The 60960-nt window shown below is 42.9% G+C and overlaps 1 protein-coding gene and 2 pseudogenes across 1 annotated transcript; 1 reads left to right on the plus strand and 2 right to left on the minus strand.

Annotated features, from left to right (window-relative positions):
• Nucleotides 1-3576: 3576 nt before the first annotated feature.
• Nucleotides 3577-6442, minus strand: LOC125512476 (annotated as a pseudogene).
• Nucleotides 6443-18021: 11579 nt separating this feature from the next.
• On the minus strand, nucleotides 18022-20859 carry LOC125512475 (annotated as a pseudogene).
• A 19729-nt stretch (nucleotides 20860-40588) lies between these two features.
• On the plus strand, nucleotides 40589-42754 carry LOC125514519 (protein LURP-one-related 15-like). The gene is made up of 3 exons (XM_048679857.1): nucleotides 40589-41022; nucleotides 42051-42278; nucleotides 42369-42754. The coding sequence occupies exons 1-3, from the start codon at nucleotides 40780-40782 to the stop codon at nucleotides 42510-42512; spliced, it is 615 nt and encodes a 204-aa protein (XP_048535814.1). The 5' UTR covers nucleotides 40589-40779; the 3' UTR covers nucleotides 42513-42754.
• Nucleotides 42755-60960: the final 18206 nt, after the last annotated feature.

Here is a 60960-nt window from a genome sequence, read left to right on the forward strand (position 1 = left end):
CTTCCGCCTATATATTCTCAAATATTCCGAAACCTACGAGCAGAGCCACGAAAACACTTTTCCACCGCCACAACCTTCTGTACCCATGAGATCCCATCTAGGGGCCTTTCCCGGCCTCCTGCCGGAGGGGGATTCGATCATGGAGGTCTTCTACATCAACATCATTGCCCTTTCGATGAAGCGTGAGTAGTTTACCACAGACCTACGAGTCCATAGCTAGTAGCTAGATGGCTTCTTCTCTCTCTTTGATTCTCAATACCATGTTCTCCTCGATGTTCTTGGATATCTATTCGATGTAATACTTTTTGCGGTGTGTTTGCCGAGATCCGACGAATTGTGGATTTATGATCAGCTTATCTATGAATATTATTTGAATCTCCTCTGAATTCTTATATGCATGATTTGATATCTTTGCAAGTCTCTTCGAACTATCGATTTGGTTTGGTCAACTAGATTGGTTTTTCTTGCAATCCGAGAAGTGCTTAGCTTTGGGTTCAATCTTGCAGTGTCCTTTCCTAGTGACAGCAGGGGCAGCAAGGCACGTATTGTATTGTTGCCATCAAGGATAAAAAGATGGGGTTTACATCATATTGCTTGAGTTTATTCCTCTACATCATGTCATCTCACTTAATGCGTTACTCTGTTCTTCATGAACTTAATACTCTAGATGCAGGCAGGAGTCGGTCGATGTGTGGAGTAATAGTAGTAGATGCAGGCAGGAGTCGATCTACTTGATACAGACGTGATGCCTATATTCATGATCATTTCCTTAGATATCGTCATAACTTTGCGCTTTTCTATCAATTGCTCGGCAGTAATTTGTTCACCCACCGTAATATTTTCTATCTTGAGAGAAGCCTCTAGTGAAACCTATGGCCCCCGGTGAGGAAGTCCTGAATTAGGGGGTCCTCGGACTGCCGGACTATGTACTTTGGCCGGACTATTGGACTATGAAGATACAAGATTGAAGACTTCGTCCCGTGTCCGGAGGGGACTCTCCTTTGCGTGGAAGGCAAGCTTGGCAATTCGGATATGTAGATGTCCTCCCTTGTAACCGACTCTGTGTAACCCTGGCCCCCTCCAGTTTCTATGTAAACCGGAGGGTTTAGTCCGTAGGACAACGACAATCATAATCATAGGCTAGCTTCGAGGGTTTAGCCTCTACGATCTCGTGGTAGATCAACTCTTATAATACTCATATCATGAAGATCAATCAAGCAGGAAGTAGGGTTTACCTCCATCGGGAGGGCCCGAACCTGGGTAAACATCGTGTCCCCCGCCTCCTGTTACCATCCGACTTAGACGCACAGTTCGGAACCCCCTACCCGAGATCCGCCGGTTTTGACACCGACACCCGGGTCTACTTTCTATCATATAAGTTTTCGATCTACAATTTTAGTTTCCTATTTACTTCCTTTGCAATCTCTTACTTTCCATTCCATAAACAAAAAATACCAAAAATATTACTTTACCGTTTATCCATCTCTATCAGATCTCACTTTGCAAATAACCGTGAAGGGATTGACAGCCCTTTTATCGCGTTGGGTGCAAGTTGGTGTTTGTTTGTGCAGGTATTCGGTGACTTGCGCATTGTATCCTACTGCATTGATACCTTGATTCTCAAAACTAAGGGAAATACTTACTCTACTTTACTGCATCAGCCTTTCCTCTTCAAGGGAAAAACCAACGCAAGCATAAGAAGTAGCACCATGTACTATGCCCGCGCCTTCGGGCGCCGCGCGGTGGCCTTGGAGCAGGCGCCACCGTCCCGGGCCGCCCGACAGCCCCCCCCCCCCCCCCCCCCCCCCCCCCCCCCCCCCCCCCCCGCCCCCCCCCCCCCCCGCCCCCCCCCCCCCCCCCCCCCCCCCCCCCCCCCGGCCGCACCACTAGCACTGGGGCGTCCTGCCCAAGCCCCCGCGGCGCCCAACGCCCCAGCCATGACGCGCCCCTTCCGTTGGCTAACCCCGGCCGAGTAGCTCGAGCGCCTTCATTAGGGGATGTGCTACAACTGCGATGAGCCCTACGTTCCGGCCATGTTTGCCCGCACCTCTTCTACTTGGAGGCTGCGGACTACATCGAGGAGGACGCCGCCGCTGCCGGGCTCGGTGACCCGGCCGCCCCATTTGACGCCGAGGTTCCCCCGGGGCCCGCCCAGGCGAACGCCCTCGTGGTCTCCCTCCATGCCCTCGCGGGCATACGGACGTTGAAGACTATGCTGCTGCCGGTGACGATCAACGGGGAGCGGTTCCTTGCCCTGCTGGATACAGGTTCCACCCACAACTTCTTGCCCAGGGCCACCATGCGCTTCTTGGCGCTACAACCGACTCGCGGGGAGCAGCTACGAGTTAGCGTGGCCAACGGTGACCGTCTACACTGCCAGGGTATTGCTCGGCATGTCCCCATCATCATCTCATCATCGGTGACGAGCACTTCACCATAATCACCTGCGTCGGCATTGACTTGGGCTCCTTCGACTTCATCCTCGGCGTCGACTTCTTGCTGACCCTGGGTCCCGTCCTCTGGGATTTTGATGCCATGACGATGATCTTCTAGCGCCTGGGTCGCCGCGTCCGGTGGGAGGGCGTGGGTGGCGCCACCCCGGCAGTGAGCTGACGGCAGCCGCCGTCGATGCCGAGCACCCCCTGTTGGCTAGCCTATTGTAGCAGCACAGCGACCTCTTCGACGAGCCACGAGGCCTCCCGCCAGTCCGGCCCTACGATCACCGCATCCACTTGCTACCGGACACAGCTCCCGTCGCCGTGCGGCCGTACCGCTACCCCCAGGTGCAGAAGGACGAGCTAGAGCGGCAGTGTGCAGTCATGCTCGCCCAGGGCATCATCCGGATCTCGACATCACCGTTCTCCGCGCCGGTGGTCCTTGTTCGCAAGGTCGACGGCTCGTGGCGTTTCTGCATTGACTACCGTGCTCCCAACGCCAAGACGTCCAAGGACAAATTTCCTATCCCCGTCGTTGATGAACTCCTGGACGAGCTACATGGGGCCCGCTTCTTCACCAAGCTCGACCTCCGTTTGGGCTCCCACCAGGTGCGGATGCACCCGGACGATGTCGCGAAGATAGCCCATTTTAGTTAATAACTCCCTATATTTATAGCTCTCTGTGCTGCCTGCTCAAGTTTTCTTCTCCTCAGCAATTGCTAGCCGTATTTTTGAGAGACCATTATTTATCTTATGAACTTGAACATGCATGGCTTAGGATGACACCATTTCTCCTTCTCTTTTTTTGTCCTCCTTTGGTCCTTGTTGGCAAGCTAGAAACCAAGGAAGCTCTGTTATAAACAGTTTCTCAAACTAAACAGATCATAAATTCTTATCAGTTAGGAGTGTAAATAGTTCTGACAGTTTAACCTACCATGCATTGATTGTGGTCATTCTTGAAGTCTAATGGAGTAAAATGGTTGCCAACTTGCCATAGCTTTACTCCAAAGTTTACTCAAGTTATGAAGGGCTGAATATCTAGCATATGACCATCAGTACAGAAGAAAAGTAAGGCAAAAGGTGCCAAGGATAACTTATTAGGACAAATCCAGGACTGGCAAAACTAATTAAAAATTGAAGATTAGCTGAGGCCAAATGTGCAACTCCCTTGAAGTAGTAGCCATCCATATGTATGAAACACATATAGTGGATCAACAAAATGGTGATAGTCAGAAAGTTTACTACTAGCTTGTTGGAAGAAGTACTAAAAACTCTCTAGAAAAGGTTGACAGTCGGAAAGTTTACTACAGTTTCTCCAACGATTATTACATTTCAAACGTACTAAAAAAGGAAAAGGTTGGAAGAAGTAACCTACAAAGAGAAGTTCACCCCTCGATTAGCACTCCAGAGCATCTAGGAAAAATCTCTAGAAAAGGTTTCAATCAGTGCCCTGTTCCAGAAAAATAGTGGTATTTTTCGGGGAGTAACTCCTTATATTCCTGGCCTTTCCCCCCTGATGCAACTGCAGCCAACAAGCTAGCTCTGGAAGCTTCAAAGGTGAACCTCCTCTCATCAATTTTAGACAGATAAGTCCCAGCTCTGGGCACCTCCCCTTTCTGAAGTAAGCTTCTAACTATAGCATTTAGCATATGGGAGTCGGCAACACATCCATTCTTCTCCATAGAAAGGAATAGATCATCAGACTCTTGTAGAGAACTTTCTTCTATAAGTTTTTGTATCATTAAGCTATATGTAACAACGTCAGGCACTAATCCTTTGGCCCAGATACCGCCAAACAAATCTTTGGCTTCTTCCTTCCTGCTACCTTTAAGCAACACACCAATCATAATATTAAAAGTGATAATAGAAGGCTTAACACCGTCCAACATTTCCCTGATAACAACCAGTGCATCATCTATCCTTCCATTCTTAGAGTAACCATCTATCAGTATGCTATAGGTGACAACATCCGGTTTCAAGCCAATTGAGCACATATTTTCTAGTAACTTCCTCACTTCATCCATCTTACCATCTGAAAAGTATCCATGCATCAATGTGGCATAAGTATAAACGTTAGGCTTGACACCCATGTGTACCATCAGGTCAAAGATATCTTGGGCTTCCATAATCCTTCCATTTTTGCAAAGCATGTCGATAATTGTGGTGAAGAACAGTGTGTCGGGATAGATACTGCGATCCAACATTTCAGAAAATAGTTCATGAACCTTCTCCAGTTTGCCACACGTACAAAAACCACTAATAAGGGGGGGGGGGTGAAAACTATGATATTAGGAGCTAATCCTTCCGTTATCATCCATTCGGCCGATGCTGCAAAGTAAGTTTATTACCGTTCCGTAGTTCGCAACATTAGGGTTCAATCCTTGCTGCCGCATTTTTATAAATATATGCATTACCTCACCAACCGTTTCTTCTTGAGCATATGCAGATATGAGTATGTTGTAGACATGATGATCCGGTGCAATACCATTTCCTACAATCAAGTCAATGAGACAATGCATATCATGAAAAGATTTTTCCATAGAATACCCATGAAGCAGAATACTGTAGGTAGAAACATCCGGTTTTTGGCCCAAACTGATCATAGAATCAAAAATCTTCCTAGCTTCTGCGCATCTTCCGCTCTTGCAAAGATAATCCATCTGTATACTGTAAGTTACAACATTTGGTTGAACACCATTTCTAGACATTTCCTTGAAAATCCGATCCACCTCTTCACACTGTCCTAATAAATAATATCCATGTATCAGACTATTATATGTGGCAACATCTGGCAGAATTCTTCTATCAAGCATCTGTTGAAGAACCTCCTCAGCCTTGTCCATTGCATGAACCTTGCACATGCCAGAGATGATGGAACTACAGGTCACAACATCCGGTGATATCCCCTAACGCAGCATTCCAGAAAATAGGGTGTAAGCTTTGCCCACCTCACCCTCTTTCAACAGGCCATCAACTACGGTGTTATAGGTCACCACATTAGGTTGGCAGCTACCTCCATGCTGTACCATCATGTGAATCAGCTCAAGAGCCTCTTGGCTTCTCCTTTCGTTGCAAAGACCCTTGAAAAGAATGTTGTAGGAGAAAATGTTGGGTATGCAGTTAAACATGGGCATTATTCAGAGTACAATGTCCATTGCATAGCTGGTCTTGTTCTCCGCACAGATGGCCTTTAGTAGGTGGTTGAAAGTGACAATAGCATCTGCAGTAAATCCCAACTTAATGACGTGTCCCATGGCAGTGTGTCCAAGGTCCTGGCGGCCAGCACGGCAGCAGCAGTCGACTAGAATGGCATAGGTGATACTGCAGGGCGCCACCTTGGCTCTTGCGACGCGGTTGAAGAGGCAGACGCCGAGTGCAGGGCAATCACGGCCGACAACGGTGAGGAGGCAGTTGATGGCATGGATCGAGGAGCGCCCAGCATACTGGAGCAATTCGTCAAACAGGTGGAGTGCGTCCTCGGTGCCCATGCCTCCGGCGTGTACCGAGCCTTGATGTTCTGCTCCAAGATGCGCCTGCCAACGGGGACGACGCGACGGCTCATAGCCGCACCTAGCCTGAACCTAGGATTTGGAAGAATCGGGCAACAGCAGAGGAGGACGCCGCCGCCCCGGCACAGCCTGGGCATAAATCTGGGATTAGGAGGAAGGAAAGCAGAGTTAGGAGGAGGAGCATGCTGTATGGTCGACGGCGCAGCTCGCCGATGCTCACCATGGATCTGGAGTTAAGAACTGAATCTGCTGTGGATGTGGCTGCCGGCGAGCTGGTCGACACGGAGACACCTCTGATCTCCGCCGCTCGCTGGCGCCTGCCGAGGAAGACGAGACGACCCTCCTTGGCGTGTGCTGCCACCCCGACGCCGGCGTGGACCCCTACTCCCGTATGGCCGCCACCGGTGCCGCCGGCCAGAGACCCCAGATCTTTTCTTCAGAAAAATCTTCAGTCCATTTTGGTCAGTCCCTCATGCCAACTGGTGATGGGTTTTGTGTACCTGACATGCGGGTCCAACTAGTAATAGGAAACCTTAAGTGACTACATAATACAGTAGGGTAAAAGAACACGATGAGCACTGGAGAGTAAAATGTAGCAACAGAATTTAAACTGGAACTGCTACTATCTAATTTGAAACTTCTCCCATTGATGTGTGGTTTTTCAAAGTCTGAATGTCCCTCTGAATGTCTCACTGTCAGCAACTTATCCCATTAATTGATGGTTGGTCCTGGATGCCTCTTGTGACTAACTTGTGCTGATCATGTTGTTCCTCCGACAGCTTTGTAAAACTCCCATAGCACACAGCAATCCTATTCCACACGTGCCGCCGGGGATAGCGTGCAATCGGCAACCCTACCAAATGCGGGAGTTGCGGCGCTATGGGCCGACCCTGTATATGTTTTTTTTCTGCACTGTTTTTAGGAAGGTTTTAGGACCATCCCTAAACCAGGTTTTCTCAGAAATTCGTGAATTTTTCAAGTTTGTGAGCATTTTTTTAAATTTTAAACACATTGCAAATTCATCAACATTTTTGAAATCATCAATGTTTTCAAATAAGGGAACAATTTTCAAATTTATGAACATTTTCTAAAATCTGGGAACATTATTTAAATTCGATAACATTGTTTGAAATTCAAAGAATTATTTTTTAATTTGGGAAAAAATCAAACTCATGACTTTTTTGAATTTCGCAAATATTTTCCAAATTTATGAACATTTTTTTAAAATTTAGAAACATTTTTAAAATTAGTGAAAAAATAAAAATTATGCACATTTTTTAAAATTCATGAACATTTTTAAAATTCCTGAATAAATTTTGAATTCCATGCACATATTTTCAAATTTCTAAACAATATTTGAAATTTAGGATCTTTTTTTAATTCATTAAAAAAAATTAAATCCTGGAATTATTGCCAAATTCATAATTTTTTTAATATCCAAAAACATTTTCAAATTCATAAAAAAATCCTTAACATTTTCAAAGTAAAAAAAAGAATAGAAAATGTAAAAAAAAATAGCGGTGCCATGCGCCCGCACATGGGTGGGCCCAGATGCAAAAGCTATAGAAGGGATTTACATACTAGAGTAGCACAACCACTTATCCAAGCTGACTGCCAAACGAGTTACATGACTATTTAGTGACAAGGCATCGAACTGCTAACTAAAGATAATGTTAGAGGTGATTATGACTCCAGCAACAACAACCACATGAAATTGACTCTACTCTAGCTCCAGTTGTGTCACCACTTGGTAGCAGCATCCTTTAGCTGCTATTGGATATATGTATGCTCTAACTCCTAGTTGTCAACTACGGAAATGAGTTATAGCTCAAGCCTATATTGGACCCTGCAACCTAAAAATGTTTTAATGCATGTTTCTCATGTTCCTAATGCCTCCTACTGCGAGTGGTTGTAATTTCAGTAGTTCTTCCATTCTTCTCTCATCTCCGAAAGCAACGAGTTCCTCCTTTGTGTTTCCTATGTACAATGTTAGCAAAAAAAGGTACTCTTATCTTGATTATTCTAGAGGTCTAGAACTAGTTTACTTTTGTTTGTGTGAACATTGGGTAGAATATATATATCCATGCAATGGGAAATACCTAGGACCAGAGCACATGGGTGCTACACTCCCCTCTTTTTATCCCAACCATACACATGGGAACCAGGGCCGTACCTCAGAAATTGAGGCCCCGGAGCGAAATCACAATTTAGGCCCCATGTATAAAAAAAGTCAAGTAGGCAATTTAAACATTATTTTTATTAGTCACTACAGCAGGACAGCTTTCTCAAGGAACTACATAATACAAGAGAAAAATCTTAGAATTTTGAGCCACAAGTCCATCTTTTACTCTGTTAGCCAAAGCGTGCAATCCTTTGAGCATTTCTTGATACAAAATCTTCAATTAGATCTTCATAAGCAACCCCCTCCAGTATATCATTTTCAATTGCTATAGTAGCCAACCCACTGAGCCTTTCTTGTGTCATTGTTGAACGTAGATAGGACTTCAATAATTTCAATTTGAAGAAACTTCTCTCAGCTGATGCGACGGTCACTGGAATAGTTAACAAAATTCTATATGCAATAGTTGCATTAGGGAAACAATCTAGCCGTTTAAGAAATTTCAAGATATCAACCGGCCCCATATTATCATTTGGAATGAAACTTTTAAGTAAATTTAGCTCAACATATAATTCACTACCATTAATGTCCGATTTCGCCCCACTCTTTAGTGCAGCCTCAAGAACACTACAAGAAGATTTTAAGCTCTTCTCATCCAATGATTTTAGTGCATCAGAAGTAAATAAGAAACCAAAGTTCTTTTGGAATGATTCATATTGCTCAAATCTTGTTGTAAGTGAACTGATAGCCTGATCAACAACAGGAATAAAATATTTTCTCCTAAATGATTCATGTGCAGGTTGTGAAGAAATTAACACATCATCTGGGTTTTCGTCAAATTGTTTCTTTCTTTTAATCTCACGCTTTTGACGAAATGTAGGATCGATCTCCATTTCAAGTGCAATTTCCTTTGCTGTTTCCAATGCATTACAAAAAGCAGTGTCTCTATACCCATTAAAAAAGGTAATTAGCCCCTACACTTGCTCAATAGCAACATCAATAAGCATATCCTTTGATTGTAAGTTCTTGCTGACCAGATTGACGGCATACAGTATTTCATACCAAATAACAATAGCTACTAAAAATTCAAAATCACCAAGTTCATTATTCGCGAGAGATTTAGCTTCACTGCTAGTTTTTGGATCATTATCAATATCAGATACTTGCAGTAAAGCTTCTCGTATGTTCGAAATCTGAAATCTTATAGCTTTAACACTATCTATTCGACTCTCCCAACGAGTAGATGACAACGACTTGAGAGTCAATCCTGTTGTATCATCTATATTATCTTTCAAGATCTGCCACTTTTTAGTTGAATTAGCAAATGTTGTGTAGATGCGTTGTATGATTCCAAAAAAGTCCTTTGCTTTACCACAAGTTTTTGCCATGTCACAAAGTGTCAAATTAATACTATGACAACCACATGCTGAATAAAAAGCTCTAGGATTTTTATCCAAAAGTTTCCTTTGAACACCATTATTCTTACCTTTCATATTTGCACCATTATCGTAGCTCTGTCCTCTCACATCATCTAGATCCAGGTCAAGATTCCGTAGTTCTTCCTGCAAAACATCAAAAAGCCCTTGCCCAGTTGTATCATTGACATCCAAAAATCCTAAAAATGATTCCTCAATGGAAACAAAAGTCGAAGATGCATTGACATATCGTATTATCAGAGACATTTGTTCTTGGTGGCTTGCATCAGGGGTACAATCAAGTATCACGGAAAAATACTTTGCTTCTTTTTTTTTAATTATCTCTGACTTAATTGCAGAAGCAAGCAAATGTATTAACTCATTTTGTATCCCATGACCAAGGTATTGAACATGAGTTTCATTGTTTGTTATGCGCCTAACATGCTCCTGAATAATTGGGTCGAACTCAGCTAGCATTTCAACCAAGCCTAAGAAATTTCCATTATTATCTTGATACAATGTCGAGTTAGTACCATGAAATGCAAGATTGTGTTTCGCAAGAAATTTTACCATCAAAAGAATTCTAAATAGAACCTTTCTCCAATGGTCCTTTTCTTTCTCAAGTTGTCGCTGCGCTACACAATTAATAGTTTGATGCTTTTGCAACCGTAGTCGCAAATCATACCAAGTGACCATATTCTGAACATGTTCGGCACTTGTTTCGTGCTCTCTAATTCTAATGCTAATATGTGCCCAATCATTAAAACCCTCACTAGGCAAATGACCCTTTCCATGCCCCTTTCGAAATAATTTGCAACAAAAGCAGAATACCTTATCAAGTTCTCTAGAGTATACAAGCCAATCTCTATCACACTTCTCTCCATTTGGTAGAACTCTTGTGTAAAATATCGAAGAAAAACATCTTTTATTTTTATCCTTCCGGCCTTTTTTATAGTTAAATCTCTTTTGGGATCCTTTTCTACCAAGATGTCAATCGCTTTTGAATCAAGGGCATCCCAATTCCTTGGATCATATATATCTGGCCGGAAAGAAGCATTACCATCGGAAGATTGATCCATGTTATTCTTAGCAGGTGAACTATCCATGTTTTCATTAACACTAGCACCAACGACATTTCCATGAAGGTTAGCCTCATCAGGATTAGTATTCTCAATCTGAATGTTGTCAACATTATCATCAACATCAGCCTCTATATTCTGATTTTCGGAAGAAACTTGTGGTTCTTTCACAACAAAGTTATCAAGAGACCCCTTCAGAGAATGAATAAGATTTTCAGCTTTTTTCTTCTTTGTACGTTTTTCATACCCAGATTCATACTTCCTACCAGGGCGTTTAGAACTAGAAGACATCTTAGAAAATTAAGAAAAACCAAGGATACACAAATGCAAGAAAGAACAATGGATCAACTAAAAAAGGGGTGAAAAGGGGGCGAAACAACCTTTGGTTGCTGACTGTTCACGGATGCAGATCATCAGGCAGGGGCGCTTGGTGCTCTGATTGCTCACCTCCAGGGACTACGGCCACCAAGCAGCGAGATTCCAACCCAGGCCTGTTCCAACCTCTTGATTCTCTAAGGGGACGATGGATGGATTGATGGATCAGTGGAAGAAGCAGTAGAAAACGCCCTAATTTATAGATTGATGAGGAAACGAACCTGCAGTTCATTGTGTACTTGCCATCAACGGCTCTCTTCTAGGATAATAATTGGGAAGCCATTCGAGAAAGGAGATGAGGAGTCTGCGAGTTAATTGCGAGCGATTTAATTCGCCAGCCGCCGGCAAGTCCTGGTCTCGAGGAACAGAGTTGTAGAGAGAGAGAGAGAAAAGAACAGGGGAATTCGATCCGTCTTCAGTCTTCTGGAATTCTCCGTGAGAGAGATGAGTTGGGCTATGGGCCTGTTGTTCCGTTGGGGCTTGGTGGATTAATTGACATGTGTTGGGCTGGGGCTGCACTTTATTTTTTTGGCAGTTTAAGGATATATATATACGGGTGCCTTAGATTTTTGGGGGCCCTGTGCAGCGGCTCCACTTACACCTGTAGATGTACGGGCCTGATGGGAACCCATGCACCAATATGTGTCAGTGTTTTATAATTGTTTTTTTGACGAGATGGTGTTGTATAATTGTTGTGCACCCACGATCAAAAACCATATTTTGATGGTAATTACTGGCAAATGCACCCTGGCAGGCTTGTCACGTCCTTTTTTGGTACTTTCAGCTACTCAACCCTTATTTCTGCTTAACATCAACTCTACTCTTTCAACCCCTATGTCAATCTTGTTGTCCATCCAAATTATATCACTCGGACTCATACATCACAATGCATGTTCACAAGGGTAAAAAAGAAAAGAAAAAACTCGGATAGATCGATACCATTACTAAGGCTCTGTTCAGAAAAAAGGAATGCAAAACCAAGTAACAACAAAATAAAATGAGCATGGGTTGAAGTACTGTAATGTGAAAAGGCACGTGCATTTAAAACGTTGGAACATGCTCTTCATTTGATCTTGGTTGCTTTGCTTGACATAAAAGCTTAATTTTCTGAAGTAAACGGTAAAGTCTCAGCAATGATATAATTCCGTAGGAAGGCATACCTTTACAATTCCTGCGGAAATCCCATGAATGGGGCCTAAATGGTACAACATATAATATATATACCAATCTCGCTTTGAGAGACTTATGTTCCTATACTAATTATTTGTTATTGTGTCAACCATAGTTTTAGGTTTGTCGTCTCTAATCACATCGTTGGTTGAATAAGGAAACAACCATACAAGTTTCGTCGGTGTGTACATTTCTAGCTGCCGGTAGATTGCATCATGTTGTGTACATTTCTAGCTGCCGGTAGATTGAATTGACCAGCCGGCCGGAGAAGAATCAATCAGGCCAGCTTTTGCTAGCTTTGCGTAGGATTGTCTCGGAGGCAAATCAAGCCAGCTCTTGCAAGACCTGCTCTCGCCACTAAGTACTCAGCGGCGTCAGGGTTGTGGCTAGAAACGAATCTGCTACACCTTCTTGAACTCAAGTGTACTCTAGCACCAAGTTGTCATAACTCGTAGTGTCTTGTGTACCTTTCGGTCATTTGCAGCGGCATCGTGCTCTAACTACTGGTTGTCAGCAGCGAGGGCGTGCTCAAGCTCGCTGTTGAGTTATTGCCTACATTGGACCCTGCAACCTGCACACATTTAGGTGGATGTTCCTCTTGTTCCCGATACCTCTTACTCCCAAATGGTTGTTGTTTCACAATTCTCATCTCTCTAGGCTTCTAGCGCCTTTGCATTTCCTATCTACAATCTTTTGACACTAGCAAAATGTACTCATGTTATTCTAGAACTAGCTAGTATGCTTTTGGTTGTGTGGAATATATATCCATGGCACGGAAAATACATTAATTGGATCAAAGCACATGGGTGCTACACTCCCTCTTTCTGTCCCAAGTCCCAACCACAGACATGGAGATCCGGGCGCTAGTATGTATCAGTGTTGTTAACTGTTGTACACCCACAATTACAAACCATTATAATTCCTTGTAAAATGCACCATGGCTATACCTGGCCATCCGTCGGGCCAGGCCGGGCTTTGGGCCAGGCCTAACAAAGCCCGAGGCAGAATACTTAGCCCGGGCCTAGTTTCCAGGCCCAAGCCTAGCCCGTCAGTGAAAATGCCTGCCAGGCCTCGGGCTGGGCCACTTCCCTAAAATGAAAAAGGCCAAGCCAAGTCCTGGCCCGACATGTCTTTTGGGCTCAAAACTCAGGCCCAACCCCAGCCCGCGGGCAAGACTGGGCCGGATCAGGTTGGGCTTTTTCGGTCCGGGTCGGGCCGGCTAGGCCGGGTATCCCATGGACAGGTATAACTATAGCATAGGCATTCCACGCCCTTATTGCTGCTTAATTGACAGCTACTCTACCCTCTACCACAAAAAAAAACGTCGACTCTACCCTACTCTACTCGTGCACCTGCTATATATGCCCATCTTGTTCGTTCAAGTATTGTGCACATATCAAGATGCATCTTCTCAGAAACAAAATAAAAATCCACATGGTATATAATCAAACTTGCATGGGGAAGCGAATGGTGCTTTTCTTCCGGTACTTTATGTTATTGCATCGACATTGCATAGACTGAAGTTAAGTACCCCCTCCGTTCCAAAATAGATGACCCAACTTTATACTAAAGTTAGTACAAAGTTGAGTTATCTATTTTGGAACGGAGGGAGTAACTGTGAGAAAGAGAAACTGGTTTTAGTGTTAGGTCTGGGAGGCAATGGGAAAACCACCGCAACTTCCCCGTGATGTACTCTGTACTCCCCTGGATAAAACTTTGACCAATAATTACTCCATTAACATGTGGTTTATGTGACACAAAAGCGATATGACCAAATCCATGTCCTTATGATTATGGTTTCACTTAAGAGTAATTGTAAGTCAAAAACTTGCCCTAGCAAATCAAAATGCGCCATAAATTTTGGACTGGATAGAGTAGTGGCCAAAGTTATAATTAGAAACCTTGCAAATGTCGAAAATAACATCATCGCAAAGATTGGAGGCATTAATACAGTGGCCTTGTCATGCCTTAAGCCATTTAATCACCAGTGTCATATTCCTTACTGACGGTACTTTGTCAAGAAGAACAGTGTTTTCTTATTTCACATCATGTACATTGTCAAGAACAAATGTATTTATTTTATTTTCAGTTTTTTCTATTCACATCAAAGCCACAGTGATATCACTCATAAATCCATGTGCACCTACGTAATTGGCATTGATGTTATATGCCAAAGAGAAATATGTTATGTTATTACGCATACAATTCTCAATGACCAATTTTGGCAAAATAATCACCACTGCCACATGTGAAGATGTGGCTGACTCATGTGGGTCATCATCCAATGGCCATATTTACAATACAAGACCATAGATGCATTCCACAAAAATATTCCATCGACGTTTTTTCAACTCTAAAGACAGCTGCCATTCACTCTGAAGATTTTGATCAAATATTAGAAAAATGTGATGGCTTACCTTTAGCGATCTTAGCCATATCTAGTGTGTTTTGCTAACATGGACAAAATAAAGCATCTATGGAATTAAAGAGCAGATTCAGTTGGTTGTGCACTGGAAACAAGAGACACCGCAGAAAAGATGATGATAATTTTGTCACTTTGTTACTGTGATCTTCATACTCTTCTAAAAACATATATGTTTATACCTCAGTATGTTCACAGAAGGATCTACTTTTAAGATGGACCCGATAAGGAGTTGGATTCCTGAAAGATACTTTCATGGAGAAGGAAGATATGTAGTACATGAGTTAGGATAGAGGTGTTCTTAATGAACTCGTGAATTGAGGTTTGATCCAGCCTATGAAGAGAGACCAATACAGTAATGTTTAAAGTTGTCAAGTTCATGATACAGTCACGGACTTCATCATATCCAATTCAATCAAAGAGAACTTTGTTACACCATAGTGTCCCCGGTCCAATTATTGATCAGATATGAAGCACAGTTCATCGATTCTCCCTCCAAGCTACAGAGGAAAGCAGTTCTTTTCTAGAGATTCGCCTTCTCATGCCCGATCACTTCCAAGTATCAGGATTATTGTGGGGAATCCCCTCTCTAGATGAGTTCAAGCATTTGCGACTTTGCTAAATTTCCTGAATGGGGAATCAGGAAGATGCAAGCACTAGAGATGTTGAAACAGGTCAGAGCCTTTAAGCAGACAATTTAATTTCTTCAAGATTTTGGCCAGCTACAGAATCTCAGGAAGCTGAATATTGATCTTAGCGATGATCAAAAGGCCACTGAAGATTCAGAGTAGTGCATGAAAGCTATTGCATCTTCTCTATCAACTAGGCACAGACAATCTGCGTCCTTGATCTATCTGGAATTGTGATTGCAGCTTATTACTGGAAGAATGGTGCCCTGCTCCGCTTGGCCTCTAAAATTGGATGTTACAGTCAACCTTCCCGCGGGTTCCAAATTGGATGAGCGCCCTCGTCAACCTTAAGCAGTTACAGTTCGAACTGCAGAGGGTCAAGCATGAAGACCTCTGCATCCTTGGAGGCTTACATGCTCTCCTAATTCAGACACTAATAGGTGAAATGGGATTCCCATGCTTGAGGAATTCTGCTTACAGCATGAACGGTGGATTAGAAATCGAGAACCTCCCCTGCGGTGTGCGGTCTCACGACCGCCACATGCAAGTGTGGAGCATATAAAGAAGATTGCATTGCACTCTTGAGGCCACGATGGCGCCTGTGGAGGGAGCACTCAGCACAAACCCCAGGTTCCCCATCTAAGTTCTAATCTAACCTCATAATCCATGTACATACTTAGCTAATTCTGCGTGCCTATATCTATAGTTCTCCTTTGTTGCCTGCTCAAGTGTTTTTTTCAAGTGAAGTGACGTACTAATTATTGAGTGACCATCATTTATCTTTTAATTGGTCATTTTCCTCGAACAAAACTGTCTGACAAGCTATAAACCAAAGAATTTTCATGCCACTGTTCTAAACAGTTTCTCAAACTAAACAGCTCAGAAGCTCTTATCAGTTATACATAGTTTTGACAGTTTGACTTACCATCGCTTGTGGTCATTTGCAGTACTACTCTCCGCAGATCGCTAGAGCACCAGCATCTCTTACACCTGTAGTCTGCACATTCTAAGCCTTCATCACCACATAAGTTGATTCAGAAACTTGCCAGCCCAATCAACAAAGCACATATGGTGTACAAGATCAAAAAAGGGGAGTTAACAGCTGATGTAAAACTTGTACTCCCTCCGTCCGGAAATACTTGTCCTAAAAATGGTTGTGTCTAGACTTATTTTAGTTATAGATTCATCCATTTTATCCATTTTTAAGACAAGTATTTCCGGACAGAGGGAGTATGTAAGAGCAAGTAATACTCTACATATGAAACCTAATGAGTTATCAGCACCCGAATTTATTAGATCATGGGAAGGGGAACTAGCAGGACTCCCACGAAAATAAAGTTCCAATTTTACTATCTTTCATGAAACATATGTAGCCATAAATATGCATGACATGACAGAAAAAAAGGATGGACGCAATTGTCTCTGACCAAATTTCAACATCACTCTGTTCAAAAGATACTGCTATATTCCTGACAGCCGTTCAAATTATCAGGCATATTTTGGCTCATGTGCTCACAAGCTTCTGGAAAACATGGAGGCAGATGTGTCGATTCGATGGTCAATCATTATTGTTTGATGGATAGCAAGAGGCAGAGCCACAGAGGGTCACCAGCAACTGTCGTAACACGGTTAGTTTCAGCAGCATTCATTTGAGTTAGTTATGCTGTTCATAAAGATCTCCTTGATAGCAGGAAGTGGCAACAGTTCTAGCAAAGTGTGAGAAAAAGACAAGCATCATCCTTCCTCTCCATGCATGGGAATTCGTATAATGGTGCTATCCCAATATTGCATCAAAAGAACTTCTTATTACTCTCTTACAGTATAATGTGGTGCTGAACTGCTAGGAGAGCAAACTCAGCAAGGAATTTGCTAATTCGTATTAGAGATTGAGATTTTCAGCCAACCAAGGATGAACGATGAAGCTATGAGAATGAATTTATTATACCAAATTGTAGACTTCATTAGAGAATGATTAATTACCATTGAAAAGGGCACACAAGTATGAAACTAAGAGCAGGTACCTAATACACCAGAAACGTTTATACATATATAATGTAATAAAACAGAGCAACACCCCAGTGTCATCTCAATAATATGGCGGACTGTGAGTTGCAACAAAGATGTACAAACTGAAATAAAAGTATTGAATATTACACCAAAGTTTTAAAACTGAGTTGTAAATGGCATGAGAAAATCACACAAAAATGACTTTTATTGCCACTGCAATTTTTTCTCGTTGAATTGCTGTACAATAATACAATCAGACAGATATAAATTTCTTCAAAAAATTGAAGAAACATCACCTCCCATGAGGCGAAAGTATTTAACACCCAAAAGTCCTAGTAAAACCACACAAAATTGAACAGAAACAAGCAAGAGTAATGATGCGAGCATCTGATAACTCAGTTTGTGTCTCTGTACCTGAAGAGCAGTTTACAAGAAGAGAAGTAGGACAAGTTAATACTTATACGTCATTAAAGAGAGACAACCTTGTTTGCACATATTGTACGTACTTCTCGATATATAGATCAAGAAAAAAATGGTCTATATGACCTTTGATCAGTTCACCAAAAAATATAGTTGATAACATATCCAATGGACTCAATGAATAATCATGCGACAGATATGTGGATCAATGTTCACCCAAAAATGGTCTATACTACATGTTTCCATTCAAATGTAAAGAAGAAAGGGAATATATAAACTAACTTGCTGCTAGCAACTTCAGTGAGTCCACGGGCACAACGCGGTCATCATACCATAATCAGCCGTAAACATCATGGTTGGTGGCCATTGCCAAAGGTCTTCTCACATTATGAAGTGGTGAATATCTCGTATATGTCCATCATTAGAGCAGACAAGGAAAAAGGCATTGAGATTAATTTATTAGGTCAAATCAAGGCTGAAAAAACTAATATAATTTGCAGCTTAGTTGAGGCCAAATGCACAGCCCCATTGAAGAAGGCAGCCATAGAGAAAACACAGATAGTCGTTCATCAGAATAGCGCACAGTCAGACATATACTACGGGTACAAGTTCCTCCAAGAATTACTAGTAAGAGAAGTGGCCTTCATTTTAGACGTACTACAAATAGAAAAGATTGGGAGATGTAACCCACAAAGAAAAGTTCAGGCCTCGATTAGCAGTTCAGAGTAATTTTCCGGGAGTAACTCCTTATATTCCTGGCCTTTCCCCCCGACACAAGTGCAGTCAACAAGCTAGCAGTGGAAGCTTCAAGGGTGAACCTCCTCTCATCAATTTTAGACAGATAAGTCCCAGCCCTAAGAATCTCCTCTTTCTGAAGTAAGCTTCTAACTATAGCATTCAGCATACGGGAGTCGGCAGCACATCCATTCTTCTCCATAGAAATGAATAGATCATCAGACTCTTGTAGAGAACCTTCTTCTATAAGTTTTTGTATCATTAAGCTATATGTAACAACATCGGGCACTAATCCTTTGGCCCAGATACCATCAAACAAATCTTTGGCTTCTTCCTTCCTGCCACCTTGAAGCAACGCACCAATAATAATATTAAAAGTGATAACAGACGGCTTAACCTTCCCATCCAACATTTCCCAGAAAACAACCAATGCATCATCTATCCTTCCATTCTTAGAGTAACCATCTATCAGTCTGCTATAGGTGATAACATCTGGTTCCATGCCAATTGAGACCATATTGTCAAGTAATTTCCTCACTTCATCCATCTTACCAACAAACAAGTATCCACCTATCAGTGTGTTATAAGTACACACGTCAGGCTTAACACCCATGTGTCCCATCAGGTCAAAGATATCTTGGGCTTCCATAACCCTTTCATTTTTGCAAAGGCGGTCCATAACTGTGGTGAAAAACAAGGTATCAGGATAGATGCCGCGATCGAACATTTCAGAAAATAGTTCATGAACCTTCACCCATTTGCCATACGTACAAAAACCACTAATAAGGGGGGGTGAAAACTATGATATTAGGAGCTAATCCTTCCGTTATCATTTGACTGAATTGCGACATAGCATCATCCATTCGGCCAATGCTGCAAAGTAAGTTTATTACCGTTCCGTAGTTCACAACATCAGGGTTCAATCCTTGCTGCCGCATTTTTGTAAATATATGCATTACCTCACCAACCATTCCTTCTTTAGCATATACAAATATGAGTATGTTGTAGACATGATGATCTGGTGAGATACCATTTCCCACCATCAAATCAATGAGACAATGCATACCATGCAAAGATCGTTCCAGAGCATACCCATGAAGCAGAATGCTGTAGGTAGTAACAGTCAGTTTTTGGCCCAAATCGATCAGAGAATCAAAAATCTTCCTAGCTTCCGTGCATCTTCCGCTCTTGCAAAGATAATCCATCTGTATATTGTAAGTTATCATATTTGGTTGAACACAATTTCTAGACATTTCGTTGAAAACCCGTTCCACCTCTTTGCACTGTCCTGATGAATAATATCCATGTATTAGACTAGTATATGTGGCAGTATCTGGGAGAATTCCTCTATCAAACATCTGTCTAAGAACCTCCTCAGCCTTGTCCATCGCATGAACCTTGCACATGCCAGAGATGATTGAGTTGTAGGTCACAACATCCGGCAAAATTTCCCTCTGTAGCATTTCACAAAATAGGCTGTAAGCCTTGCCTGCCTCACCCTCTTTCAACAGGCCATGAACTACAGTGTTATAGGACACCACATTAGGTTGGCAGCTACCTCCATGGTCAACCATGATGTGAATCAGCTCGAGAGCCTCTTGGCTTCTTTTCTCATTGCAGAGACCCTTGAAAAGAATACTGTAGGAGAAAATGTTCGGTACGCAGTTAAACATGGGCATTATTCGGAGTACGATTTCCATTGCATAGCTGGTCTTCTTCCTGGCGCAGATGGCTTTGAGTAGGTGGCTGAAATTGACGATGGCTTCTGCTGCAAATCCCAACTTAATGACGTGTCCCATGGCTGCGTGTCCAAGGTCCAAGCGGCCAGCACGGCAGCAGCAGTCGACTAGAATGCCATAGGTGATATTGTGGGGAGGCACCTTGGCTCTTGCAACACGGTTGAAGAGGAAGATGCCGAGCGCAGGGCAATCACGGCCGACCACGGTGAGGAGGCAGTTAATGGCGCGGACCGAGGAAGGCCAGCAAGCTGGATCAATTCGTCGAACAGGTTGAGTGCGTCGTCAGTGCCAATGTGTCCGGCACGGTACCGGTCTAGAATTTTCCGCTCCAAGATGCGTCTGCCGACAGGGGGAAAGCGGCGGCTCATAGCTCCACCTGGCCTGAAGAAGGCCTCGCCACCGCTCACCACCTACCGGACCGGATCGGCGCAGCCTGGGCGATAACCTGGGATAGGAAATAACGAGAGCAGAGTTAGGAGGACAGGCTTGCTCCATGGACGGCGGCGCGGCTCGCCGCAAGGATGTTCACCATCGAGCTACAGCGGCTGTAGGAGGTACACTGAGACGTACCGGAGATCTGGCTGCCGGCGAGATGGCGACGGCGCTGGGGAGGGGGACGAGGAGGAGATCTCCGCTGCTCGCTGCTGACACTCGCTGCCCTGACGCTGGGGAAGACGAGACAGCCCTCCGCCGTGCACTGCCTCCCCGGCGCCGGCGAGGACGGGCCGGCCCTCGCCGCTGGTTGGCTCTCTCCAGAAGGGAAGTGGGTTTGCAGCACACCTCTGTACCGTGAAATAACGGGGAAGACTAGTATAGGATCTGGACTACTACATGTGCGATCTACGATCTGTCACTACGGGCCTTTGGATGTGCAATGTGTGGCTCAGATATAGGCAGGTACATTTTCAGCCAACGCGGCGGTTCATTTCTCATTTACTCCCTCCATTTCAAAATAGATGACTCAACTTTGTACATGAAACGGAGGGAGTACATCCCTGCACATAATCAACTTTGATGAAATCCCCCCTTCAGCCAGCTCTTCGTCATCCTTCATCCCGTCGGCGGCGGCTTGCTTTATTCCCATCCATCTCTTCCCCATCCCCATCCTCTCACGTAGGCGGCGATGGGATTGTCCAGCTAGACAGGATCTGTATGTAATTCTGGACGCCGAAACCCCCTCGTGTCAACGGCGGCGGCTCTTTTTCTAGCCAGCTCTTCTCTCACTACTAGGGAAAACCTTATACACAGAATCTTAGCAGCAGCGCGGTCTAAAAACAGGCGCTACTGCTAATTACCAGTAGCGAGCTTCAGAAAAGAGCGTTACTAATGACTGAGTAGCAGTAGCGCTCTAGGTGAAAAGAGTGCTACTACTATAATTGCCACGGTGTTGCCTCCAGGTTAGATATAGTAGTAGCACCCTTCCCGTGGACGCGCTACTGCTAAAGAACTTAGTAGCAGCGGTTTTCCTCAAAACTCGCTACTGCTAAGTATCACCGCAACTAATTAAGTTTAGTCTCATACTGCTAAGCGAACAAGGTGTTTACCACCTTAAATATGTTGCTTCTCAACCTATCTCGAGCACTTGCTCTTCATTGAACTATATGTGTATGATTTATGGTTGCAATATGAATCCTCGCCTATACCTATACAGGTACAGTGAGGATTCATGTTGACTATTTAGATTATACACAAAAAGATCAATGATGACCAATGTATATTTTTGATGTTTTTACTAAACAAAAGAAATAACTGCTTCCATTAGCAGTAGCGGTTTTCTCTAAAACGCGCTATAGATAAGTTAGCTATAGCGCGTTTTCCGTACGAGCGCTACTGCTAGTTCGAGTTAACCACCCCCCGAATCAAAATTTCTCTAAGTCCTCCTCCCCCCCTCCCGGCCTGTTCCCCTACTCCTGTCGCCGCCGCCCGAGCCCGAGCGTGCCTGCCCTCACCGCCGCCGCCGCCCGCCCTCAACCTCACCGCCGCCGCTCTCGACCACACTGTCGCCGCCCTCGACCTCACCGCCGCCGCCCTCGACCGAGCCCGCCACCCAGGACCGCCGCCTCCCGATCCCGAGCCCGCCCTCGCCGCCCCTCCGTCGCCGCCACCGTCTCTCCCTCTGTAAGCCCCCACCCCTCCCCCACCCCCTCTCTCTTTGCTTAGTTAGTAGATGATTTTAGTAGTAGTAGATGTTAATTTAGGGTTCATAGATAATGATTTTTAGAAGTAGTGGATATTAATTACTAGTAGTGATGGTAAACTAGTTGTATAATTAGCAGTAGTAGATGTCAATTAGTAGTAGATGTAGTAGTTAGATGTTAATTAGTAGTAGTAGATGTGCTAGTTTCTTTCTATTTATAGTAAGTTTATATTTAGTAAGAACGAGTTGAATTAATAGAACTAGTTTAGTTTTAGTTGAACTAGTTAAGTTTTAGTTGAACTAGTATAGTAAGTAAATTAATAACTAGTTGAACTACTTCATTTTTAGAAAGAACTATTTTTTTTCTTTTTATACTAAGTTTATATTTAGTAAGAACTAGTTGAACATGCCATATTTGTTGTTATTTTTTAGTTTAAGCAATTATTTCATGTTTTGGTTACACCTCCGAGTGGGCTATGTTTTGCCGGAGTGTTGATTAATTTCTGTTCTGGCAAATTTCAGGCGCTTGATATGTCCTTTTTTAGCAAAGATCATGCCGGATTTTTCCGTGAATTCTGGCATGACTTGTGCTAGAATATGTACAAGTTTAATCTTTGAATTATGAACATAGGAAATGTCATACTCGGACGACGACAGTCTCCCGGGGGAGTGCAACTGGTGCCACGATGATCGAGGTATGTGCGACAGGTTCGTTGAGCTGGATGAAGATCGGCGCTTCAGCATTAAGCTCGAGGAGACCTTCGATGTTGAAACGGTACGCAACAACGACAAGTGTTTTTTTTCGTAATTAAGCATGACTTCAACTATTTCAACGTCTAATTTTCATCTTTTATAATTCGACTAGCTTATCCCATGCCATGCAAGACGCTATGTCTTGGAGAGGATGGGTTTTGAAGACCATGAAAATTATAAAACAAAGAAAATACACCTAAGGACCCATCATGATATCGATTTTGAAGTAAATCTGTACAATTCTTAGAGCGTAACCCATTTTGGTTGCCAAAATTGGGAAGCACTTTGCAAAATGTATGGTTTTTATGAGGGTATGATTGTCACCATGGATCTTGGTAATCCTGACATCGAGCAAGACAATATGGACATTTGGGTCCTTATTGATACGCTTCCGATTCTACCGCAATGTGAGTTTCTCAAACATAGTTATTAACTAATTTATATTGTTTATTTCAAAATAGTTGAAAGCTTATTTCCATTGACAGCTTATTTTGAATCTTCAAAGAATGTGCAGAAGATGGTAGACAAAACCCACTACATTGATGACTCCGAATTAACTTATAAGGAGAAAAGTCATCTGATTGCTTATTGTACTTTTCTTGAGAATTACAATACCTATTATCGAACTCCTCCAAATTATGGTGAATACGTGCCACTAGTGCACGTGTTGAACCGCGGTAACTTCAATGGAGATACCCTGGTAAGATTTTTTACTATTACGACATCCGTGCATCTTTTGCATACTTCTAAAACTAGTACATCATTGCTAACTACGAAGTTATTACTATGTTTCAATGTGTTAGAGTTGATGATGTGAGAAATACTTATGATTACGACTAATGACCAATGATATGATGATGATGATGATGATAAGTTGTTAATGATATGATGATGATGATATTTATTATATCATAGGGTGAAAGAACCGCGGATTAGTTTCAAGTGGATGTCCATCCACTTAAAACTAGTCCACACGGTTCTTTTACCCCGTGATGTAATAACTCATTATGATGTAAAAACAATTTTTAAATTTCTGTTGTATGAAAACTTGTGTAAAGGTGTACGAATACAACATGAAATAAAATACGAAATAATAGTAACAGCGCGGGCAGAGAGAAGCGCTACTACTAATTACCAGTAGCGCTCCTCCGGGAACTCGCTACTACTAAGTCGATTTAGCAGTAACGTGAGAGGAGGCACGCTACTACTACACGTTAGTTGTAGCGCCTTATCAGTAGCGCATAACCCCGCGCTACTGATAGGTCTAAAACCCGCGCTGCTGGTAGGCTTTTCTCTAGTAGTGTCTGTCCGCTAACCCTAACCATGAAATCCCCTCCCAACACCATGTACTGATCTGTTCCCTACTAGTGTTGAAGAGTACCTTGCGAGGGCGGTGGCGGCACAACATGTCATGTTCAATATTCCAAGGAAGTCACGGTTAGTACAGTCCTGCTTGATTCGTTAATCACTCATTTTAGTTTAGTAGACTTGCCTGATATGAGCTGCACTTCTCTAATATGGATCCAGTTCCTCACCAGATATGTGGCAAATTTTGCATTTTTATTTGATAGGGGTAGCAAAGAAGTGAAGGTAACATAATTTTCTTATTGTTGCTAGTAGTAAAACCGACTACAACATTGTTGCGTTTAACAAAACAAAGTTGTTTTTCTAATAAAAATAGTTGATTTTCATTTTGCAGGGTTCGTTTTATAAACCAGTGTGTGATGAGGCGCTTAAACCAACCATAGGCATGAAATGATATTGCTGCTGTAGAGGCATTTTACAAGAAGTATGCACATCATGTGGGATTTGGTGTCCGCCTTGGGGCGCAAAGGTTGGTGAAAAATGTAATTCAATTGAAGCGTTTCTTATGCTCAAGGGAGGGATACCGGTCCTCGAAAGGTACTTGTATTGTTAATTGCTTGGATAAAAATCCTCCAAATAAAAGATGCAAGGTCAAAATCACTAGGTGTGGATGTGAAGCTCACATTTATGTCAATCGGGACAAGTGCGGAAAATACAAGATAGCTTCAATGACTGAACACCACAATCATGAACTAGTGTCTCCTAGCAAGCAACACTTGATAAGATCAAATAGGAAAGTAAGTGACAAGGTGAAGTCAGTACTATTTGATTGCCACAAAGCTAGCACCGGTCCAGCCCAAGCATATAGGCTACTTCATGTTCGTGCAGGGGGGGTTTCAAGATGTCGGGTGTACCAAGAAAGACTTACAGAATCACTAGTCTATGTTCAAAAATAAAATCAAGAATTGTGATGCTCAAATGCTAGTGGACTAATTTGGTAGACTGAAGGAACTCAACCCTGGATTTTTCTTTGAGTATGAAGTCGATGAAACTGGTACATTATTGCGTTTGTTTTGGGCAGATCCAACCAGCATGAAAAATTACAGTCATTTCCATGATGTGTTGTCCTTTGATTCCACATACAACGCGAACCAATACGACTATATTTTCGCGCCTTTCACTGGTATCAACCATCATATGTAGAGTGTGTTTCTAGGTGCTGGTTTCTTACTCAATGAGACGGCCAAGGACTACCTCTGGTTGTTTGACGTTTTTCTCAAATGCATGGGCGGGGTTGCGTCTGGCGTTATCATAGCAGATCAGTGTGATAGCATGAGGAAAGCTATTGAGGCACTTCTACCTAATACCACACGTCAGTTGTGTATGTGGCACATTATGCGGAAGGTTCCTGAGAAGATCGCTCCTGAACTGAGAAGCGATGAATTATTCTATAAGAGAATGGATTCTTGTGTATGGAATTCTGAGACACTTGAAGAATTTCAAGAAAGTTGGAAGTCTTTAATATCAGATTTTGGCTTACAAGACAATACATGGTTTGCAAAATGTTACTCGATCCGTGGGTCATGGGTGCTAGCATACTACATGGACACCCCCTTGCTGGTATTCTCAGAACCACCTCTAGGTCAGAGAGTGAAAACTCATTTTTCCAGAATTTCATCCGGTGCAAGCTCGCTTTTATTGAGTTTTTTCTTAGGTTCGACGCAGCCTTGAAAAGTCAGAGGCAAGAGGAGTTGATTGCTGACCGCACAAGCATTCATACGACACCTAGCTTGCTGACATGTTGGGAAGTGGAAAGACAAGGCAGCATGATATTCACTCATGAGGTCTTTGCCTTGTTTCAGTCAGAAGTACTTGTTGCTAGAGAGCATTGTGATGTCCAGGACACAACAACTGTGGGGGATGTCAAGATCATGTTGATTAGCGATCAAAGTCATTGGAAAAACAAGGTTAGAGAGGTATGTTTGGAAACAACAACCATGATTGCTAAATGTTCTTGCAAGCTCTTCGAGTCAAAGGGCATTGTGTGCCCGCATATCGTACGTGTCTTGAGGGGTGCAAAGATAAATGAGCTTCCAACCTTTTATGTACTCAAAAGATGGGAGAAAATGTGCAAAAGGTAATTTCTTCTTCCATAGTTATAGTTTTTTTGGAAGATTTAAGGCTTCTTACATTGTTATATTTCTCTGTAGGGATGTTGTCTACGATGATGAAGGAAATCCACTTGAAGATAATCCCATTGATTGTGTTGACATGGATACAAGAAGAAAGATCTCTGCGGCAAGGGACAAATTAGAACATATCATCAGGTGTGCTAAAAAGTCGAGCGGAGAACTTGACTTACTCAATATGGGTTTGTACAATCTCGAATCAGCTATCTTGCAATCCGCCCCTGATCGATGTACCTCAGACTACACAAGAAGAGCAAGAATCATTCGTTGGTAGCACCATACCCACCCAAGTTGATATCCTAACACCAACTAACGTCAACGCGAGGGGTACATGCTCCAGAATGAAGGGCCATAGACACTAGCAGAAAACAGGGCTTTGGTCTAGGCCGGGTAAGCCCATTAATCCCGGTTCACTCACGAACCGGGACCCATGGGGGCATCGGTCCCGATTCATGAAGCCAGGGTGCCGGCCGGACCTCGTGTGGCATTGGTCCCGGTTTGTCTGGCCCCTTTAGTCCCGATTCCATACACGAACCGGGACCAATGGGCCTCGCTCCTGGCCCACAACCATTGGTCCCGGTTTGTGGCTGGAACTGGGACCAAATGGGGTCCTTTAGTCCCGGTTCAAGCCATGAACCAGGACCAATGAGATGCCTATATATACCCCCTTGCCCGCGAGCAGAGCAGTGGAGTGCTCTGTTTTTTTGGCCGACCGTGGGAGCTTTGTGGTGCTCTAGCTCACCTCCTATGCACATGAGGTGTTCGATGAAATGCCCGAGCCACACTTAAGCTTTTTCCTCTCGAAGCTCTTTGTGCAATCTCCATTTTCCTCAAGATTTGTTTAGGTTTGGTGGTCCGTCCTGTCCCGGCCCCGTCCTCACCGCCGTCGATCGCCCACGCCGATATCGTCGCCGGCACCACCATGGTGAGCTGCTACCTCTTGAGCACTGCGTTGGATTTCCCCGAAGAGGAGAGGATGATGCAGCAAAGTAGCGTAAGTATTTCCCTCAGTTTTTGAGAACCAAGGTATCAATCCAGTAGGAGGCCACGCGCAAGTCCCTTGTACCTACACAAAAAAAATAGCTCAACGCAACCAACGCGATTAGGGGTTGTCAATCCCTTCACGGTCACTTACGAGAGTGAGATCTGATAGATAATATTTTTGGTATTTTTGGTATAAATATGCAAGGTAAAATAAAAGGCAAAGAAAAAAAGCAGAGCAATAATAAAGTGATTGAAGATTAATATGATGAGAATAGACCTGGGGCCATAGATTTCACTAGTGGCTTCTCTCAAGAGTATAAGTATTTTTACGGTGGGTGAACAAATTACTGTTGAGCAATTGACAGAATTGAGCATAGTTATGAGAATATCTAGGTATGATCATGTATATAGGCATCACGTCCGAGACAAGTAGACCGACTCCTGCCTGCATCTACTACTATTACTCCACTCATCGGCCGCTATCCAGCATGCATCTAGAGTATTAAGTTAATGAAAACAGAGTAACGCCTTAAGCAAGATGACATGATGTAGAGGGATAAATTCATGCAATATGATAAAAAAAACCCATCTTGTTATCCTCGATGGCAACAATACAATACGTGCCTTGCTGCCCCTACTGTCACTGGGAAAGGACACCGCAAGATTGAACCCAAAACTAAGCACTTCTCCCATTGCAAGAAAAACCAATCTAGTAGGCCAAACCAAACTAATAATTCGAAGAGACTTGCAAAGATAACCAATTATACATAAAAGAATTCAGATAAGATTCAAATATTGTTCATAGATAATCTTGATCATAAACCCACAATTCATCGGTCTCAACAAACACACCGCAAAAATAAGATTACATCAAATAGATCTCCACGAGAGAGGGGGAGAACATTGTATTGAGATCCGAAAAGAGAGAAGAAGCCATCTAGCTACTAACTATGGACCCGAAGGTCTGAGGTAAACTACTCACACTTCATCGGAGAGGCTATGGTGATGATGTAGAAGCCCTCCATGGTGGATTCCCCTTCCGGCGGAGCTCCGGAACAGGCCCCAAGATGGGATCTCGTGGATACAGAAAGTTGCGGTGGTGGAATTAGGTTTTTGGCTCCATATCTGATCGTTTGGGGGTACGTAGGTATATATAGGAGGAAGGAGTACATCGGTGGAGCTTCGAGGGGCCCACGAGGCAGGGGGCGCGCCCTAGGGGGGCGCCCTCCACCCTCGTGACCGCCTCTCTTCTTTCTTGACGGAGGGTCCAAGTCTCCTGGATCATATTTGTTGAGAAAATCACGTTCCCGAAGGTTTCATTCCGTTTGGACTCCGTTTGATATTTCGTTTCTTCGAAACACTGAAATAGGCAAAAAATAGCAATTCTGGGCTGGGCCTCCGGTTAATAGGTTAGTCCCAAAAGTAATATAAAAGTGGAAAATAAAGCCCAATGTGGTCCAAAACAGTAGATAATATAGCATGGAGCAATCAAAAATTATAGATACGTTGGAGACGTATCAGGCATCCCCAAGCTTAATTCCTGCTCGTTCTCGAGTAGGTAAATGATGAAAAGAGAATTTTTGATGCGGAGTGCTACTTGGCATAATTTCAATGTAATTCTTCTTAATTATGGTATGAATATTCAGATCCGAAAGATTCAAGACAAAAGTTCATATTGACATAGAAATAATAATACTTCAACATACTAACTAAGCAATTATGTCTTCTCAAAATGACATGGCCAAAGAAAGTTCATCCCTACAAAATCATACAGTTTAGTCATGCTCCATTGCTCCATTTTTGTCACACAAGAATGCTCTCATCATGCACAACCCCGATGACAAGCCAAGCAATTGTTTCGTACTTTAGTAATCTCAAACTTATAAACCTTCACGCAATACATGAGCGTGAGCCATGGATATAGCACTATGGGTGGAATAGAATATGATGATGGGGGTTATGTGGAGAAGACAAAAAAGGAGAAGATCTCACATCAACGAGGCTAATCAATAGGCTATGGAGATGCCCATCGATTGATGTTAATGCAAGGAGTAGGGATTGCCATGCAACGGATGCACTAGAGTTATAAATGTATGAAAGCTCAACAAAAGAAACTAAGTGGGTGTGCATCCAACTTGCTTTCTCACGAAGACCTAGGGCATTTGAGGAAGCCCAATGTTGGAATATACAAGCCAAGTTCTATAATGAAAGATTCCCACTACTATATGAAAATGACAAAACAAGAGACTCTCTATCATGAAGATTATGGTGCTACTTTGAAGCACAAGTGTAGAAAAAAGGATAGTAGCATTGCCCCTCTTTATATATATATATTTTTGGGGGCCTTCTTTTTTTTCTTTGGCCTTTCTATCTCTTTTTTTATTGGAACAATTCTCTATTGAATGATGATCATCACACTTCTATTTATTTACAACTCGATACTAGAACAAAGTATGACTCTATATGTATGCCTCCGGCGGTGTACCGGGATATGCAATGAACCAAGAGTGACATGTATGAAAGAATTATGAACGGTGGCTTTGCCACAAATACTATGTCAACTACATGATCATGCTAAGCAGTATGACAATGACGAATGTGTCATGATGAACGGAATGGTGGAAAGTTGCATGGCAATATATCTCGGAATGGCTATGGAAATGCCATAATAGGTAGGTATGGTGGCTGTTTTGAGGAAGATATAAGGAGGTTTATGTGTGAAAGAGCGTATCATATCACGGGGTTTGGATGCACCGGCAAAGTTTGCACCAACTCTCAATGTGAGAAAGGGCAATGCACGGTACCGAAGAGGCTAGCAATGATGGAAGGGTGAGAGTGCGTATAATCCATGGACTCAACATTAGTCATAAAGAACTCATATACTTATTGCAAAAATCTACAAGCCATCAAAAACCAAAGCACTACGCGCATGCTCCTAGGGGGATAGATTGGTAGGAAAAGACCATCGCTCGTCCCCGACCGCCACTCATAAGGAGGACAATCAAATAACACCTCATGTTTCAAATTGTTACATAACGTTTACCATACGTGCATGCTACGGGACTTGCAAACTTCAACACAAGCATTCCTCAAATTCACAACTACTCAACTAGCACGACTTTGATATTATCACCTCCATATCTCAAAACAATTATCAAGCATCAAACTTTTCTTAGTATTCAACGCACTCAAAAGAAAGTTTTATAAATCTTGAATACCAAGCATATTATTATTAAGCAAATTACCATGCTATTTAAGACTCTCAAAATAATCTAAGTGAAGCATGAGAGATCAATAGTTTCTATAAAACAAATCCACCACCGTGATCTAAAAGATATAAGTGAAGCACTAGAGCAAAAACTATAAAGCTCAAAATATATAAGTGAAGCACATAGAGTATTCTAACAAATTCCAATTCATGCATGGCTCTCTCAAAAGGTGTGTACAGCAAAGATGATTGTGGTAAACTAAAAAGCAAAGATTCAAATCATACAAGACGCTCCAAGCAAAACACATATCATGTGGTGAATAAAAATATAGCTCCAAGTAAAGTTACCGGTGGAAGTAGACGAAAGAGGGGATGCCTTCCGGGGCATCCCCAAGCTTTGACTTTTTGGTGTCCTTGGATTATCTTGGGGGTGCCATGGGCATCCCCAAGCTTAGACTCTTGCCACTCCTTGTTCCATAATCCATCGAAAAAAAATTCACCCAAAACTTGAAAACTTCACAACACAAAACTCAACAGAAATCTCGTGAGCTCCGTTAGCGAAAGAAAACAAAAGACCACTTCAAGATACCGTAATGAAATCATTCTTTATTTATATTGGTGTTAAACCTACTTTATTCCAACTTCTCTATGGATTATAAACTATTTTACTAGCCATAGATTCATCAAAATAAGCAAACAACACACGAAAAACAGGATCTGTCAAAAGCAGAACAGTCTGTAGTAATCTGTAACTAACGCAAACTTCTGGAACTCCAAAAAATCATCCAAAATAGGACGATCTAGGCAATTTGTTTATTGATCAGCAGCAATTGGAATCACTTTTTTTATCACGTTCTGGTGATTTTTAATAAAATTTTTCGTGAACCGAAAGTTTCTGGAAATTACAGCAAGATCAAATAACTATCATCCAAGAAGATCCTATAGGTTTAACTTGGTACAAACACTAAATTAAAGATAAAACCACATCTAAACAGAAGGTAGATGGATTATTTATTCCTTAACAGAAACAAAAGCAAAAATATTAAAATAAAATTGGGTTGCCTCCCAACAAGCGCTATCGTTTAACGCCCAAGGATAGATCTAGGTATTGCCATCTTTGGTAGGCAATCCATAAGTGGATCTCATGATAGATTCATATGGTAATTTTATTTTCTTCCTAGGGAAGTGTTCAATTCCCTTCTTTAATGGAAATTGAAATCTAATATTCCCTTCCTTCATATCAATAATTGCACCAATCGTTCTAAGGAAAGGTCTACCAAGAATAATAGGGCAAGAACGATTGCAATCTATATCAAGAACGATAAAATCTATGGGCACATAATTCCTATTTGCAACAATAAGAACATCATTAATTCTTCCCATAGGTTTCTTAATAGTGGAATCCGCAAGATGCAAGTTTAGAGAGCAATCATCAAAATCGCGGAAATCTAGCAAATCACACAAAGTTTTGGGAATAGTGGAAACACTAGCACCCAAATCACATAAAGCATAAAATTCATGATCCTTAATCTTAATTTTAATAGTTGGTTCCCACTCATCATAAAGTTTTCTAGGGATAGAAACTTCCAACTCAAGTTTTTCTTCATAAGATTGCATCAAGGCATCAACGATATGTTTAGTAAATGCTTTATTTCAACTATAAGCATGTGGAGAATTTAGCACGGATTGCAACAAGGAAATACAATCAATTAAATAGCAACTTTCATACTTAAATTCCTTGAAATCCAATATAGTGGGTTTAGCAACATCTAGGGTTTTACTCTTTTCAATCCCACTTTTATCAATTTCATCATCAAGATCTAAAAACTCCGAATTTTTGGAATGCCTTATAGGTAAAGGTGGATCATATTCAGTTTCATCAAGATACATATTGCAAAACAAAGATTTAATAGGGGACACATCAATTACTTTTAGATCTTCATCTTGATTTTCATAGGAATTGGAAGAACATGCTTTAATAAAGGCATCTTTCGTAGCACGCATCCTAGCGGTTCTTTCCTTACACTCATCAATGGAAACTCTCATGGCTTTGAGAGACTCATTGATATCATGCTTAGTAGGAATAGATCTAAGCTTTAAAGAATCAACATCAAGAGAAATTCTATCAACGTTCCTAGCCAATTCATCAACTTTAAGCAATTTCTCTTCAAGCAAAGTATTGAAATTCTTTTGCGAATTCATAAACTCTTTAACAATAGTCTCAATTTCAGAGGGCATCTTATTAAAATTTCCGTAAGAGTTTTTGTAGGAATTTCATAATTATTAGAAGGATTACTAGGATAAGGCCTAGGATTAAAATTCCCTCTATACACGTTGTTACCAAAATTATTCCTAGCAACAAAATTCACATCCATAGATTCATTATTATTCTCAATCAAAGTAGACAAAGGCATATCATTAGGATCAGAAGAAACACTCTTAGTAGCAAATAATTTCATAAGTTCATCCATCTTTCCACTCAAAACATTGATTTCTTCTATCGCATGCACTTTTTTATTAGTAGATCTTTTAGTGTGGCATTGAGAATAATTAACCATAATATTATCTAGGAGTTTAGTAGCATCTCCTAAAGTGATTTCCATAAAAGTACCTCCCGCAGCCGAATCTAAAAGATTTCTAGAAGCAAAATTCAATCCGGCATAAATTTTTTGTATAATCATCCACAAGTTCAAGCCATGAGTAGGACAATTACGTATCATTAATTTCATTCTCTCCCAAGCTTGTGCAACATGTTCATGATCAAGTTGCTTAAAATTCATAATATCGTTTCTAAGAGAGATAATCTTAGCGGGAGGAAAATACTTAGAGATAAAAGCATCTTTGCACTTGTTCCAAGAATCAATACTATTTTTAGGCAAAGATGAAAACCAAGCTTTAGCACGATCTCTAAGTGAAAAAGGAAATAGCTTCAATTTAACAATATCATTATCAACATCTTTCTTCTTTTGCATATCACATAAATCAACGAAGCTATTTAGATGAGTAGCGACATCTTCACTGGGAAGGCCGGCGAATTGATCTTTCTTAACAAGATTCAACAAAGCAGTATTGATTTCACAAGATTCAGTATTGGTAAGAGGAGCAATCGGAGTGCTAAGGAAATCATTATTGTTGGCATTGGTAAAGTCACACAATTTGGTGTTATCTTGAGCCATCGTGACAAGCAAGCAATCCAACACACGAGCAAACAAAAAGCAAGCGAGAAAAAGGCAAACAGAAAAGGAGAGGGCGAATAAAACGACAAGGGTGAAGTGGGGGAGAGGAAAACGAGAGGAAAATGGCAAATAATGTAATGCGAGAGATAAGGAATTGTGATGGGTACTTGGTATGTTGACTTTTGCGTAAACCTCCCCGGCAACGGCGCCAGAAATTCTTCTTGCTACCTCTTGAGCATTGCATTGGATTTCCCCGAAGAGGAGAGGATGATGCAGCAAAGTAGCGTAAGTATTTCCCTCAGTTTTTGAGAACCAAGGTATCAATCCAGTAGGAGGCCACGCGCAAGTCCCTCGTACCTACACAAAACAAATAGCTCAACGCAACCAACGCGATTAGGGGTTGTCAATCCCTTCACAGTCACTTACGAGAGTGAGATCTGATAGATAATATTTTTGGTATTTTTGGTATAAAGATGCAAGGTAAAATAAAAGGCAAAGTAAAAAAGCAAAGCAATAATAAAGTGATTGAAGATTGATATGATGAGAATAGACCCGGGGGCCATAGATTTCACTAGTGGCTTCTCTCAAGAGCATAAGTATTTCTACGGTGGGTGAACAAATTATTGTTGAGTAATTGACAGAATTGAGCATAGTTATGAGAATATCTAGGTATGATTATGTATATAGGCATCACATCCGAGACAAGTAGACCGACTCCTGCCTGCATCTACTACTATTACTCCACTCATCGACCGCTATCCAGCATGCATCTAGAGTATTAAGTTAATGAAAATAGAGTAACGCCTTAAGCAAGATGACACGATGTAGAGGGATAAATTCATGCAATATGATAAAAACCCCATCTTGTTATCCTCGATGGCAACAATACAATACGTGCCTTGCTGCCCCTACTGTCACTGGGAAAGGACACCGCAAGATTGAACCCAAAGCTAAGCACTTCCCCCATTGCAAGAAAAACCAATCTAGTAGGCCAAACCAAACTGATAATTCGAAGAGACTTGCAAAGATAACCAATCATACATAAAAGAATTCAGAGAAGATTCAAATATTGTTCATAGATAATCTTGATCATAAACCGACAATTCATCGGTCTCAACAAACACACCGCAAAAAGAAGATTACATCAAATAGATCTCCACGAGAGAGGGGGGAGAACATTGTATTGAGATCCAAAAGAGAGAATAAGCCATCTAGCTACTAACTATGGACCCGAAGGTCTGAGGTAAACTACTCACACTTCATCGGAGAGGCTATGGTGATGATGTAGAAGCCCTCTGTGGTGGATTCCCCTTCCGGCGGAGCTCCGGAACAGGCCCCAAGATGGGATCTCGTGGATATAGAAAGTTGCAGCGGTGGAATTAGGTTTTTGGATCCGTATCTGATCGTTTGGGGGTACGTAGGTATATATAGGAGGAAGGAGTACATCGGTGGAGCTTCGAGGGGCCCACGAGGCAGGGGGCACGCCCTCCACCCTCGTGACCGCCTCTCTTCTTTCTTGATGGAGGGTCCAAGTCTCCTGGATCATATTTGTTGAGAAAATCACGTTCCCGAAGGTTTCATTCCGTTTGGACTCCGTTTGATATTCCGTTTCTTCGAAACACTGAAATAGGCAAAAAACAGCAATTTTGGGCTGGGCCTTCGGTTAATAGGTTAATCCCAAAATTAATATAAAAGTGGAAAATAAAGCCCAATATGGTCCAAAACAGTAGATAATATAGCATGGAGCAATCAAAAATTATAGATACGTTGGAGACGTATCATGAGCCTCTTGATCTTATCTTCTTTCTAAAAGAAAAAAGTTCTTACTTGTATGATTTAGATAGATACTTGTGTAATTTTCTTACTTTTATTATTGTTTGTTATTATATAGTGCGATGGTTTTGGTATCCGCCTCCGTCGGCCCTCGTCCTGTCTATGATTCGGATGTGGTATATATTATCTTTTAAAACTATTTGGTTCATTTATTGTTTATGACAATTATGCCGACCAACGTGACATAGATTTTCTTTATCTTGGAGGTATGTGAACCAGAAATTCCAACCGACCCTATTGTCGAGAGGTTAAATTTAGTTGAAGAAGAAAACAATTACTTGAAGGAAAAAATAAAAAAATTGAGGAGGAGAAGATGATATTGGAGTTGCATGTTGCGAGTGTCGTCGATGATCACAAAATCAAGATGGACGCAGTGCGTTTGAAGATTAGAAAGATTAGAAAATATGCCATTCATACCGAGGCTTGGTATCATTATGCCGTTGGATCAATTGTTACCTTGGTTGCGATTACGATCACATTTGTTGTTGCATTGAAATGTTTTACACAGTTTCAATGTATGGTTTAATTAGATGCTCTGGAGAGCTATATGTTGTTCAATAAGTATGTACTTTGGTTTTAATGTGATGATGAACTTCTATTAATTTGGTCACTTATCTATCCATGATATTCTGTAATGGTTTTTGACACACTTAATTATATATAATGCACGCAGATGAACCGGCAATTGATGTATGGTGACAGATGCACCTCTGAGTACATTAAGGGCGTGCATAATTTTCTCGAAGTGGCTGAGGCAAACAAGCAGAATGGTTTTATGTGTTGTCCATGCCCTAGATGTGGGAATACAAAGTCTTACTCTGACTTGAAAACCCTTCACACCCACCTTGTTTATAAGGGTTTCATGCCACACTAGATGGCACAAGCTAGGCTAGCTTTATTTTTCTTTCTCATGAAGAACATGTGCCAACACTAGATGGGTTGCATTGGCTCTGTAAGCCCACACCAAACGACCATGGACACTTGATACGCCCTGCAAGGCCCAAATGCCCTAGGTTTAAGCCCCTATAAATTGGGTGCACCGCCCATCAAGTGAGAAACGAGAATAGTGCCAACCCGCCGCCGCCACCGTTCCAAGCCCCCGCCGACCAACACCAGCAAGTATGCCTCCCACTCCACACCTCCTACCCCCGCCCCATCCCGCACCAACTACCCAGCGATCACTGATTGCTACCCTTTTTTATCCGCATGGATCACCGACCAGCCGTTGCCGTCTACGAGAGGAGGGCGATGGCCGACACCAACCGTTGCAAGTGAGTGGCCTCTGTTTCCTCCCCCAATGCCCCTAGATCCCAGCGTTCCTCTTCTTCTGCTATATCTGGGGCCTGTGCTGCTTTTCGTTCCCTTCCGCAGCTAGATCTTGGTTTTGTTGCCCATTTGGTTTGGTTTCTCATGCTTGCTCTTGCTCTGCACCGCAGCTTGAAGGTGGTCGCCTTCGTCAAGGTAAAGCATGGCAAGTCACAGAGGGTCAGCGTGGTGGGGGACAAGGAATGTGTGCTCCGATTCCCGGTCTACGACATGCCTCACAGTCAGAGACGCTGCTTGTTCGTCAGATTCCCATTCCTGGCCTTTTTGATGGGTTGTGTTTGATTCCTGATGCGCTTGTTTTTGTTGGAATGTGCAGACGTCCTGTTCGATCTCGAGGCGGCCTCAGCCGTCCCCGCCGACCTCAAGAAAGACATGGCCGCCCAGAACATGAGCGGCGGTGTTTGATTCCTTCGTCGGCCACCATGGGCGTCAAATGTTGGGGTAACGTAGTAATTTCAAAATTTTCCTACGCACACGCAAGATCATGGTGATGCATAGAAACGAGAGGAGAGTGTGATCTACGTACACTTTGTAGATCGACAACGGAAGCGTTTGGTTGATGTAGTCGTACGTCTCCACGGCCCGACCGATCAAGCACCGAAACTACGGCACCTCCGAGTTCTAGCACACGTTCAGCTCGATGATGATCCCCGGACTCCGATCTAGCAAAGTGTCGGGGAAGAGTTCCGTCAGCACGACGGGGTGGTGACGATCTTGATGTACTACCGTCGCAGGGCTTCGCCTAAGCACCGCTACAATATGACCGAGGTGGAATATGGTGGAGGGGGCACCGCACACGGCTAAGGAACGATCACGAAGATCAACTTGTGTCTATGGGGTGCCCCTTGCCTCAGTATATAAAGGATGGAGGAGGAGGAGGCCGGCCAAGGCTAGGTGCGGCCAGTATGTGGAGTCCTATTAGGACTCCAAGTCCTAGTAGGAGTCCACCAAGGGGGAAGGAAGGGAGAAGGAAGTGGAGGAGAAGGAGAGGTGGCCGGCCCCCTTTTCCCTAGTCCAATTCGGACTAGAGGGGAGGGGGGGCGCAGCAGCCCCTTGGCCCTTTCTCCTCTTCCCACTAAAGCCCATCAAGGCCCATTGCTTCTCCCGTAACTACCCGGTACTCCGAAAAATACCCGAATCACTCGGAACCTTTCCGATGTCCGAATATAGTCGTCCAATATATCAATCTTTACGTCTCGACCATTTCGAGACTCCTCGTAATGTCCCCGATCTCATCCGGGACTCCGAACTCCTTCGGTACATCAAAACTCATAAACTCATAATATAACTGTCATCGAAACCTTAAGCGTGCGGACCCTACGGGTTCGAGAACAATGTAGACATGACCGAGACACGTCTCCGGTCAATAACCAATAGCGGGACCTGGATGCCCATATTGGCTCCTACATATTCTATGAAGATCTTTATCGGTCAGACCGCATAACAACATACGTTGTTCCCTTTGTCATCAGTATGTTACTTGCCCGAGATTCGATCGTCGGTATCTTAATACCTAGTTCAATCTCGTTACCAGCAAGTCTCTTTACTCGTTCCATAATACATCATCTCGCAACTAACTCATTAGTTGCAATGCTTGCAAGGCTTAAGTGATGTGCATTACCGAGAGGGCCCAAAGATACCTCTCCGACAATCGGAGTGACAAATCCTAATCTCGAAATACGCCAACCCAACACGTACCTTTGGAGACACCTGTAGAGCACCTTTATAATCACCCAGTTACGTTGTGACGTTTGGTAGCACACAAAGTGTTCCTCCGGCAAACGGGAGTTGCATAATCTCATAGTCATAGGAACATGTATAAGTCATGAAGAAAGCAATAGCAACATACTAAACGATCGGGTGCTAAGCTAATGGAATGGGTCATGTCAATCACATCATTCTCCTAATGATGTGATCCCGTTAATCAAATAACAACTCTTTTGTTTATGGTTAGGAAACATAACCATCTTCGATTAACGAGCTAGTCAAGTAGAGGCATACTAGTGACACTTTGTTTGTCTATGTATTCACACAAGTATTATGTTTCCGGTTAATACAATTCTAGCATGAATAATAAACATTTATCATGATATAAGGAAATAAATAATAACTTTATTATTGTCTCTAGGGCATATTTCCTTCATCAAAATCACCGCATATCTTCGCCGCATAGTTTCAGAAAATAGAAGATGATGAGAAGAGGTGCGGGGATGTAAATAGATGGATCCCAAGCCCTCCATTGACATCAAGTGACCCAGATAACCACTGCTCGGTTAAAAGTTGAATATAATTTATACTAAACCTTTGTACTTATGATTACATTTTTAATGCGTATAATTTTCTTAGTTGACATACTTATCCATGCAACATTATTGCTAAGTACTCACTATGTTTTTATTTACTCTCCATATTAGCTTTGTCATAGGCCAAACTTTATAGAGTTTGACAAAGTTTATAGAAAATAATATGAACATTTAAAATAACATATATATTCAATGATTAATCCAACACTATTAATTTGTCATTTTCAATGTTAATAACTTTTTAGAAACTTCGTCGAAGTTTACAAAGTTTGACTCAAGATAAAGCTAATATGCAAAATAAATAAATAAACAAAGGGAGTAATAGTTATAGTCATCCTTTTTTATACAATTATTATGTGTATCATTGTAAAATACATATGCTAAACTTGAATAGTTTAGTAATAAAAGCCTTCTTGAGTTATTTGGACTTTAAATTACTGTGTAACAAAAACCTTCAATAATTATTTTGACAAATGTATAAACTACATAGTATGAATTGTGTGTGTGTGACCACATCTTTAAATCTCATGGTACAAATCTCTAAAGCATACCACCAAAAGAGTATCTCAATAGTTTCTAGTTTATGATTAACTAAGCATATTTATAGAAAATTTCTAGATTATAAGTTGAACTGTTGGCATTAATTCATATTTTCAAGGTGAAATGTGTCCTGCAAATTTCCAGGGTTTCAGCAACAAAGTTGAACATATCCATGCTATGTACTTTCTGTTGAAATAACATCACTTGTAATAAATCACCTCACACATAATAATGTTGTGGATTTTACTATTTATGTGGACATCCGACTTGATTATGTGATATGCTCGTGGGCAATGTACTTAATACCATATAGTGTATTTTCTGCACTTGTAGATCGTGAGCTACCTTTTCTTTTGCTTCTTCGGCTCCCTAGGCGAAGCATATGCAGGCGGTGGGGGCGGAATATCTCCCCTGGAACCCACTCCCCCATTTTTTGTTATCATTATTCTCCTGCACAATCAGATCATTCGCATTTTCTTTATTCTTCTCCATCGATTCATGTTGTATGGTCTCTCCTCCGCGAATAAGTTTATGATGAGGGTTGAGAGAGTCCAACCCCTGCTTGTCACTCTACCTTGTCTTTCTCACCATTGTTGTTGAGTTGAGAACGACACATAATGGCTTTTTTGGGGGATTACTAAGCTTTGTTGAGGGGAGTATAAGTTTTATCTTATATTTGTATGAAGTAGTAATATCTTTAAGTAGATTCGTTTAAATAACTTCCAAAAGTTTGACTTGACTTGCTTAGGATCACAGAAGCTCCACCGTCCCCTGTTTCCCACTCACCTCCCTTCCCTTCCCTGTCCCATTCGACAAAACACGCCAAGCACGCGCACCGAATCCATCGCCGAGCGAGCAAGCAGACACCACCTGCCCCGCCCCGCCCTGCCCAGACTGCCGCCCACAGTCTCCCAGGAGCTCAGAGGCGCCACCAAGAACCGCACGGAAGCGGCACCTGAGCCACCGGATCGATGGCGATGGCCGGCGGAGCCCCGCCGGCGCCGCTGCCGGTGGTGGGGCACCAGTTCTGCGCGCCCTACGTGGTGCCGCTGACGGTCACCAAGAAGGCCCTCAGCCTCTCCGACGGCGACTTCGCCATCACCGACGCCAACGGCGCCGTCGTGCTCAAGGTCAAGGGCGCCATCTTCAGCATCCGGAGCCGCCGCACCATCCTCGACGGCGCCGGGATGCCCCTCCTCACCATGCAAGAAAAGGTCCCTTTCCGTCCATCTCCCTCCCCTGGCCTGGCACCGCTGAAATTTTCTTGATCCGTAGACATGTCTCCAAGTTCTTTGCAGAGTAAGATCGTTGACCCGTAGACAAGGGTGAACTGAGTCGTCGCAAATTGGAATAGTGTTGCTATTCATTTTTATTTTTATTTTGAGCTGGGGGAAGGAATAGTCTTGATTTTTCGAGTTGAGCTGAGGGAGGAATAATCTTCTGACCTCTACATCACGCGCACAAGTCACAACCCAAATTATTATTATTATTTATTTTTTTAGCCGGGAGGAATAGTCTTGATTCTTCCAGTGGAGGAGATATATCTGCTGACCTCTACATCATGCTCACAAGTCACAGTCCAAATTATTGCAAAATCATCACAAGAAAGTAGCACAGGAAAATGACGTGTATAAATGAAGTTGACTAATTCCAAACTGCCAGTATTCTTAGCAACCGTTCAACTTGAACTTGATGCATGATGAGGAGTTTTGAACTAGTCCAACATGAGTATTTCTTTCTTTCTGTTTTGTTGCGACAAGCAGAGCAGGATGGGGATTCCGAATGATTCCAGTGCTTCTAATGCTTCTGCCGTTTGCGATAACGCTGCAGATTCCAGTTGTGAACACCAGAATGTTTGATCAAAGTTTTTTTTGTTCTTGTCCAAGAAATTAATCTGGAAAAGTTTCTCGTGGCAAAAAAACTTTCTTGGCGACCTATTATACACATAGATAAACAATTAGTGCCATCTGAATTTTGTGGCTTAATTTTAAACAACACAATTACAGATCAGATCCGTGAAACACGCTTCAAATTTGAACTCGACTAATTTCAACCGCCAACCGGAGCTGGAGATTGCTGCCATCACACCCTTTCAACTGTTCATAATAACTGAAACTCAAACAAGTAACACTGTTAACAAAACATCCAAGTTCAGTGCGTTTAGGGATTATTACGTGCCTGCTGTAGCTGAAGCGCCGTAGTTGATAATTGTGGTGGCATAATAACAGTTTCACTTGATCAGGTGTTCAGTATGCACCACAGATGGGAGGTGTTCAGAGGGGACAGCACCAGCTCAGGCGACCTGCTCTTCAGCGTGAAGACAACTTCGCTGATCCAACTCAAGACGGAGATGGATGTCTTCTTGGCCGGGAACACCGCGCAGCAGGTCTGCGACTTCAAGATCAAGGGCAGCTACTTCGACAGGTCCTGCGTCTTCTACCTTGGCGACTCCAACAACATGGTAGCTCAAGTAAGTGCTTTTCTGATCATGCTGTGAAGTTTCACAACTTTTTTTATGTAGCGAACATATGTATGTAACCGGTTACATCTGTCGCTGCAGATGAGCCGTAAGCTGACTGTTTCCAATGTGCTGCTGGGGAGGGACACGTTCAGTGTGACCGTGTTCCCGCACGTCGACTACGTGTTCATCGCGAGCCTTGTTGTGATCCTGGATGAGGTTCACAGGGACAAGCGCGAAGATTGATGAGTGAGTTATATACACTCCTGGATCCTGAGCGTTCCTGGAGTTCTACTACTGTGGTGTCATCTCAAGTTGATGTGTTGTCACTGGTCATTGGTGCTATCTGCATTTGATGTGGTGCGAGCATGGTGAACCATGCTGAATTGTGATGTTGTGGAATAATGTTTATGCACCTTACATTTGATCCCTGGCCTGCTAGTGTATCATTTGTATTTACCGCAGTGATTGATTGTTTGTTTGCTTGAGATGAAATGCTGCACATGTTTAGTGTTACAACCAAGGAACAAAAAGTAAATTATGTTATGCAAAGTAAGGTATCGAGCGATTTAAACTAAGAAGTATCCAATAGGTTTGTTTCATATTGTCACTTCTTTCTAGAAAAGGAGGATCACTTCCTGCCTCTACATCATTATGATGCAGACAAGCATATATTATTAAAGTTTACCAAGCACCAGTACTGAAGTACACAAATAACAAATAAAAAGCCACAACCGGCGAAAATATCACTTTTTTTAATGGGCAGCACACTACTACAAACTACAAGAGTGCAAAAGGGAAATCAAATAGTCCTAATTAAACTGGAGGTGGTATGACTAAATATTGGTTTCTAACTATAACTATAGACACTGAGTGCTAAATCAGAATACAATCATGTATGTATTTAAAAAAAAAAAATCAAAGCTCATTTCTTGGTTAAAGATAAATCTTGCAAAGCGCCTGCAACTTATACTTTTGGACAACCTAAATCAAAGGATATATATGATAAAATTAATTTTAATTTTCATACATTTTTATTGTAGTTTGTATGTCTTAGCAAACTTAGCATATATGTCAGATAAATCTTGCAAAGCGCCTGCAACTTATACTTTTGGACAACCTAAATCAAAGGATATATATGATAAAATTAATTTTAATTTTCATACATTTTTATTGTAGTTTGTATGTCTTAGCAAACTTAGCATATATGTCCTTGATTTTATTATAGTTTTCAGAGTAGTTTACAATCAAACTCACATGAAGGGATGTTGCTAAGATAGTGCTTATGAGTGCAAATGTGCAGATAAAAAATTATTGGTAATGGTATCCGGCGCAGATGGCAAACAAGCGCATTTTGCTGGCAGTTTTAGTTGCGACGCATGATCAAACGATGGAAGTTTCTGCCCGTTTTGTGTGACACGTTCAGTGTGACCGTGTTCCCCCCACGTCGACTACGTGTTCATCGCAAGTCTTGTTGTGATCCTGGACGAGGTTCACAGGGACAAGCGTGAAAATAATTGATGAGTGAGTTATATAAGCTCCCGGATCCTGAGCGTCCTCGAGTACTACAGCTGCCGTGTCATCTCAAGCTGATGTGTTGTCACCGGTCACTGGTGTAGTCCTGGCTATGGGCAGCCCGACCCAACTTTGTCCACGGGCCGGCCCTGGGCCTAGATTTTGAGCCTGATGGCCGAGCCCGGGCCCGTCATTTTCGCCGTTTATGGAAGAGGCCCGACCTGTGGCCCGAGGCCTGGCGGGCTTCTAGCGTGATGGGCCAGGCTCGGGCCCAGTTTTTAGGCCCGACGACCGGTCGGGCTTGGGCCTGAGATTTTTGCGTCAGGCTTTGATTGGCCCGGCCCGGCCCGACAGATGGCTAGGTTTACACTGGTGTTATCTGCATTTCTTGTAGCATTATGCTAGCATGATGAGTCATGCTGAATTGTGATCATGGGCGGATTTAGGCCCCAGGCAGAAGGGGCGTGAGGCCTGGGGCGTGAGGCCCATGTCCTTCATATATCTGTGTACTGTAGCTACACTAATTTGCTACAGTCAACAAAGCTGCCTGGGCCTTGGCCCAGTTTGCCTGGGCCTTGGCTCATTCCTGGGTCCGCCATTGATTGTGATGTTGTGCAATAATAATGTTTATGCACCTTACATTTGATCCCTGGCCTGCCAGTGTATCATTAGTATTTACCGTAGTGATTGATTGTTTGCTTGAGATGAAATGTTGAGCTATATATAATTGAGAGTACACGCCATTCATCGTCGACGATCCACCCATGCATGTATAAGCAATAAGTTGGCCGTCTATTGTGGCGATAATCCTAAACACACGGGGTTTTACAGGCCTGTCATGGGCTTTTCTCAAACTAATCCCTCTGCCTCCACTAATTTTGGGTGAGTCCGTCACCTTTATCTCTATCCAATCAAAAGATTCTAATTTATCCAATCAAAAGATTCCAACTAGGATGCCCCCCTATTTTCAGTGGGGTGAGCCCCTCACCCTCATCTCTATCCAATCAAAAAATTCCAACTTATCCAATCAAAAGATTCCAACTAGGACGCTCCGTGAATCCTCGTAAATCATAGCCCGTGTGTGTACCATTGCTCGTGAAGAGGGACAGGAAATCCGTGTTTGGTGGGAGCAGAGTGAAAAAAACCCGCGGAAATGGGTGTCTCCCATTACTAGCATCGAGGGACGAGCCTTGCGGACTGGTACTAGCGACAGCGCCATTAGGCTGGTTATAACGGGGAGTATCATATACTAGTATCATGCATATGATACTAGTCTATGATACTACATCCCTAATGCATAATATCATATGTTGGTATCATAGATGACTACATTTATTGCCATGCATGACACAAAGTAGCACATCATTTAATATGATACGGTATCATGATATGATACTCAAGCCTCTCTTTCTTCATTTAATTCTATGCCACCTCATCAAAATTGCTTAGTTGGCATACATGATACTACCTATGATACTCCTCCCATTACGGGCAGCCTTACAAAGGCCCATCTTATCTAGTTTATGGTATCACAAACAGTTAGGACATTAGACATGTGTGGAAAAGGTAATGCTATCACACACAGTCATAAGGAAAAGTATATGTGATGGAAAACATATCTCGCACGACGGGTCAATATGAACCGTCCGTGAACCGCACACGGTTTTCCCATAAGTTATGGTTCAAGTCATCACAGACAATTGTCTTTGTGAAACTGTGTGCCCTCACGTGCACACAATTTTCTTTTTGAAACTATGGGATAACTGACCACTTTGCAAACGGTTTGTTCATCAAAACTGTATGGACAATATTACACACAATTTTCATTTCTCGGTGGTGCGCGATAGTCTAGTGCACATATTTTCCAGACACACGGTTTTGTTTTCATTATCACACACAGTCCATCCATCATGTGCGGAGGAGGGGGGGGGGGGCTTTGTGACGCCCCGAGACCGTTGCGCCAGGTGTCTCCTAGTTGTTCGCTGTCGTTACCATGTCATTTGCTTGCGTGTTGCATTTCATCATGTCACCTCTTGCATCGCATCATGTCATCATGCCATCATTTCATTAATCTTATAACTTTTATAAATAAATTGTATGGATTTTCGATCCATTTAAATCGAGGAAAATGCACATGGTGATTTTCTCTTTATAACATATATCCTCCCAATATTATTAGGGAGCTATAATAAATATTCCATTCTTTTGGAATTAACCATAACACACGTGCAAAATATTTTCCCATGTCTATTCCTCTTCGAGTTTGATCTTCAAACCTTGCCAATAATTCTCATCTCTTTTATCGAGGCTCCTCCTAAATTCTTAACATTTTTGGACACACCTAAAGTTTAGACTCCATTCAAACTTCTTCGGTGCAAGTTTAATAATCTTGGATTTAACTGCCCCTATTTTGTTGGAACCATTTTTGTTGGGTTGGAAGTATTTTATAAAGCCTTAAAAATATGTCCCACCATTGTTATTCTTGATCATGGCCTCTTCTTCTAATTATTTTAACTCTCTCTTTTTTTTTCTCAGCTAAAGAGAGCGAGAACAGAGAGCCCAACTGGGCCTCCTTAGGCCCACTCTCGCGCCGGCCCACCTAGGCCACCCGCACCGAGGCCAGCTGACCCCTCCTATCCTTTCCCCACGGCCCAGCCCGCACCGGCTCTAACCCTAGCGACCACCAGGCCCGACCGAACCCTCGCTCTCTCCCTCACCTTCGCTCTCTTGCGCCGCCAGAGCCTCTAGCTCGATCCCCTCCTCCCTCAGCGCCATCTCTCCCTCGATCCCATCTCTCTCTCTCGCATGACCAGCGCCGGCCTCGTTCCCCTCCCTCACGCATGCCGTTGCCTCCCTCCTTCCTCTCCTGCAGCTCGTCCCCGACCACCCAGGCCGAAGCTCCCGCTGCGGCGCCTTGGACAGGAGGTCCCACATGGAGGCCCGCCTCACTTTCAGCGCCCTCTCCTCTGTTCCGCTGCTCCGCCTCCCTTGCCCTGGCGCCCCATCGGCCGGCGAGACCACGCCTGGCCGTCGCGCCTAACCGAGTCTCCTCCCTCTACTCTACCCCGCCTCCGCGCCGCCGTCCTCCATGGTCGCAGACGACCGAGCTCGAAGCTCCCGCCACTGCACCTCGTCGCGTCTCTGCTGCCGACGACCTTGCCTGGACCAGTCAAGCTTCGCCGCCCTGCTTCCCCTGCATCCTCTGCTTCGAGCAGGAGGACGAGACGCGCCCCCAACCCCCTGCCTCACTGCGTTCTGCGCCGGAGTTCCCTTCCCGACGCCTTCGATCCATCACCTCGTAGAGGAGAGGACCAGCAACACAAACCACATCAAGCCACGGCCAAAAACCTGCCGCGTTGACCAAGGCCCTGCTCAAGCCCGTGAAGTGTACGACAACACGACGCCCGCCAAGTTAGACTACCGCCTACACGTACCTCACCGTCGCCGTGTGTTATCTTCCGCCAAGAACAAGACAGCCCGAACATCTACGGACCCTGTACCACTACCGTCGCAAGAACGAGACCAACAAGTCCGAAGACCCCAAGTACCACGACAACTCTGAAGGGATTCGATTTCGCCAAGTTCCTCTTCGACACTGTGTACCACTACTGCCGCCGAACTTCTACAGAACGCGTACGACAACCATCGCCGAAGACCCGTGAACGACTACCGATGACCCTCCAAGTTCGTCCATGATTGCTATGTACCACCACCATCGACGTGAACCAACTACTACCACTACGAACATGGCGAGAACGCCTACTTCCGCTACGAACTTGATCCATTCCGAAAAGTCACGCCTCGAAGGTATAACCGTCGAGAACGACCGTCCGAGAACGAATGCATGTTTTGTATGAGATGAACCCCACGTTTGCACCGTGTCTGAAATTGTCGCTTGCATGTTCCTTCTCGTTGCCATGACGTCCACCCGTGGGAACCGGGCAACCGGGAGCACCCCATCTTCTTGCATGACACACTCACACCCACTTCCTTTGGCACCGATATCCCCGTGAGCTACCGAGTCATGGGAATGTTGCCGCGGCATCATTTCCGTTTCATCACCGTGGCACCTCTTTCTTTCTACCACGGTGACAAATGCTCTCATCACGCTCATGTCAACTTTTAATAAAAATTGCATAAAACTTGCAAACGTCATCCGCATCATGATAATAACCTTTAAATGTTTAAATTTGTTGTTGCACCAAATTGCTAAATGCATATGGGGATTTACCGGAATTGTTGTTATTGTTGTTTCCGGCCTTATTTAAAATGCCTAACTATGTTTTCTACTCATGTTTCACCTCTTGCCATGTTTAACAACATTTAATATTGTTGAGTACCTAACCGAGAGTGAACCAAATAAGGATGTGGTGTTCCGTCAATATGCAACTCGTTGCATATTGAGCTCCACTTAACTTGTAGTATTGTTTGTGCACTTTATATACGGGGGCAGGGGCACCCCAGAGGAACACAAGTTGATCCACGTGATCATATTCTTAGCCGTGTGCGGCGCCCCCTGCCACCATAGTCCTCGATAATATTGTAGCGGTGCTTAGGCGAAGCCCTGCGACAGTAGTACATCAAGATCGTCACCACGCCGTCGTGCTGACGGAACTCTTCCCCGACACTTTGCTGGATCGGAGTCCGGGGATCGTCATTGAGCTGAACGTGTGCTAAAACTCGGAGGTGCCGTAGTTTCGGTGCTTGATCGGTCGGGCCGTGAAGACGTACGACTACATCAACCAAACGCTTCCGTTGTCGATCTACAAGGGTACGTAGATCACACTCTCCCCTCTCGTTGCTATGCATCACCATGATCTTGCGTGTGCATAGGAACTTTTTGAAATTACTACGTTCCCCAACAGTGGCATCCGAGCCTAGGTTTTATGTGTTGATGTTATATGCACGAGTAGAACACAAGTGAGTTGTGGGCGATATAAGTCATACTGCTTACCAGCATGTCATACTTTGGTTCGGCGGTATTGTTGGACGAAGCGGTCCGGACCGACATTACGCGTACGCTTACGCGAGACGGTTCTCCCGACGTGCTTTGCACATAGGTGGCTTGCGGGTGATAGTTTCTCCAACTTTAGTTGAACCGAGTGTGGCTACGCCCGGTCCTTGCGAAGTAATGCTTTACTTTATCACTAAGCGGTAGCGATAGTCGTGGAAGCATAAGATTGGCGAGACGACAACGATGCTACGATGGTGATCATGACGGTGCTTCGGAGATGGAGATCACAGGCACAAGATGATGATGGCCATATCATATCACTTATATTGATTGCATGTGATGTTTATCTTTTATGCATCTTATCTTGCTTTGATTGACGGTAGCATTATAAGATGATCTCTCACTAAATTATCAAGAAGTGTTCTCCCTGAGTATGCACCGTTGCGAAAGTTCTTCGTGCTGAGACACCATGTGATGATCGGGTGTGATAGGCTCTACGTTCAAATACAACGGGTGCAAAACAGTTGCACACGCGGAATACTCAGGTTATACTTGACGAGCCAAGCATATACAGATATGGCATCGGAACACGGAGACCGAAAGGTCGAGCGTGAATCATATAGTAGATATGATCAACATAGTGATGTTCACCAATGAAACTACTCCATCTCACGTGATGATCGGACATGGTTTAGTTGATTTGGATCACGTGATCACTTAGAGGATTAGAGGGATGTCTATCTAAGTGGGAGTTCTTAAGTAATATGATTAAATTGAACTTAAAATTTATCATGAACTTAGTACCTGATAGTATCTTGCTTATGTATGTTTGATTGTAGATAGATGGCCCGTGCTGTTGTTCCGTTGAATTTTAATGCGTTCCTTGAGAAAGCAAAGTTGAAAGATGATGGTAGCAATTACACGGACTGGGTCCGTAACTTGAGGATTATCCTCATTGCTGCACAGAAGAATTACGTCCCTGGAAGCACCGCTGGGTGCCAGGCCTGCTGCTGGAGCAACACCAGATGTTATGAATGTCTGGCAGAGCAAAGCTGATGACTACTCGATAGTTCAGTGTGCCATGCTTTACGGCTTAGAATCGGAACTTCAACGACGTTTTGAACGTCACGGAGCATATGAGATGTTCCAGGAGTTGAAGTTAATATTTCAAGCAAATGCCCGGATTGAGAGATATGAAGTCTCCAATAAGTTCTATAGCTGCAAGATGGAGGAGAACAGTTCTGTCAGTGAGCATATACTCAAAATGTCTGGGTATAATAATCACTTGATTCAGATGGGAGTTAATCTTCCAGATGATTGCGTCATTGACAGAATTCTCCAATCACTGCCACCAAGCTACAAGAGCTTCGTGATGAACTATAATATGCAAGGGATGAATAAGACTATTCCCGAGCTCTTCGCAATGCTGAAAGCTGCGGAGGTAGAAATCAAAAAGGAGCATCAAGTGTTGATGGTCAACAAGACCACTAGTTTCAAGAAAAAGGGCAAAGGGAAGAAGAAGGGGAACTTCAAGAAGAACAGCAAGCAAGTTGCTGCTCAAGAGAAGAAACCCAAGTCTGGACCTAAGCCTGAAACTGAGTGCTTCTACTGCAAGTAGACTGGTCACTGGAAGCGGAACTGCCCCAAGTATTTGGCGGATAAGAAGGATGGCAAGGTGAACAAAGGTATATGTGATATACATGTTATTGATGTGTACCTTACTAATGCTCGCAGTAGCACCTGGGTATTTGATACTGGTTCTGTTGCTAATATTTGCAACTTGAATCAGGGACTACGGATTAAGCGAAGATCGGCTAAGGACGAGGTGACGATGCGCGTGGGAAACGGTTCCAAAGTCGATGTGATCGCGGTCAGCACGCTACCTCTACATCTACCTTCGGGATTAATATTAGACCTAAATAATTGTTATTTGGTGCCAGCGTTGAGCATGAACATTATATCTGGATCTTGTTTAATGCGAGACGGTTATTCATTTAAATCAGAGAATAATGGTTGTTCTATTTATATGAGTAATATCTTTTATGGTCATGCACCCTTGAAGAGTGGTCTATTCTTATTGAATCTCGATAGTAGTGACACACATATTCATAATGTTGAAGCCAAAAGATGCAGAGTTGATAATGATGGTGCAACTTATTTGTGGCACTGCCGTTTAGGTCATATCGATGTAAAGCGCATGAAGAAACTCCATACTGATGGACTTTTGGAACCACTTGATTATGAATCACTTGGTACTTGCGAACCGTGCCTCATGGGCAAGATGACTAAAACACCGTTCTCCGGTACTATGGAGAGAGCAACAGATTTGTTGGAAATCGTACATACAGATGTATGTGGTCCGATGAATATTGAGGCTCGTGGCGGTATCATTATTTTCTCACCTTCACAGATGACTTAAGCAGATATGGGTATATCTACTTAATGAGACATAAGTCTAAAACATTTGAAAAGTTCAAAGAATTTCAGAGTGAAGTTGAAAATCATTGTAACAAGAAAATAAAGTTTCTACGATCTGATCGTGGAGGAGAATATTTGAGTTACGAGTTTGGTGTACATTTGAAACAATGCGGAATAGTTTCGCAACTCACGCCACCCAGAACACCACAGCGTAATGGTGTATCCGAACGTCGTAATCGTACTTTACTAGATATGGTGCGATCTATGATGTCTCTTACTGATTTACCGCTATCGTTTTGGGGTTATGCTTTAGAGACGGCCGCATTCACGTTAAATAGGGCACCATCAAAATCCGTTGAGACGACGCCTTATGAACTATGGTTTGGCAAGAAACCAAAGTTGTCGTTTCTGAAAGTTTGGGGCTGCGATGCTTATGTGAAAAAGCTTCAACCTGATAAGCTCGAACCCAAATCGGAGAAATGTGTCTTTTCATAGGATATCCAAAGGAAACTATTGGATACACCTTCTATCACAGATCCGAAGGCAAGACTTTTGTTGCTAAATTCGGAAACTTTTTGGAGAAGGAGTTTCTCTCGAAAGATGTGAGTGGGAGGAAAGTAGAACTTGATGAGGTAACTGTACCTGCTCCTTTATTGGAAAGTAGTACATCACAGAAAACTGTTTCTGCGACACCTACACCAATTAGTGAGGAAGCTAATGATAATGATCATGAAACTTCAGGACAAGATACTACTGAACCTCGTAGATCAACCAGAGTGAGATCCGCGCCAGAGTGGTACGGTAATCCTGTTCTGGAAATCATGCTGCTAGATCATGATGAACCTACGAACTATGAAGCAATGGTGAGCCCAGATTCCGCAAAATGGCTTGAAGCCATGAAATCTGAGATGGGATCCATGTATGAGAACAAAGTATGGACTTTGGTTGACTTGCCCGATGATCGGCAAGCAATTGAGAATAAATGGATCTTCAAGAAGAAGACTGACGTTGACGGTAATATTACTGTCTACAAAGCTCGACTTATCGCAAAAGGTTTACGACAAGTTCAAGGGGTTGACTACGATGAGACCTTCTCACCCGTAGCGATGCTTAAGTCTGTCCGAATCATGTTAGCAATTGCCGCATTTTATGATTATGAAATTTGGCAGATGGATGTCAAAACTGCATTCCTGAATGGATTTCTGGAAGAAGAGTTGTATATGATGCAACCGGAAGGTTTTGTCGATCAAAAGGGAGCTAACAAAGTGTGCAAGCTCCAGCGATCCATTTATGGACTGGTGCAAGCCTCTTGGAGTTGGAATAAACGCTTTGATAGTGTGATCAAAGCATTTGGTTTTATACAGACTTTCGGAGAAGCCTGTATTTACAAGAAAGTGAGTGGGAGCTCTGTAGCATTTCTGATATTATATGTGGATGACATATTACTGATTGGAAATGATATAGAATTTCTGGATAGCATAAAGGGATACTTGAATAAGAGTTTTTCAATGAAAGACCTCGGAGAAGTTGCTTACATATTAGGCATAAAGATCTATAGAGATAGATCAAGACGCTTAATTGGACTTTCACAAAGCACATACCTTGACAAGATTTTGAAGAAGTTCAAAATGGATCAAGCAAAGAAAGGGTTCTTGCCTGTGTTACAAGGTGTGAAGTTGAGTCAGACTCAATGCCCGACCACTGTAGAAGATAGAGAGAAAATGAAAGATGTTCCCTATGCTTCAGCCATAGGCTCTATCATGTATGCAATGCTGTGTACCAGACCTGATGTGTGCCTTGCTATAAGTCTAGCAGGGAGGTACCAAAGTAATCCAGGAGTGGATCACTGGACAGCGGTCAAGAACATCCTGAAATACCTGAAAAGGACTAAGGATATGTTTCTCGTATATGGAGGTGACAAAGAGCTCATCGTAAACGGTTACGTTGATGCAAGCTTTGACGCTGATCCGGACGATTCTAAATCGCAAACCGGATACATGTTTACATTAAACGGTGGAGCTGTCAGTTGGTGCAGTTCTAAACAAAGCGTCGTGGCGGGATCTACATGTGAAGCGGAGTACATAGCTGCTTCGGAAGCAGCAAACGAAGGAGTCTGGATGAAGGAGTTCATATCCGATCTAGGTGTCATACCTAGTGCATCGGGTCCAATGAAAATCTTTTGTGACAATACTGGTGCAATTGCCTTGGCAAAGGAATCCAGATTTCACAAGAGAACCAAACACATCAAGAGACGCTTCAATTCCATCCGGGTTCTAGTCCAGGTGGGAGACATAGAGATTTGCAAGATACATACGGAGCTGAATGTAGCAGACCCGTTGACTAAGCCTCTTCCACGGGCAAAACATGATCAGCACCAAAGCTCCATGGGTGTTAGAATCATTACTGTGTAATCTAGATTATTGACTCTAGTGCAAGTGGGAGACTGAAGGAAATATGCCCTAGAGGCAATAATAAAGTTATTAATTATTTCCTTATATCATGATAAAAGTTTATTATTCATGCTAGAATTGAATTAACCGGAAACATAATACATGTGTGAATACATAGACAAACAGAGTATCACTAGTATGCCTCTACTTGACTAGCTCGTTAATCAAAGATGGTTATGTTTCCTAACCATGGACAAAGAGTTTTCATTTGATTAAATGGGATCACATCATTGGTTGAATGATCTGATTGACATGACCCATTCCATTAGCTTAGCACCCGATCATTTAGTACGTTGCTATTGCTTTCTTCATGACTTATACATGTTCCTATGACTATGAGATTATGTAACTCCCGTGTGCCGGAGGAACACTTTGTGTGCTACCAAACGTCACAACGTAACTGGGTGATTATAAAGGTGCTCTATAGGTGATACCAAAGGTACATGTTGGGTTGACGTATTTCGAGATTAGGATTTGTCACTCCGATCATCGGAGAGGTATCTCTGGGCCCTCTCGGTAATGCACATCACTTAAGCCTTGCAAGCAATGCAACTAATGAGTTAGTTGTGAGATGATGTATTACGGAACGAGTAAAGAGACTTGCCGGTAACGAGATTGAACTAGGTATTGGATACCGACGATCGAATCTCGGGCAAGTAACATACCGATGACAAAGGGAACAACGTATGTTGTTATGCGGTCTGACCGATAAAGATCTTCGTAGAATATGTAGGAGCCAATATGGGCATCCAGGTCCTGCAATTGGTTATTGACCGGAGACATGTCTCGGTCATGTCTACATTGTTCTCGAACCCGTAGAGTCCGCACAGGCTTCGATGACAGTTATATTATGAGTTTATACGTTTTGATGTACCGAAGGTTGTTCGGAGTCCCGGATGTGATCACGGACATGACGAGGAGTCTCGAAATGGTCGAGACATAAAGATTGATATATTGGAAGCCTATGTCTGGATATCGGAAGTGTTCCGGGTGAAATCGGGATTTTACCGGAGTACCGGGAGGTTACCGGAACCCCCCTGGGAGGTATATGGGCCTTAGTGGGCCTTAGTGGAAAAGAGAAGAGGCAGCCTGAGATGGGCCGCGCACCCCTCCCCTCCCTTGGTCCGAATAGGACAAGGAGAGGGGGCCGGCCCCCCATTCTCTTTTCCCCCCTCCGCGAATCCTATTCCAACTAGGATTGGGGGGGGATCCTACTCCCGGAGGGAGTAGGACTCCTCCTGGCGCGCCACCTCTAGGCCGGCCGGACCCCCCCCCTTGAGCCTTTATATACGGAGGCAGGGGCACCCCAGAGGAACACAAGTTGATCCACGTGATCATATTCTTAGCCGTGTGCGGCGCCCCCTGCCACCATAGTCCTCGATAATATTGTAGCGGTGCTTAGGCGAAGCCCTACGACAGTAGTACATCAAGATCATCACCACGCCGTCGTGCTGACGGAACACTTCCCCGACACTTTGCTAGATCGGAGTCCGGGGATCGTCATCGAGCTGAACGTGTGCTAAAACTCGGAGGTACCGTAGTTTCGGTGCTTGATCGGTCGGGCCGTGGAGACGTACGACTACATCAACCAAACACTTCCGTTGTCGATCTACAAGGGTACGTAGATCACACTCTCCCCTCTTGTTGCTATGCATCACCATGATCTTGCGTGTGCGTAGGAAATTGTTTGAAATTACTACGTAACCCAACAGAAGGAATATCCTTCATTGACCGTGAGAGCTTGTGATGGGCAAAGTTGGGACACCCCTGCAGGGTTTTGAACTTTCGAAAGTCATGCCCGTGGTTATGGGCAGATGGGAATTTGTTAATATCCGGTTGTAGAAAATCTGACACTTAACTTAACTAAAATGCATCAACCGCGTGTGTAGCCGTGATGGTGTCTTTTCGGCGGAGTCCGGGAAGAGAACACGGTTCTTGTGTCATGCTTGAACGTAAGTAGTTTCAGGATCACTTCTTGATCACTTCTAGTTCACGGCTGTGCTTTGCTTCTCTTCTCGCTCTCATTTGCGTAAGTTAGCCACCATATATGCTAGTGCTTGTTGCAGCTCCACCTCACTACCACTTTTCCTACCCTTTAAGCTTAAATAGTCTTGATCGCGAGGGTGTGAGATTGCTGAGTCCTCGTGGCTCACAGTTACTTCCAAACAGTTTCAGGTGCCGGTGATACCAGTGCAGGTGACGCAACCCAGCTCGAGTGGGAGCTCTATGAAGATCGTGTTCGTTGTGTTGTTTCGTTTTCCAGTTGATCAGTAGTGGAGCCCAGTCAGGGCGATCGAGGATCTAAGCATTAGGGGTGGTCTTCTTTTATTTTGGTTCCGTCGTCGGACCTTGATTGTATTCTGGATGATGTAATGTTATATTTATGTATTGTGTGAAGTGGCGATTGTAAGCCAACTCTTTGTCCCTTTCTTATTCAGTACATGGGATGTGTAAAGATTACCCCTCTTGCGACATGACTACTATGCGGTTATGCCTCTAAGTCGTGCTCCGACACGTGGGAGATATAGCCGCATCGTGGGTGTTACAAGTTGGTATCAGAGTCTTCCCCGACTTAGGAGCCCCCTGCTTGATTGAATCGCTGGGGTTGTTGAGTCTAGAAAAATGTTTTGAGTCTTATAGGATTATATATATCGGAGAGTAGGATTCTTTTTACTCCTCAGTCCCTTCGTCGCTCTAGTGAGGCCTCCTGACATAGAATTTTGACTCTTCTCTCCTCAAATTTCACGAAAAAATTAGGATCACGCGGGTATCTTGGAATCGTTCCGATGGTTTTGTGACGAGAACATTGTTCTTGGTGCCTCCTGACATTTAGGGGTTGTGGCAGTGTCCCGGGGAGTTGAGCTCCGAGGTGTTGTCGTCACAATTTTATCGTTGCAGTTCTGGAATACCTGAGTTTCGCCGACATCGAAAATCTCTTTTATGCAGTTGTTGGTGAGATAACCTCGACGCCACCCAGTACTGGGGCGGGAGTTCAGGAGTATTTCCATAACTCGTATAACGGATGCTTTTCGAAGGTTGAGGTAAATGATTTCCGAAGGTTTCTTGGTTATGTGTTGAAGGATGGATATAGGTGGATGTAGGATTTGTTAGTTTTGGGTGAGATATTATGCTTCCCCTGTATCCCCAACACCTGATTGCATAACCAGAAAGTTTCGGGAGTTTATAAGTGGGAATTCAAGTAGCTCCTAGAATATCTTTTCAACATGCACATGATACGATATGGGATCTATCATATGTTTATTCCGGCTTATTTTGCAAGCCAATCCTTTGTTTTGTTTTGAGTTGTGGTATTCGAGTTGCTTCGAAGTCAAATGTTGAATCCATACCTTTCCTAAGTGGTGTTCTCATATTTCTATGGGAGTGCTAATCCTTTTCGATCATCGAGTTGGTCATGTCAAATTTTTTTTCAACCGGCGTGTTTCTCGTCAAGTGGATCCGATCATTTCAACATTTGCAAGATCCAATCTCAGTTTTCGTCAACGGTGTTTGTTTTCATCTGTCCCAAGTTGTCTTTGTTTTCCCGCCCTCTCACCCTTTTTCTTCAAGGACTCAGATCACTTAATCGAGTATCCTTTTATTGATGGGAAGTCTCTCCATTCTTTTCGGTCGATGTTCTTATCCGGTGATTCTCATGAAGATTCTAATGGAGCTTCAAGTTCATCATTCTTTTTTTGTTCTTTTTCTTCTCCGGTGGTTTCAATTCAAGCTTTCGGTGTTGATCACATTCCTTTCCTTGTTTCAAATGCTTTCTCATTCCGGTGCACCAATTAATTATTCACCTTAAGCTATTCATTTGTCCGGAGTGCTGAGGATATCTCAGAAGATTCAAGTTTCCATTGTCAATTCGCTCAAATTCTTTCGAGGTTGTAATCTCATTCAAGTCATTTAATTCAACCGGCGTAATCTATCTTCAAATAATTTCAACGGTGTATCTTTTGAATGGCCCCTAACCCACAGGTTTTTTGCCAGGATCTTACCTGACTCTTCTATTCTTTCTGGAGTTATTCTCAAATTCATTTCAAAGTTTGACGTAAGAATGAATTATCATCAGTCAAATGCCTTTTCTCCAAGATCTTTCAAATTCTTTTCGTCGTGGGTTCAACCTTTTCCATTATTCATTCTGGAGTGCCTCAACAATTCATGACGGTGTTTCTCGTCGTCATTCTCAACATTTGAAGACCGAAGAAGAGTTTTCCTCCATATCTTATCCGTTCTCTCAGAGATCCGTGGTTCTAGCTTGTGCCATCCTCTCATAATTGTTTTCCATTGTAAGAATTCTTTTCACCCATCCGAAGCAATTCAGGAGTCTTTGCAGTTTGATTCTCCAGAGCCCATCATCTCAGAATTATTCATTCCAGCTTTCAGCTCTTATTCTCCAAATCTTACCGGTGCTTCATTCAAGTATTCTCTAATCAGCTCATGATCTCTTCGTTTCACTTGTACCTAAATTCCAACAAGCATCTTCATTCATTTGCTAATTCTTCCCGGTGTTTCCTTATCTTTTATTTGTTCATTTTCAATTCTTACGGTGGTTCGTTCAAGAGTTCTCTTCCTTGGTTATTATATCAATTTATTCGTTCTTTCCTAATCCTACCGGTGGTTCGTTGAAGACCTTCCCAAGTTTGCGCAATATCTATCTTAATCCTTTCTACGAGAATAAGTAGTATGCCAAATCCATTGCTTGTCATCAATTTAATTGGTGAAGGATGAGCATAATGTAATTCTTATTCTTGTTTCAGCGAGTAAATTCTATTCCTTATTCCGGAGGTTCACCAAAATTCTTGATTTCTTTTGTTCATCTTCCTTTTCTGGAGTTCCAAGTTTCCACTTTATCTCGTCGCAAAGCTTCATTCAATCATTGTGAGGCCTCAATCTTACTCTTTCATCCTTCACTTCTTTTTGATCATTCCTTATTTCCGGAGTTCTTCACGGAGGCTCTACATGGTGGTTCGTCAAGGATTCTTTTCACTCTTCAATTGTTCTTCAAGATATATCTCGAAGCTATGATCCATCAAGCTATATTGCAAGCATTCTTCATCTTGCATTCCGAAATGCAATTCGTTCTATCTTATCTGTTGAGATGGTGTTATGTCATCATTGACAGTTTTCCTTCATGCTTCATGGGTGATAAGTTGTCCGGAATGACATATTTTAAACCCATCATTTTTCAATTCGTTTATGAGATCCTTGCAACCCATCAGTCTCTTCTTTGGAGTTATCTTGGGTTATATTTCACCTAAAGATTTCCCTAAGGATTGTTACTATTTATGGTGCTTATAAATGACCCAAGTTCTTCATTTATCCTCCCGGTGAAATAGTTTCTCGTCTTCTTGTTCATATCAATCCAAATCCATTGTTTCCGTTAGTGGCAGAATTTCACCTCATAATTTTGAGATGTCTTCCATAATCCCACAACAAGCTTACTCTTTTCATTGTTGATAATCCAACAACTCCGTTCTAGCATGTGATGTAAGCGTGCTCTCTCAAGATCTTGTTTTCTCCTTTGTTCATTCCATTCCATTCTTTCATTTCTTTCGGAGGCATTGTGATGTTGCACTCTTCGACCCATCACCTTTTTTGTAAATATCATGTGCCTTTGCTTATCCATTCAACCGGAGTGTCGTGCCCTCTTTTCAAGTTCTTCACATTCTATCAAGTTTTGCCTTCCTTCTCAACCGGAGTGTTGTCTGAAACCTTCTTACCCCCTTGTGCCATTCTTTCAATAGTTCCGGAGGCAGTGTGTTGTTGATTTCGTCAAGTATCCTCTCATCTTGTCAAGTTCATGTTCAATTCCGTCCATTTACAGTCGGAGTGCTTTCCAATTTATATCATTCTTATTCCTTCTCTATCTTGTTTAACCGAAGTGTTATGTCTATCATTCCTCTTCTAACAGGAGTATCATCCAAGTGCTTTCATTTTGCCAAGCTCATATTCTTTACCTTCCATTTCTAACCGGAGTGTTGTCGTAATTGTTCTTTATCGTTCTTTGTACATCTCGTTTCAACCGGAGTGCTTGCATGTACTTCTTTTCCATTACAGCCCTTTTCTTATGTCTTTCAACCTACAAGGTTTCCGTAGTATTCCTTGTTCCCCTTTTCTAATGGAGTGTTTTAAAATTTGTTCATCTTTGTTGTTTTCCTCTTTAAATTTTTCAACCTCTAAGGTTCTTTGGTTTCACTCTCTTGTCAAGAAGCAACTTTGTTTTACCTCTTCCTCTTCCGCTTTCTCTCCGGTGCCATCCTAGATCTCGGGACGAGATCCCCTTGTAGTGGTGGAGTGTTGTGACGCCCCGAGACCGTTGCACCAGGTGTCTCCCAGTTGTTCGTTGTCATTGCCATGTCATTTGCTTGCGTGTTGCATTTCATCATGTCACCTCTTGCATCGCATCATGTCATCATGCCATCATTTCATTAATCTTATAACTTTTATAAATAAATTGTATGGATCTTTGATCCATTTAAATCGAGGGAAATGCACATGGTGATTTCCTCTTTATAACATATATCCTCCCAATATTATTAGGGAGCTATAATAAATATTCCATTCTTTCGGAATTAACCATAACACACGTGCAAAATATTTTCCCATGTCTATTCCTCTTCGAGTTTAACCTTCAAACCTTGCCAATAATTCTCATCTCTTTTATCAAGGCTCCTCCTAAATTCTTAACATTTTTGGACACACCTAAAGTTTAGACTCCATTCAAACTTCTTTGGTGCAAGTTTAATAATCTTGGATTTGACTGCCCCTATTTTGTTGGAACCATTTTTGTTGGGTTGGAAGTATTCTATAAAGCCTTACAAATATGTCCCACCATTGTTATTCTTGATCATGGCCTCTTCTTCTAATTCTTTTAACTCTCTCTTTTTTTCTCCGCTAAAGAGAGAGAGAGAGAGAGAGCAGAGAGCCCAACTGGGCCTCCCTAGGCCCACTCTCGCGCCGGCCCACCTAGGCCACCCGCACCAAGGCCAGTTGACCCCCTCCTATCCTTTCCCCGCGGCCCAGCCCGCACTGGCTCTAACCCTAGAGACCACTAGGCCCGACCGAACCCTCGCTCTCTCCCTCACCTTCGCTCTCTTGCGCCGCCAGAGCCTCTAGCTCGATCCCCTCCTCCCTCAGCGCCATCTCTCCCTCGATCCCATATCTCTCTCTCTCTCGCATGACCAGCGTCGGTCTCGTTCCCCTCCCTCACGCATGCCGTCGCTGAAGGAAATATGCCCTAGAGGCAATAATAAAGTTATTATTTATTTCCTTATTTCATGATAAATGTTTATTATTCATGCTAGAATTGTATTAACCGGAAACATAATACATGTGTGAATACATAGACAAACAG

This window comes from Triticum urartu, chromosome 6 (genome assembly GCF_003073215.2).
Source record: "Triticum urartu cultivar G1812 chromosome 6, Tu2.1, whole genome shotgun sequence".
Taxonomy (NCBI): Eukaryota; Viridiplantae; Streptophyta; class Magnoliopsida; order Poales; family Poaceae; genus Triticum; species Triticum urartu.

Excerpts from the sequence above, each read along its gene's own strand:
- LOC125514519 (XM_048679857.1), top strand. The coding sequence starts at position 40,780 with ATGGCGATGGCCGGCGGAGCCCCGCCGGCGCCGCTGCCGGTGGTGGGG. Across the intron at positions 41,023-42,050 it reads TCCTCACCATGCAAGAAAAG|GTGTTCAGTATGCACCACAG; the intron begins GTCCCTTTCCGT and ends TCACTTGATCAG. Across the intron at positions 42,279-42,368 it reads CCAACAACATGGTAGCTCAA|ATGAGCCGTAAGCTGACTGT; the intron begins GTAAGTGCTTTT and ends CTGTCGCTGCAG.